Here is a 70,464-nt window from a genome sequence, read left to right as displayed (position 1 = left end):
ATTGTTCATAACGTGCAACCTGAACCTCCCCTGGTGCAACTTGAAGCCATTACCTCTCATCCTATCACTGATACCTGGGAGAAGTGGCCACTCCCCACTTTGCCACAGTCTCCTTTCAGGTCCTTAGAGAGAGCAATAAGGTCTCCCCTGAGCCTCCACTTCTCCAGACCAAACAACCCCAGTTCCCTCAGCCGCTCCCCATAAGACGTGCGCTCCAGACCCTCACAGCTTCGTCGCCTTTCTCTACACGCTCCAGAGCCTCAATGTCTTTCTTGTAATGAGGGGCCCAAGTCTGAACACAGTGTGTCCCACCTGTCCCACAGCTCCGCAGGAACCCAGGAGGTGCTGTGAAGACACCAACACCATCTACAGCCACACAAACTGCCCTGCAATGGCCCACCAGCTTGCTGCACTGACAGGCCACACGGTTCGCCAACAGATTTTGAAGTGAGTGCAATTGTATGTTATTGACACACACACAGAAACCCGTCAGAGTACTGCCAAAGAATAAAAGATGCGTCGGCTGGCAAGTGCTGCAATACATCAGGAGTCTGCTGAGATAGGACTTGATAAAATGCTTGGGAGCTTCATTGTCCTCTGGCCATTTGTCATTACTGACCATTGCAGGCTCACTCAAAGATCATGTCACAACGAGAAATCACACCTGATGCCTCTTGTTCTTAATGGATAGCTTGAAATCGAGTCTGAAATAGCAAGATTATTTCTCAGAAATATTAAATTGTATTTTCTCATGTTATCTAGTGGTAAATTGAGGTACATTCCATTCCTTTCTCTGTTATCACTCCAGTTGCGAAACACAGAGCTTGTTGTAGGCAGGCTTTACAGCTTAACAGGTTCTGGTTTTGTTTGCAGTACTTAATTTTTGATGGCAGGATACAAAATAATCTCTACAAAAATGTCATGTTTTTCCCTTTGAACTGACTACTGACACTTGCATGAATTATCTGTCAAATGAATATTTGAGGTGTTAATCTTAAAGGGGTTGGATTTACCACAAAGACAGAAGAAATGTAGTGTTTCTAAAGGTTTAATTAGTGTTACAGCAGAACTTTTATTCCAGTGCAGTTAAGGCTGAGCTTATACCTCCACCATCTATAAATGTAGGTATTTTCTAATTTTATAAACTGGTGCATACCCTTGGAGTGTAAGGTCAGAACAGTGATTCAAGTTGATAATTATCTGTGCCATGCATGCTCGAGATGCAGCAATCGGGGAAAACATAACAAAACAGCATTTCACATGAGGAGGTTGTCTCAATGGGACACAGGTCTGTGTGACAGGGTAAGGGCATATACTGGCTTTAAACTAAAAGAGAGGAGGTTTACATTAGATGTCAGGGAAATTCTTTCCTCAGAGGGCAGTGAGGCGCTGGCACAGGCTGCCCAGAGAAGCTGTGGTGCCCCATCCCTGGAGACACTCAAGGCCAGGTTGGATGGGGCCCTGGGCAGCCTGAGCTGGTGGGGGGCAGCCCTGCCCATGGCAGGGAGTTGGAACTTGGTGGTCTTTGAGGTCCCTTCCAAGCCAAACCACACCATGAGTCTATGATTCAGTTTCTGGTCACGTATCTTCAATCTCTACCTCCAGGCTCCCTGTTTGCTTTCCTCCACTCAGTCCCACCTCCTATCCCTCATTCTGCAGGGCTCAACTCCTGGATTTTGTCTTCTCATCATCTTAGTATTCCTAGAGCCAAAGCTGATTGCCAGGTCTTTAACCTCCTTCACATTTTCTTCACTTTTTTTTTTTTTTTGTGATAATTTTCCTTCTAATTTTTCATCTGATTTGAACTACTCCGTCCTCCCCAGTAACAGCCATTTCTCTTTGGCAACTGCATATGTTTTCTTCCTTTCCATATTTCTTAAGTCCATGTTCTGAACTATGTAGTCTCTGTTTCCAGTAATCACTCTTAAACTACCAGCATTTCTTCTCAATTTTCTCTCCTTCTCCTCTTTGTCCCATTCCCACGTGTACTCTCAACAACAGCACATCAGTCTCTGGTCCCTCCATGCTCAGTCTAGGCAGCCGACTGGTGTCTATGTTACCTTAAGGCAAAAAGGAGGAGAAAGTGAGGTTCCAGCTTCCATTTGCTGTGCCAGTATGAGGCAGGAGACTTGTGGAGCCCAGACTGGCAAGTAAAATCTGCTTTAATGAACTCTGAAGAGCTTAAGGCAGTACTTGTAACAGACCATAGGCAATCAGGTTTTTTTTTTTTCTCTCAAAGGCTTACAGAACTGTGTTAAAATTTGGGGTGCTTTTCCTAAATTGAGCAAAATACACATTCTTGACATGAAAGCATTGTCTTCCCCCAGATCAGTAATCCTGGACTCCAAAGCATAAGGTGCCAACTTATTTTAAAAGAAAGAAGAGTGAGGTATCTTTTGTCTTCTTCCAGCTTTATGGGCAGTTGTTGGAATACAGATGTTGTCCTTTTTTTTCTGCTTTTCCTCCCTCCCCCAGCACTAGGGTATATTCCTTTTCAGCACAACTACAGTAACATACCTTATGGGCTCCACAGTATTGCTGGGGCAGATCGGGCCTCTCAGAAGGCAGCTGTGCACTGACATTTCGTTTTTTTTTTCTATTCTTTTAGAGTCTGCCCTGACTGTATAGTTCCCTTCCTGATAGTGATATACTGCCCACAGAAGATGCCGGGAAGTGTTCTGGCATTTACAGCTGTTCGTTCTAAAAACAGTCTGAGCACGTCTGACATTCTCACTGGAGCAAGTTTCTCCTCCAAGAAGGAAAGTAGACCTCACATATTTATTAAAGCTTGCCTGTGGGTTTTGTACAGCAGCTATTTGACCACGAAGGCAAAGCAAGGAGTATGCCCAGGGAAGTCTGATATAGCAGAGCACAGCTGATACCAGACTGCTTGTACGCGTGAGCAGGGGAACTACGGCGTGGGTAGCAGTGCTGAAGCCCTCAGTAGGAAGGCAGTGATTGTGCAGATGCAGAGCTCTGCCTTCCTCTGCGGCTGCTGGCAGTGTTTGTTCCAGGGGAACAAACACAGGCTGTTTCTCCAGGCAAATGCAGAAACCCTTTATATGCAGGATTACTGCAATCTTCTTAATATTTTGAAAGGAGTCCTCCAGCCTCCTAACAGTCTTTATGCTTACCCCAGAGGAATAGCTGAAGCCTCCCTTTGTGCTCTAAGCAATGTATGTATATGTAGAAGATTAAACAGTGGAACTTGCATGCGCAACCAAATGTAAGCAAGGGGATGACTCAACAGCAGCTGAATACGAAGCAACCCAGTTTTTCAAAATATGGGTGAATTTATGCATCTATACACTAGAGAAGTTGCCACAAGCAAAGCAAAGCCCACAAATCGGTTCTCCTTCCCTTCCAGAAAGTTCATCTAAGTGTGAGCACCCAGTTTCTGAGCAGTGATTTTCTGCAGATGTTGTTCTATTTATTGCTTAAGAAGTAGTCTCCTTTGTCAGGAAAATGAGTGTGTCGGAGAAAGTAAAGCTAGACTTCAGCTCCATAGCATTGTGCATTCTGCTATGCTATCCCCAAGCCTGCTCTCTCTGAAAACAAACAAAACAAAACAACAAAAACAACTCACAAGTACTCTGCCAAATTTAGGGGTTGCTAGGACTATTCAGAGAGCAATAACCATTCAATATGTGACAGGGGTCTTCATTAGAAGAGGAAAAAAACGTCCAGGTTAGATCAAATGTAGGCAAATAGGGAAGCTATCCAAGGCTCCCCACTACAGCTGCTGCCATGGTACTTGCCGGGATGACACCTCAAGCTCCTGACCTGTCACTGGACTCTGCATGGAGTTTTATGCATGGAGGTTTTTGGTTTTGTTTTGTTTTGTTTTTAAGGTAGCCTGTCCCTTCAAACCATTTCTCCTTGGTTAGAGCAGAATATTGTCAAGAAAAAAGATTTGTGAGTAGACAATCATAATTTGATGAAGAGAGGATAGTCCAGAAGACAACAGTTTACCAACAAATGGCTATGTTTCACGGATGTTTTTTGTTCTTCCTACACTCTCCCTCTACATCTCTCCTTAATCCTCTGTCATTGCACTGTAAAGCAAAACATCCTGTGACAGACCTGGAGCAGTCATCCAACATCATTGGCCAGCCAGCAGTCCACATCTTTTCCTACCTTGTCTTTGCTCCTGAGCAGACAGAACATTTTTATTGGCCATTTGTTGCATGAGCTGTGCCTTCCAAGGTCTGTTTTGCTACCCTTTGGAATTCTAGCTGACAGGGCATGAAGTTGTGAGATTACTGTGAATAACCAGCTTAGCGTGAGACAACAGTGTCATAGAATTGCACTGAAGGTAATCAACTTTTAGACTGCATAAACAGAAATACAGTCTGCAAGACATATAAAGTAATCCTTGCATCATGTTCAGCCTTTGTAGGGTCTCTGGTCAAGTATTGTCAATGTTGATGCACAACCTTAGGAGGAAATGGTTTCTGTATCATAATGGAAGGGCAACTCCAGTAACAACCAACCAATACATGTAACACACAGCTACAAACACGAAGGGAATAAAATGAGGTCCTAGTACAGGGCTTACTTCCGTTATGCAAAGGATTATGAAAAGTACAAGGAGAGACTGGTTTCGAAGATTGCTGAGCTTTTATCTTCGGTTTATTTGCTTTTGTATGACTAGTGGAATAAATATATTTTATGAAGGTTAGTAGCTACATATGAATTTTGTCTTGGAACAGAGGGACAGACATGTGAACTTGTAGTTCTGGATTTTCTACATAAGCACAGTAAAAAAAATATGGGGCTGCCAAGAATATGAAGTACTCAGCTTGATAAGAGATGCACAAAGAAAAGGTCTTCAGTCAGATTTTGTATCTTGTATATGGATTCTCCAAATTATCATAGCACTGACAGAAGATAAAAGGTCAAGATTATGTAGAAGACCTACCAATAGCTTTTCCTCTTCTCAATAAGTCTTCAAGGCAGCAGATTGGCCCAGCACAGAATACCATTGTGCACTCCCTAGCAAGAAGATCATCTGTATTTTAGATACTGTTTTTTGCTGGTCAGTTGGATTTTAGCTAAGACGCGATTGTAAAGTAGCAGTTTATTGTTAGGATAAATTTATTCTCAGAAAGAGCAGTGAGGCACTAGCACAGTGAGGTGGTGTAGTCACCGTCCCTGGAGGTGTTCAAGAACCGTGTGGTTGTGGCACTGAGGGACATGGGCAGTGGGCATGGTGGGGTTGATATTTGGACTAGATGGTCTTAGAGTTCTTTTCCAACCTTAATAATTCTGATTCTATGGTTATAATAGTAATAATAAAACATTAGCAGCATTTGCCTTAAGAGGGTGCAGTTATTTTTGTTTCAGACCAAGTTTTCACTTGGCCTATATGAAAATGATTAATGTAGTCAGAAAATGTCAGTAATGGCAGGGAAGCCATTTTCTCAGTGAAAGAAAGCAGATGATTGAAAATTGATTTTGCCATCACACCTGTTCTGCATGGTGAAATTAGAATGGCCATGCCAAAGCATGTCACAGACCTCCCATCTTTAGTACAAAATGAGCAGCAGCCAGGGCTGCTTTGCAGAAACCTCACATGCTGTTAAACCTGCAAATTGGCAGGGTTGATATGCTTTCATCTTTGGTGAAAAAAACAGCCTGCAGGAAAATTGTGGGACCACATTATAACTTCTTTAAACCAAATTGAGGAAAACAGTATAGCAAGTAAATAATAAAAGTGGTACATATAATTCTGCACTCCAGATCCAGTCCTGGAAACTGCAGCCTTCTCCTCTTGCTTTTGTAAGTTTGAACAGCCTGGCCTTGTAGTGATTAAAAAAAAAGATCATTTTATATATTAAGAGAGGAGATGATCAGAGGAGCACTGTGGAGTATCCATTCTCTCCCACCTCTGATTTGAATCTGCTCTTTATCATTGACTTGCAGAAACTCAGTATATTCTGATTCTTTTCACAAAAATGTTATCCTGATTGGGCATGAGGGGGGAGAACATGAAATATGTCAGCTCCAGATGCCAGGTCCAGTCTTGCAGTCCTCACGTGAACTGGTGTATCAAAGTGAGTTGAATAACACACCAGTGACCGAGTGTCACAATGGGAGATGGGCCAGCAATAGCAGTTTTCTTTAAAATAATCACTGTCACGAGATAAAAAAAAAACTTCAGGACTGTGTAGTGTGGGATTCTTGATCCTCAACCTCACCTCCTTTAGAAGGATAAGGCTAAACACATTCCTTTTTTAAAAAACAATGCAAGATCACTTTGCTGTGAAATTCTCGGCTGAAACACCCCTTGTATTGGTACAGTTCCCAGTAACTGGACATGAATATTTCCATAGGTGCTGTTGCCCGCATATTTTATTTCCAGTGTCCATGTAACATCATTGTGGAGTTAATCAAAGGGAAGCAGAAGGCCTCCGTCAGTTTGCTAAGAGAGCTGCAGTGCTGAGCATCAGCTTGCAGTTTTATCCTGAATGCTCATGCTTATGCCTTCAGGATACAGTCCAAACGCGGCTACCACTTGTTACCTGATGTTGGTGAAAAGTAACTCTCATTATTAGGTGCTTACTCCCAGTTACCTCTTGTTAGTGCTTGTGTAATCATTCATAGAATCATAGAATCATTAAGGTTGGAAAAGACCTCTAAGATCACCTTGTCCAACCATCAGCCCCTCCCCACCATGCCCACTGCCCATGTCCCTCAGTGCCACATCCACACGGTTCTTGAACACCTCCAGGGACGGTGACTACACCACCTCCCTGGGCAGCCTGTGCCACTGCCTCACCACTCCTGGGAAGAAACTGTTCCTAACATCCAACCCAAACCTTCCCTGGTGCAACTTGAAGCTATTACCCCTCATCCCACCACTGCTACTTAGGAGAAGAGGCTGACCCCCACCTCACTACAACCTCCTCATTCACCAGTGTTAAAGATGTAGCAGAGTAAATGCACATAGCTCTTTGCCAACCACTAGCATATTTGCAGCAGCAGACAAAGCCCTGCTTTGGCAAGCAGTGAGGTAGGACAAGCAAGCAGCTATGGTGCAATACAGTACAAGATGTGGTCATGATAATAGCGTTATAGCAACGCACACAAATGTTTTCATTTTGCTTTTAATCCAAAAGCAAAAGAAGGAAGAAAAAGTTGTTATTTCATTGCTTTGAATGGTTTGATTTCACAGGCATTTCAGTACTTGATTTTTAATATTTAACTTTGAAGCTGCCACACTATGTAAATTTGTTTTATAAGACGTGGCAACAGCCGGAAAGAATGGGGCCCTTCCTGTAAGCGGGAATAAGCCTGGCCATCATGAACTGCCTCTCTCAGCAGCTTGTCCTGTGCATGCCTTGCGTCACGTGCTGCCCTTGTGCAGTCGTGAGTCACTTGCTTCAGATCTCACTGCTCAGGGGGAGCGTTCTGGGGAGCAGTATTTCTTCCCTGGGGGAAATGTGCACATGCAGCAGTGGGAAGCCAGGCCACCACTGTGCTCTAAGCAGAACAGATTTGCATTTCAGTTCAAGCTGCAGGGAAAGGAGTATATGGGATGTTGACTAATACTGTGTCTGTTTTTAGTCCTGTTACCTGGGTAATGGTAATTTCACTTTGTTCTTTTCCTTCAGCTATTACAAAAGGTTTTCTACTTTAATTTAACCTTTAAAAGTCTGAATAAAACCCAGTCAGTTTGCAATCAAACTACCTAGTTCTTCCAGCTAGCATCAGTTCACTAGCAGGAGGGTGGTGATAGAGGACCGATTTCAGGACTGTAAGAAATGTTAGTTTTGTTCTAAGATGGAAATCCCTTTCTAATTTGCCTGTGTGATTATGGGACAATTCTGGACACTGTTTTAGCTTTCACCATTGTGACTTGTAGCAACCACTATTCTATGCAGTTTTGAAGTTGTCCAGTTTTTTTTTTCTCAGTACAAAATTAAAATGGTAGGATGAAATTAGCAGACAGAAGTGGGACCAGGATTTTATGACAAAGCCTCAACATTTCACCAGGAGTTACAGTATGAACCTAGGTTTGCTGGATGCAGCATTTACTGATAAAATACATTCTTGGTTTAGCACCAGTTAACATCTTAGAAACAAAATGAAACCAACCACCAAACACAAGGAAAACCCCAAACTCACATACACTCTTTTAGAATTGTGATTCACACAAATAGCCAAAGGACTTTCACCACTAACTGCCATTTTTGGTAAACTGTTATTTTCTGGAACTGAAGATAGACACAGATTAAGAACTTCTCAGCAAACAACAGCAATTCAAAGGCAGCTCCCCACCCCCCAAATCTAGGAAGAGAAAAAAGAATAAAACCAGAATCTAAGTCTACTACAAGGCATTAGCATATCACCAGCAATGCAGCTGTGTGCAAGCCACAGAATTTGGATGCAGGTTTCTGGAAAGGGAGGACCAGAACACAGAATGCTGTTTCGACCCATTTCAGTCTTAAGTGAAAACAGGATGCTTCGTGCAAAGATTATTTCATTTGAGGACCTTTCACCTTCCTAAAGTCGGTGTTCTGGGGTGAAAGAAGAGAGAATTTTTGGTATAAAAATTGCAACCACCACAGACTGAAAAACATGCAGCAAGATACTAGCAGGTTTGGGAGCAAAGGTATTTTTCCCCATGACAACCTCTATAATTAAGTATGCTAAACTGATAAAGATTGAAGATTGCATGAGATAAATGGTCAAAGACTGTAAGTTACCATCATACAGATACGTGAGCTGCCTCATCATCAGCAGCAGACCAACATCATTGTCCATGGCTGGATGGAAATAATCAGTAAAAACTGCTGTATCATATGCAGGCTCTAAACATGCCAATGGTCAACTGCAAATTTTTGCACCTGGCATTTGTATCTTTTTTATTTAGAACTGTACTGTATTCACTTAAATTAGAAATTCATCTCTTCCCCCCACGGAGCTCATTCACTGTGCCCGGAAGTGAGTGCGTGCAGGGAGCAATAGGGAACTTTCTGCCCTTGGCAAAGTGACAGCATTGGAGTTCAGGCCCTCAAAAGCCACTTTTGCAGCCTGTGAACATCAAACATTTTCTTCCTGTCTTTCCATAAAGGAATTTCTAAGGAACAAACACTGGGCACTCTCTCCTTTCTGTCAGTCTATCTGGAGCCACTGCAAACCTCATGAATGATCCTTGTTCTTCCTTTCAAAGGGATTAACGACAGAAAGACTTGAGGGTTTTCTTTTCAGAAATTACTCCATGGCAATACTCTGCAAAGACGAGTACACGTATTGGATTGTACAAGCATTTCAAGTTTCAGCCTTCATTTTATGGCAAATATCTCCCAGATGTTCACCATAGTGCCAAGGCCTACAAAAATGCGGCTCCAGACGGGAATGAGATTGCTCCCTAAATTAAGAGACTGTGGGATTCAGTTCCCTGGAGAGCCCAGCTCTTGGCACCTCCACTTTTTTTCACAAATCTGGATCAAAGAGGTAGAATTTAATCTGGGATTCTGCTCAAGTACATATTAGTTTGTGAAGAATAAAATTCCCTCAGTGAGAGCGATTTTAGGATTCTATCATTTTCTGAGCAGGATCACGGCGCATGATTAAGATGGGAGTCCAACCAAGCCTTGATCAAACTAACACTTTCAAAAGCAGAAACACTAAGAAATTGTGTGCTCAAAAAACTTACTGGACTTCGGGAAGAAGCATTGCTTTCTTTAAGATCTTGAACTCCAGTTTCAGAATTCCCCCCACTTTTTAAAAAATTATTTTTTTTTCTGACACTGTATGCATATTTTTGTATTGAGTATGACATTCAGCATCTGGTTAGCCCCGTTAGTCTTTATGGAAGGTCAGCCAGAGGGAGAAACACTATCAGCTTCTCAGTAACAAACACTGCAGGAATGCTAACAGGAGGCAGTTTCCAAGACTGCAGAGCTTACACAGTGTCAAAAAATGTACAACGAGTAGAATTCAAACCTCGCGGGGCTTTACTTTTATTCTGCTAGACAAACATCCGAAGGAGGAATGTGAACAAGCACAGTTTAACCTAGGGCCTGTTACAGCATGTTAACAGGTTCCGCGTGGAACATTGTAAAATGCCAATGGTTAAGCCACTGGAGGCGTTTTTTTTAAAGCAGTTCTGAAATTGGCTATCTGCTGGCGTTGAATCCAAAACGTTGTATTTCAGAAGAACTGCATACATTCCTAAAAGAATGATGGCCCTACTAACTACTCTTCTCCATTTAACTCCTCAAAAGGAGTCCAGCTACAATTGACTTGTAGGAAAGATTTTAAAATTTTGGGCTTTTTTTCAACTTTTTTTTTTTTTTTAATAAGTTTTCCCCCAGGAAGGGTTGTTTCTATGGTTCTGTTTCTGAAACAGACTATATTAATAATTTTGAAAGTCTCACAATATTTCTCTTGGATTTGCATGGTGAGAGTAAAATGTAAAATACGCTCGTGTTACTTTGCAGAATGTCACGCAGACTTTTTCCACCTTCTTGGAAATCCCAGACAGTATGGATCACTGAAATGCCAACCCAGGTCCAACCTGCTGGCACGGATCACATGAAGAACCATCAGGGGCACTGAATCCTGCAACAATCCCATGAAGTATGTTCAAGGTAGGCAGTACAAATTTCCCTGTACAGCATCCCAACCACAGTGACTAAGATCCTATAACACAAGAAGGCTGCATAAGGTACATTAAGTTACATCTTGGCCCCATGGCTAAACTATGGATGAGGATTTCCACTTGACACCGTGTAAAATAAAAGCACATGTAACAGTTAAAGTTAAGGTTCGCTGCTGTCACAATGACCTCTGCTACTGTCAAAACATGCTACCATCTAAAAACTTACGTATTCATAAATACGTGTAAACTTCTTTAAACGTGTAACAGTAACATTACTTTCACAGGACTTTATTCACTACTGCCCAAGCACAGGACCTCTTAGTTCCCAAGATGGAGACGTAATATGCTTTGGAATTCTTGATGTATGTAATGCCATACTTCATTCTACTGCTAACAAATATGCAACCAGCTTTTAGAGTGCCCATGTGTGCCACCTGCTTTGACACCTGGACAACTGTACCTCTAAAGTACACATTGCACCATATTATTGCTTCAATTACCCTTTTTAATTGTTGAGGAATTACTGTGTTTGATCTACTTTGTTTCTGCTAAGCAATTTCTCAGCTGCTGTTATCTACTCTGTGACACAATTCCAAAGGTCAGTAGTTCAATGTGTATGAACAGGCGTACCTTACCACAGCCCTGCTCACTTCTAACATGTGAGAGAGTCTTCACCAGAACTGGTTACTTATACAAGAGAGAAAGCATTGCACATGCAAGAACAACTTCTTTGTACTTTCAAGCAGGTCCCAAGACGCTACCCTCCCATTTCCATCTACAAATTTACCCAAAATACAATGTCCACAAAAAAAAAGATGGTTTATTGAAGTAGACTAAATGATCCAATGCGTAGACACCGTATTTTCATTAATAATGTTGTTGCAGAGGTACATAAATGACAATGGAATTTTTTCCTCCCTGTAATCAGTCTAAGCACAGGAAATACAAAAAAAGGGCTTTTGATGCCGTCCAAGTCACAAAGCTTTGATAGAATATAAATGATCTTACATGCCCAATAATTTAAATACAGTTTCAACTTTTTACGTTACTGGATATTGTGCTTTTGAGTCCTCTTGAAGCTATAAAGGATTATAAACTGCTAGAGCTTGAGAAGTACAAAGCTGATCAGATTTGTAACAGAAATGTAGAGATCACCATTAAAAAATACTGTCCTTTAAAAGATAAGACATGCCACAAACTTAAATTTTAACTCGAGTGTGACTGGCAGCTGCAGAGATGGAAAAACACTATGAAAAAGACTATGAAGAGTCATCACACAGGTTAGCTCAGTTTTTCTTTTCCTTTTTTCCCCTTTAGATAGACCTCCCCTTACAGAACAAGTATGTCTGCACAGTGACTATCTCAGATGTTACATTTATTTCTCCTTTATTTACGTCTGTATTCGGTGTTTACTGGAATTTTCATTATCCCAATATTTTGGGTAATTTACATTATTTAACCTAACAATGCAAATTGAGCTGCAATGACATGACTTTTTTTGTGCGTAAAGTTGTCCTGAATGAAATTCCAGACACCACTGAATACAATACACATTACATATCCATATTTATAAAACATTCCACCACTGACATAGCACAGACATTATATGCATGAATTGCAACACACAATCTCATCATTCAAATTTTAGATAAAAAACCTGACTGCCATTGTTGTCTGCTCCGTTTAGTGCTGTCAGCACCAGAACACCTGCAATGGGTTCAAAGGATCCAGCACCAATTGAAAAAGATCCAGACAGCCACTTAAATACATTTCCATAATGTAGGTCATATGTAATAAACAAAATAAAACCAAAATGAAACCCCAATGCATCCTGATCCTTGATTTTTCTAAGCACACCAGATCCACCTACTGATTGTTAGCATCTATATCCTTGGAGGAATATGGCATCTTCAATGTAAGGCATTGACAATCATGCACATACAAATGCATTTATGCACATTCCACAAAAGACTTGTCACACAAAGTACGATATAAACATACAACATACTTATTGTCTTGTCAGAAAATGCATTATGCTAATATATAGAATGAGATTTTTAAAAAATAGATTAACAACAATTGCTCAAACAGTAAATATTATCAGCTTTATCAGATGTATTCTCTAGAGTTCTTTACTGAGAAAAGGAAAGAAGAAAGAGGAAAGAGGAAAAAAGAAAGAAATGCGGTCCTTTGTTTTAAATAAGACAAGAGAAAAATGACTTTCTAATACTCTGATGGCGGAACCACAAAATTAGTGAAAGAACTGGCATGGTTAGAATTGAACAACCAAGACCAACTAGCACTCTACAAGTACAGAAATCTTAGGAAGAAATCTAGGTGAACTATGAAAGTCTGGTGTCAATCCAGTTGCATACAGGGAGTACTCTGGGAGGACAGTCAGCACCAAAGACTGGTAGAAAGTAGTATTCAGCAATGCAAATGTACTACGCCGCAAAGTTTAATTCTGCTCACTGAATTAGCTAAACATTTACTAGTTCTCATAGCACAAGGTATTGAAGCAGGCCTACTTTCTCTAACCTAGGGGATCCTGGAAGGAACTGGCAGGAAGCTTCATCAATAGCTTTGTTCTGGCACCAGGTTTTGCTCTGAAGCTGAACTCTTACATAGAAATCTGCTGCAGAGCCTTTGCTTTCTTTGCACAAGCAAAACTTTCAAATAAAGATTTGATGTCTTTCAATCATATTAAAAAAGTTTTTATTTTCATTTACTCTCCCTTCCCTCATAGTTCCCACTCAGAATATCGTAACAGTCTCCCACAGCAGTACACAGTGTTCTGTGCCAAAAATAAAACCCGGCACATTAGTAAAAAACAAACAAGCCATCCGAACATAAGCAATGCAAGGAAACACTGTAGAAAGAACTCTTCTGGTTCTACATCAAAGCCAAAACCAAACTGTTTGGACTGTCAAGTTTTACCCTGTGTTGAGAGGCACCAAAGATTTGAGAGAGGCATATCCTAACCAAGGACGCACGATACTGATGTAGCTTTACTACAATCAGTGGCTCATTCACTGAATGAGATCTGTTCTGGTAAAATGTGGCGATACTAGCTGCTAAAGAAGAAATCTAGGCTCCCTGTGAGACCTCCAGGAAAGCCAGCACCGGGGCTGGAGTGGTGGGGAGACCAGCTGGAATTATAAAGATTTCTCCCATTTGAAAGCATGTGAGCTGCACCAGAGAAGAGGCCAGCTTACCATATGGTAAGTGTAAGTCAGCTTTGGCACTTGTGTTACCAAAAGTAATGCAGTGAGAGTTCTCAACTCACCAAGCAACCCACTGTGGAAGTTAATTGTATCAGTGATCAGTTGAGCAGCCACACACCTATAATTCCTGGAAAATCTTTCTTAGCTGGGTAAAGCTACCCAAGTCCAGCTCGCATTAAGCAGAAACATGAGGTAATAGTTATTTGCAGAAGAAGAAACAAGATGCCAATGATGGGGTAAGATTTTAAAATACAGAAATAACTAACGGAGTTAAAATTTATGTCGTCTTTTTTCCTTTTAAGCCCTGTCCTATTAAAAAGAGTTTAACAGCATGAAGTGCGAGTTTTCTTAAACTGGCTCAAAAAAATCCCAGAACAATGCAACCCTCACCATTCCTTAATTAAATGAACAAATCTATTGGAAATTACATGGACGGTGACCATATTTTTGTAGACTATACCTGAGTAGAGATTGGATTTTATTTCTTTTCAGTTAATAGGCAAAACAAATATTTCAAGATACAGCTGAAGTGCTGTTAAAATAGCGATGTCTCAGGTCACAATCAGAATCTTGTATATACAATTCATATTAACTTAAAAAAATAAAGAAGTTCAAAATACCTCCAGAGAAAAGTTATATTTTAGTAAAATGTCCTGTACAAAAGTAGGCCACTGCTATTGGTTTAAAAGAAGCCCATAGCAGTTGTTTTCTTCTTAGCTTGTGCAGTAAGTGGTTTCTTCAGTTTAGGTTCTCCTTCTGGGGTACCTGCGGGTGACTTCAGCACTCCATGACGGGGTTTCTGTGCGGGATTGAAAGCTACACGAGAAGGTCCTTCTGGGCTCACCAAGATACTTTTGTCAGTCTTTTTAAATTCTGTTGAAAAACAAGCAAGTGAATTAAAAGAAATGCAATTCTTGGATTCATCAACCAACCGCGGAATTGTTCAGCACTGGAAATTTGCCTTATATCCTCAAGTCCATCAGAGATGGTGGTGAAATGCATTTCTAAGCTGTGTCCCTTTCACAGTGGAGTTTGCTGCAATACACAGAAAGGCTGTGAGCAATTCATTCCCTGCAGTTTCACAGGCCACCGGAGACTTAGCCTACTCCTCAGAAACAACTGTTTATGTACTCTGAACACTGTGCTTTCTTTTAAAAGAATGTGATGGGTGAGAAGTGTCTCTGTTCTTACAGTTGATCAGCATATCTCTAGAAGCTGCTGGTTATCAGTTCTGCCAGTAGATAAGCATTTTGTTCTCTTTGTGCAGATGTTACATTAACTTAAACGTATACATCAAACCCCACTATCCTCCATTTGTACTTGGCCTACAGCATACCTCAAAGTAACAGAAGTAGTTAAGTGAATACACACAGTAAGTAAATGCCTTGCTCCATGGCATAGAAGTTCTAACAGGGAAAACACTGGTTACAGGTGGGACCCTGAGAGGGACTGGTATTTATCTACTCATTACTATACTACATCATAGGCAGCCAAAATAAAAGTGAAATTTTGCTGTAATACAGCCTGAGCTCATCAGAACATCAACACCTTTATCCTGAGAAACAGAACCAGCAATGAAGAATATGAAGTGCATGTGCTTCCTTGAAAGGCACCCTGCATAACAGGAAGCTCAGGAAGGAGGGATTGCCACTACCACACTCTTCTCAATCTGTGAGGCTCCATCTGCAAGTCAACAGTGCAGCACCATGGAATCATGCAAGCCTAGCCGCTGGGCTGAACATCCTCAACTTCACCTTCTCCTCTGGTTAGGAACTTGAGGTTGGTTTATAAACTAGTCAATGAACTGTTAACAAACACTGAGACAAAAAGAGATCAGACTAATCTGAGAGAGAGAACAAGAGTGCTAGAGTGCAAATGTGTACAGCTTCCCCCCTTCTTTGGTGACATGCAAGTGTCACACAGATAGATCAGACTCACCAGCAGTCATATTTTTATTCAAACCGAAGGTGACTTTTTTGGAGCTGGATGATTGCAGTTTATTCAACTGTGAAGCAAAATAAAGACAGAAAATAAGATTTCTTAGGCAATAGTATGAGTTCTTTTACCCACATCCCATCAAAACTGACGCAAAGCAGCCTACTTCCCTTACTTCATTTAGAACCCCTCCAATCATCTAGCACTGACATTATGATCTCTGCTAAGACAGCACTGGTTTTCTAGCCAAAAGCACACATATTCCATTTGTAGAGTAAATGACATGTTTTAAGATCATTACATAATTTGACAACAAACAAGAAGGTATTTGTGAATTAAACAGAGGGCAGTCTTTTGAAGCCTGGTACTGCTACCAGCCACTGCAAGTGGGAAGAAATGGAGGCTCAGAGTCCCTTAACAAGACTGAAAAACAGTTAATGTTTTTGTTTTATTGTGAAATGAGCAGCTTCAGAGCAGCATCCTTTCAACGGAAAGGCATTTTTTAAATCAGTAGGGAATGAAGAAGAGACTTAAAAATGCCTACAACTCGTTTTCTGAAATTCAGAAGCTAACTGTAGATCTGTCTGCAAGGAAACGTGACAGCATTTCCAGATTTACCTGCCGGCATTAGGAGATGAACACAGACTGGAAAAGACAGCATGAGTGAGGGTATGCGCTTGGTTTGGGCATGTGTTTTGGGAAGAGGCTCGTGGAAAGATTTAGCTGCCATTGGTGAAATCACATTACCTGAATGGAGGCTCTGGTGGAGGAGACGGTGCTTCTGGCCTTCCTGAAGAGTAATGCCTTTGGTACAGTTGATTTTTCAAATTTTACGAAATCACTTCCTTGTTTTGCTTTCTTTTTCTTTAATGGCAATAGAGCAGTGCTGCTTTCCTACAAAGACAGAAGGGAAAAAATCCTCAGTACAGAAGTGATGTAGCTAATGTATATCTAGTACAATGATCAATGCTCAGAGCTTACCACACACGATTCTGTAAATGTTGCCAAAGCTCAGAGAGAACCAGCTGGTACTCACGTGAACCAATCATCCTGATTAACTCTCAGGAATTAACCTTACAGTTATCGTGACTGAAAACACAACCCTAAGATAGGTTGTGTGCTGGAACACAAAGTTCACTGCACAGCAAAGAAAAAGGACCCTGCGAAACTTCTGCCTGGCTCATCAGATAGCAAACAAAGCTTTTACTTTCCTGTGCACAACGCTGCCTTACAACGAATTCAAATCTTTCACAGTACCTCTGAATGGATCAGCTATGTAACTAATGAACAAAGTCAGCTTTAGTCTGGCATGGAGACCAAACAAAAGGTCAAATATGATGTCTGTGTACACTCAAGAAATCCAGCAAGTGTAAGTTGCTACTAGTCTGTTGTCCTCCCCTCAGATTCATCATGAGTGTTGCCATTTGGCAAACCTCTCCATGGCAAAGAGGTTGGAATTAGATGGGTTGAGGCCAATGGGATGAAGTTCAACATGACCAAGTGTCAGGTCCTGCACTCTGTTCACAACAACCTCAGGCAACGCTGAGGCAGAGTGGCTGGAAGACTGTTCTCAGGAAAAGGATCCAGGGATGTTGGATGATTCTTGGCATAATGTGAGCCAGCAGTGCACCCAGGTGGCAAAGAAAGCCAATGGCATCCTCAATTGTATCAGAAATAGTGCAGCCAGCAGGAGCAGGGTGGTGACCATCCCTCTGCACTCAGCACTGGTGAGGCCATATCTTGAACACTGTGTTCAGTTTTAGGCCCCTTACTATAAGAAAAACATTGAGGCCCTGGAGCATTTCCAGAAGACAACAAAGCTGTGAGGGCTCTGGAGCACAAGTCTTAAGGGGAGCAGCTGAAGGAACTGGGATTGTTCAGTCTGGAGGAGGCTCAGCGGAGACCTTACCGCTCTCTACAACTACCAGAATGGAGGTTGTGGTAAGGTGGGGGTCAGCCTCTTCTCCCAGGTAACAGGGATTGGACAAGAGGGAACAGCCTCAAGTTGCACCAGGGGAGATTCGGGTTGGTTATTAGGAAAAATTCCTTCTCTGAAAGAGTTGTGAAACATTGGAACAGGCTGCCCAGGGAGGGGGTGGAGTCACCATCCCTGGAGGTGTTTAAGGGTAGATGTAGTACTTAGGAACATGGTTTAGCAGGCAATATTGGTGGTTGGTTGTACATGATGATCTCAGTGGTCTTTTCCAGCCTTAACGAGTACATGATCTTTAAGGTTTCTTCCAAGCCATTCTATGATTCTATGAAAGCTATCCCTTTCAACCCAAGACAATTCTCAGGATCTGTAATGGCAATGCTTCTAATGAAATGCACTGCTTCAGAGCTTCTCAACATGTTGTCTGTGGGCATCAGATGCTTGTGGACTACTGTGAGGCTCATCTGCACTTTACAGTGATCTACAGATGTGAAATTTCTAGAACAATTTGCAGCCACGCTGTGGAAAACATCCATAGGGATACAGCTTCTCTTAATTTGCTTTAAAACAAAGCAGAACTCTTCTAGCTTCCTGAATTCTGAAGGCAACCATGAAATATCACTGAATGTGTTTGTTTTTTCTCCTTCTCTTCCTTTTCGATATTTGAAGATCATCCCTTAGGTGGGTGTATTACTCTGTGAAATTAAGATCCAAAACATGCCCCTCGTAATTCCTAGGCAAGAGACCAACATTACCTAACTAAAATTAGGGAATAAAATAATATTTCTCTAGTGATGAAACTAAAAAAAAAAAGCCAAAGCCTAATTTCCTCCACAATTATGCATTTTAGCTTTACCCTACTCCGCAGCGACAAAAATAGTTTACTTAGTGGATTAAGAAATGTTTCGGTTCTTTCCCTCTCAGTGCTTTATCACCAAAAAATAGGAAATGTTGAAACTACATTAGCATCATTTTCAGTAATGTTTCAAAATGCATTTTTCCTCACTTGGATGTCTGAGTGATTTTATCATGTATGAATCGGCACTACTTAGCTAATCGTACACTTTTTGAATCAGACACTTAAGTCAAACACAAGTGAGCTAACAGGCTAGTCACATGCACTTGTTAATCAGAGGAAGATTGAGTTGTTTTGTATATCACATTTAATTTGTGCTTTATGAATTTTCTATCCACTGAAGTGGGAATGCCAGCAAGACTTCCAGTAGTTGAACCCATAAATGCTTAAGGGTGAATGTACAGACAGAAAATGAATAGTTAAAAGGACTTCAGTGGCAGAAAACAGAAGAACCCTTGTATTATCTCTTAACAATGCCACCAAAAACATACAGTGCAAAATACTTCTGGACTCCCAAACTGCAGAAATCTACCTTCATTGCCAAAAGAAAATGGGAATGGGAAATAGAGGGGGAAAAAATGAACTTGTTCCCAAACTGCAAAACTACATGTAGTAAGAACAGCACAGTCAGACCTTCCTAGCAAAAACACAGCCTGGTCTTTGTGAGAAACTAGATCATTCTCAAAAGTGATCGCGCAACCACTGATGACACTGAAATTCCCAGTGCCATACTATCTGTTCATTCTTTCCTACATAGCACTAACGAGATGCAGAAGTGAGTTAGCAAAAGAAGCCACTACTGGAATAACTGAAGGCAGAATCACAAGGAGCTTATAGTAATCCAAGTATATGGCGTTAATGCTGAAATAAGAATGTTCCATCTCAGCATCCCCATTCTTTTGCTGAAATATGCCCTTTGCAAACATGCTAGTTCAGAGACCCAGTGTAAATCAGTAATTAACCTGAGGGGGAAACCAAAATCAAACAAACAACCCCAGCCAACAACAAAGACTACTCCACACTCTAATCAACCAAGTTTCAGCTACATGAATTCTTTCACAGGGGTAGCTGGCGCAGGCTCTAATGTCATTGTGTAAGAAGGCGTAAGAATGTAGCAGGAGTGGGAGGATTTTTGAGAAACGGGTCCCTTCGGTAACTGTACAGGCCAGATGTAAAACATAGCCTGGAAGTTTCTGGAGAGAGCAAAAGGGAGGGGAAAAAAATGAAAAATAGATCTACATACCTCTTTTCTGCTTTTCTTGCAAGCAGTCTCCAGAATTCCATTGGCTTCAACAGAATTTAGCACCTCTTTAACTTTTCTCTTCTTTTTCAAGGTTGCTGCTTTCTGGTTGGAGACCTTGGTCCCTTCCAAAGCAACCAGCTTTGTCTTTTTCTCCAATTTCACCTTTCTGGAGGGTTCAGATTCTGAGTCCACATCTCTTGACAGCGGGCCTTCCTTGTTGGATTTCAAGTCAGTCTGCTGCAAAAATGACTCCCCATTCACCAAGGCAGACCCTGCTTTTTGTTTCTTTTTCCCAACCTTGGGAATTAACGGTGTGACAGATGGGCAGACATCCTCTGCCTTGCTGGCATTAGCTGGACCATTTTGACACTCCAGCTTTACAGGAACATTTTGCACTTTTGGATTCATTTTCTTTGACTGAATCTTTTTACTCTGTTCTGTGTCAGTCTGACTGCTCTGCGCAGAGGAGCTGTGCTCATCTCTGGAGTCAGTTACTGCATTTCTGGTCTCATTTGTCTCATTTACTAGCAATTTCTTCTTCTTCTTCTTCATCTTATTACGCTCTGGCATCTTTCCCTGGTTAAGTACAGTAGATCCAGATGTTTCAGCCATTCCCTCCTCAGAATTTCCATTAGTTGTTCCAGAATCAGTATTTGGGCTGTCCCTTCTCTTCCTTTTTTTCCTCCGCTTCTGTGGAATTGATGCCTCCTTTGCACTTGATGTCTCCTGTTCATCCTTCCCTGAGCCTACCCCAAAAGGAATGCCATACAACACAAATGTGAAACAAGAAGGTATTTAAAATAACTGAGTTCTACTTAGTTCTTTTTGTTGTTGTTGTTGTTGTTTTTCCTAATAGACATAATATTTTCTTGTTTTACTGTTACAGCTGCTCGGGACATTGTACTCCTTGAACTCCTAGCCTAATTAATATTTTGCTGATCTTGCCTAGTCACAGCTGATATCTAAGCCATTCCATGTGGTAACAATATTCTGTATAGAAACCATGTTAGAAAGAGTTACTATCTACCTATTAATCCCAGCAGAAGGGCAACTGTGGGTTCAGTAATTTAGTGAGATATTTTTGGTATGATTCAGCTTTGGCCATATCAGTATTAGACATGATGCCACAGACACTTGCATCTGCTTCTTAGAAGCTTTCTTCACCTACCCAGAAGTTCCACCAAATTTCTATATTCTGTTATCCTTTTTCAAGAATACTGCCATGTTTCTGTTTTTCTACAGTAAGTGAACTACTCAATGGAGCAACGCAAACAACTGCTTTCAGTTCTGCTTTTGATTGAAACTGAAGCGATCTTCACCTCAAAAATGAGTAACAGAATTCCCATCACTATCAAACAGACCTTAATCCCACATTTCAACCTTCACTGCAATACAAGTCAGTGCATTCTGAACAACAGTTTATGCCTTTTTCAGAATTGCAGTACCTGATACTTTGCCTTATTGGACAAGAGATTATAGATCATCTCTCTTTGAAAAGTTGATCTTGCCTTACCTTTTACTTTTTCCAAACTGTTTTTTTCTGAAGGTTTGACAGCTTTTTTCTTTCGCCTTCCTCTGCTGAATGTATCATCGTCTTCATCTGTGGAAACATCTTCAGGAAAATCTTGGGGGAAGATTCCTGTTGAGGGGGAAGGATAAGGTATCTGAAAACCACTAGTATTTTCTATGTTGCTGCTTATACACAGCGTAACTCCCACAGCAAGGAAATCAACTCATTGTTACCCATTCAACCCAAAAGAAAATCCTACCAGTGATTCCTATTTGATTAAGTAAAAATAATAATCTTTCACTTAAGGACAAAGGACAGGGTTGATGAAATTGCAAAGGGGATTTGGCAGCCTCACCAGAAACATGCAATTTGTCTCAATGAAGTTAAAGGAAAAAAGCCAGTAACAGTACAGTATCCTTAAAAGGCATCTTAAAAAAATATATTTGCAATACACACCACATGGGGATCATTATGTATCCTTTAATGGAAAGAAATTATCTCTGTATGCTGCTCATCCCTTACCTTCTGCTAAATCCTGGAACCTGTAGGCAAGGAGGAAGGGAGAGAAGGAAAAACAAATCAGCATTACTGATTTAGTACCAATTGCAACATAAGTAGCATAGTGTCACTGTAGTTATTATAGTTTTGTTGAAATAAATGATTTCACAAAGGAAGTAGCAAAATGCTTACTCCAGAAGAGATCTGTCAAAACCAAAAGTCTTGACAAAAGAGGAATTTAACACTCCTGTAACAGTAATTTGTGTCACACATAATCTAATGTGATATTCTGCAGGACAAAGTCACCCAGTGTAGACAGACCACAATGAGGAACAGCAGCACAGGCTTCAGGCACTTGCCAAGTAAGCCTTCCTTTGTGACACTGTCACCAGAACAAGAGGGTGAGGGGAAAGTGAAGAAGTAATTTAGGAGAAGGTAGCAGATGCAAGATGTATTTCAACAGAACTCACTTTTTGACCAGCTTGTACAGACGCTTTCTGTTGAGGGCAGGTGTATTTTTCTTGCTTGCCAACTCAAAGAGTTTGTCAGCAACAGCCTTATAATCAAACTGTTGGAAGAAAGCATGATATGGCTTTTCTTAGTAAACTTATCATGCAAGATAACCCAATGGGACCAATGTTAACAACAATTCACGAAGCATACACACTCTTTAAACACTCACTTCTTTTAACCCCAAAGTAATTTTCTGTTGAAAGGTACACCCTCTTCACATACTTCTACTGAATTTTACAAGTGGTTGAACTCTGTATCATTTCCTGAAACATTTCTAACCCTAATTCCTATTGATGAGAAACAACCAACCAACTCCAAAACTCCCCAAAATATTTAGTTAAGTACCAGATGTAAAGTATGTCATGTTATAATTCTTGTTTAAAAGCCAGAGATGCATGAATATCTGCCTGAATGTGCATATGATTGGTGCAACCTTCAAAAACACTACACTGGAAGTAGGCCTAGAAAATACAAATTGTAACACGTTCCTCTCTCACTTTTGCTCTTACTATCAATAAAACTTAATGGTGACTTCTTTTACCACGCATTTCTGAACTTTTGAAATAGGAAAGGAAGAGCAAAAGAGAAAAGGCATGGGAGGGGAGAAAGAAGGAAACAGGGAAGAAGATTACAATGTTATAACACGTTTCTCCGATTCACACTCTTTATTTCTGTACATCTTAAAAAAAAAAAACAAAGAAAATACAGAGTGGGTACCATTAACAAAGAAAGAAAGCCACAAACCTGAAGAACAGGCCCGATACTATCATCAGCATCTTCGTAAACATCCTCTGTTTTTTCCTCCGTTTTTTCAGCGCTCTGAGCTGATTTTCCTGACAAATGTCTATCTCCTGTTATTAAAAAAAAAACACTGTGAAAACAAACACCATGTACTACTCTCATATAGCAGAAGATCAGTTGCATTTTTCTTCACGTCATCTTTCTTGTGAGCCTGTCCTGGTTTAACTACTTAATGTCACCACTATGCAATGCACAACCAAGGCATTATCTGAGAACCCAAACATATCTGGATCAAAAACCTTCCTGCTTTTTCTTTTCCCCATTTATTTTTAGCTCCCATAGAATGCCAAAACCACATCTTCTTTAAAAAGAATTCTGAATACTCATGAGCCAAAGGCCAGACTAGATTATCTAGCATTGTTGTAGAAAGCTGGTATTGTCTGGTTCTATAGAGACCACCAATTTATGTGACATATTCCTGTGGAATCACTTTATTTAAGCACATTCAAAGAGAAAAGAAAAAAAATACAATCACTTTCACATCACCCTGAACATGTGTTTGAATGGCTCAGAGCAGAAATATATTTTTAAGAAACAGAATTTTTACATCTTATTATTACTAAGGATACTCATAACTTTGTCCTCACCTTTGGTTTTAAGCACCTCTTTCTTTCCCTGTTCATCATCTTCAGATGAATCTTCCTCATCACTGCCGTTTTCCAGTTCTTTCATTAGATCCTCAATGGCATACGGGGACTGATCCACAATGATCTCAAAGATACCGCTGGCTACAGCATGCATCACAGAAGGACTGCATTAAAAGAGAGCAGGAGTGAGAGCTGAGCAGCAGAAGCATCCTCTCTTCTCACATTAAAAAGAAAGGAAATTTGGGGGACACAAGGAAAAAGGGTAATAGGGAAGAAAGTGGAAGAGCAACTAGCTCTACAGATGGGAAAAGTCACCCTATTAGTCTCTAAAAAGCAGTCCTTAACATTCAAATAATCGTGGCTGAGTAGGTGTTCTGCTAAAGTTACCTTCTTAATTTTACAGTGTTTACATGCTGCTTTACATTACATTGTAGAAACAGAGAGACTAACTTACTCAACTGTTCTATACGTGCTAAAAACAAAACCAGCAAAGGTTTTTATAAGTTTATAAAGATTATTTGTAACTTTTAAAACATAAGTTATCCTCAAGCGATTATGCACACAGTAACATATCCTTCTTTCTCTATGCTCTGAAGTTACACCTTGGCTCTTCTTTAATCTGTTTATTCGGATATGGTGAGGTAATGCAGAATGTCTTCATTCTTTAGAAATACTTATCCTTTCATTAAACTTACTCCTTTGATTTGGCAACGAAATTGCAGAAAGGTTCAATGAACTTGAGACTCTGGTCTGCTGTGAGCTGTGTGATTAGAAAGAAAAAAGTAATTAGCACAGTAAACATATGCGCCTTCAAATTCCTTGAATATTTGGTGTGTGCTGGTGTGTGGCAGAATCATCTTGAAGAAGTTGTGTCAGTATCTCTCAGCATTCTCTCTAGCTCCAACTGAAAGGTATATTCAGGGACTTTCTGTTACCACTGCTACCACTAACTTCCAAATATTCTTTGGAAGCATTCTAAAAATGCTAACTGCTTTGCAAACTTTAACTTATTGAGGAGAGAATAATGAGTGAGGCTTCATATTTCAGAAATGGAAAAACGAGACGGAGAAATCTTAGGTAGCTGGTGCTCATTCACAAAGAAAGCCTGTGACATGAATAAGATCTGTGTTTTTTTTTAACCTGCCAGCCTAGATCACACCAGTCAGCTACAGTGGTATTAAAGTACTACTAAAGTATGGTACTACTGAAGTACTACTTCCCTAAACTCAATTTATAAGCATCACCTGTCATTTCAAGTAGCCTTCAAGACTAAATCCCCATGATCACTGTGAGCAGGGCTCAGCCATGGAATGAGAGTTCTGTCACTATGGAGCTACAGATATTATTTAGGCTCCAGGTGCAGACCTGTCTCTCGCACTCCACAATCTGGAACAACAAAAGTTTCAGGCAGGATTACGTGCAGTACTGACTGCAAAGAATACAAAGGGAAAGCTGCTAACAGTTTCTTCCATTGCTATGGTAAGTATCAGATTAAAGAAACAAGGAGGAAAATGTGCTGAAACCTAGAACTAAGCATGGGGCAGCGGGCAGCTCACCCTAGTGGAGTAACAGGAAAAATACAGTTTGGAAGAAGCTCAGCAGCAAAAGTTGCAGCAACAGGCTTTCAGTTGCAGCAAAACTGCAGCACTGTAGCATTTACCAAAACTGAAGACAACTGAAACAGAAAGAGATAGCAATCCACGGCAAAGAAAGATGTATGCCATCATCAAAACGAGCAACTGAATGTAAAGGGTAACTTGCTCGCTGCACAGGTCCAAAGCCAACAATAAAAAAACAACAGGTACCTTTGGCAGCTTACTTTCTTCCTCTATGTAAGTGTATTATAGAATCAGCCAAGAGCAGGCTGCATGTCAGTTTTTGCAAAAGCACAGACTGGCAAATGTGTTCATGCAGGGAAAAGTAATTTAAGTCCTTTCTGAGAAACAAACAAATCAGAATGGTATAACTCTAGCACTGCTATTTCCAACCTAAACTGGGAGCTGCATACATACCAGTTCTGAAGAACCTAAAAGAAACTACTATATTTTCACTTTCTGCACTAAGACACTAAGAAAGTAAAGGCATAAATTGTAATAAGTCTTTTTCTTCACACTTATTCAATGTTGCTCTGTTACATTTAAAACTCTTAAACATACATAACGTAAAAAAATCGTATTCCTTCTAAGGTTCTGCATGCTATATTGACATTAATCAGGAATATAATGCATTTTCTAACCTCCTTTGCACCAACTTTAGCCAATTCCTGCAGATAGATATCAATGAAATGGAACTTTATCCCTTTGGGAGCATTGCTGTCTGGGTCCATGATTTCTTTCATTAGTAGCTGCAGTAGCAGTTCACGTAGGCTACAAGGAAAAAAAAAAAGAGGGAAAAAATAAGCAAGATATTAATATTCAATTGTGCAGGCTCTCTTTGCTTTGAAAAGAGACTCCAGTCATTCACAGTTTTACCAGTCCTTAAGGTGGGCATTCCACACAAGAAACAAATTCCATGATGGATTTTTCACATCTTAAAAATCTATTGAAAAAAAAAATCCACCCACCATTAGCACTTCTTGCATTCTAGGTTATTTTGTCACATCCTACAATCCACTCAGCACAGTTTGCTACAGCGGAATTTACACTTGAATATGGACTGAACTTTATGATGCTACGTGACTGATGGATAGGACGTTTTGAGCAGGGCACTCCTGAAGACCCAGCTGTTGCATTCACCCTTGATGAGTGACATCTCTCACTCCTCATTTTACGAGCTAACTTTCATTTTGGGGCACAACCAACAATTCAATTTAACACTGATCCTTCTCAAACTCATTTCCACTGTTCAGACTTTGTCTTCATTAAAGCATACTATTTACTGTCCCTTAGAGCAAAACAGTGACCTGTGGATGTTTACGGAACGCAAAATTAAGGTAAAACAGAGGGGCTGACAGGTACATTCCTATTTTCTTTACATTCCCATTTCCTATTTCCATGAAATTATGCCCACATGCATCCACACTCCAGAAGGCAAGAGAGAGAAAGGATAAACATAACACTAAGCTATCAAACACTTTAAACCAAGACTTCAAAGACTGTCAACAGCTTAAATGCAGAACAAGCTTACAAGTGGCAGAGGAGCTCTAAATAGAGGAAGACAACTGCAATTACTTGCATTTTATGGCATATGGGAGAAACATAAACAAAACCGTGGACATAAACTGGCTTCCTGTTGTATACAACAAGGATAATTTCCAGATCTGTCTTACAAAAAGGCAAGTCACCATGATTAAACAGAGAAAAATAAAGATTAAAAAAAAAAAGCCACAGCCAATAAGCAACATGTTATAATAATAAAATATATATATATATATATATATCTCCTTTTCTGTGTTTTCTGTTATGCCAACTCACAGTCTAATCCCTTCACAGAGGATAACTCACTGCTAGTTCTCCTGGCTAGATAAATAAGATCTGGCAAACCGCATTATATATTTGGAGTCCTCATGTTTCAAGACTCCACTCTAAACTACATATTGTAACTGATATAGAAAGCAAGTAAGTCTTAGAGCTGAGACTTCACGACAGTGCTACCTGTGGAGAAAAAGGATCTATTAAATGAAAATACATTTAACAAAAATAAATTGGGTAACTTCCCTACAATGCAATTACATTCAGAAATCTGCTTACCTTTCATCCCAGTCATTTCTTTTCAGCACTTCAAAAGACTGCCTCAGAATCATACGGATTAGCTGCAAAGTACAAAATCTGTTACAGGTGTTCATGAAAACGGATGAGAGTTAGTGTGACTGTAACAGGAATAGAATTCTTAGTGAAGTTCTTCATAGCACAAGATGGAAAGCTTCCTCCCCTGAGCATTTTGACAGACTTGTCTATCATGTCAAGCAACACGCAGTGAGGTTCAAATGACAATAAACAATTTTCATATCTCAAGCCCAGCAAAGTCAGTGGCCGCCTCTCCTGTACAGCTTTCTCCTCTCCATCACCCTGATTTCTTCACTAAGAGCTGGAATATCTAAAAACTCCCACAACTTGAACAAGCTAAAGACAACAACGAAGACAGATTATAACAATAATCATTTAATTGAATGGAACCTTTCTCTAAGAGATAGCCATGTGTAGAACAAATACATTAATCTGCTTCTAACACTGAAGCACCTTCTTTCTGCTAACACTGAGAAACGAAAAACAGCAACAAACGTGGCTGTAATTAACTTACTTCAAACAAAAAGATTAACTTTGTTCTTCGCAAAGGCAGATCTTTTAAGAGAGTTCTTTCACTGATTTTACTATCTGTTTTAATATAGCATTTCCTACAAAAAGGATTCTGACAGCTGAATGTACTACGGTGGATATTTCAGTGCTGGAAAGCTGGCGTTCTAGTGACAACTGCTTTGTTAAATGGAGTCACAAAAAAGTCTTTCAACAGCCTGCTCTAAGTCACTGATGTTGACACAGTGCCTGCTGAGACAGTATTAATATACAGTGAGAACACTTATGCATGAAATCAGCTTTCTTCCCAAGAAGTTCTCTCAATGGAAATCTGTGAGAAACATACATAAAGGAAGGCAAACCAAGAATAACTCTCAGCATGACATAAACTATAATGACTTTTAAATTTGTGACGGTGAGCAAAAGCCTTTAAAAGAAGTGTGTCTTGCAATGAATAATGATGATAATCACTTGTCTCCTCTTAAAACATACATAAATGAATGTGCTGGAAGCTGCCTTCCAGCACACCGCCACCTTTTACACATATATATATAAAAAAAAAAGCTATGATATAGTTAATATTACCATATAGTACTTATCGAGACGTAGATTGTCTATTCCATTCCATTCACGGCTCATAGTTTGCCAAAATGTTTGAATGAACAAGTGTCCTGCAAAAGAATATTAAAAAAAAGATTTGTAACTGTATGTCTGGCACAACGGTTTCTTCTGCTAACCTAAAAATCTCAAGAGATCACTTCAAGGTGAGGGAGAACTGCATTTCCCTAGGGATTTGCCCAGTGACTGAGGTAGATCTGTGGGAAGATATGCTTGAGACAGGTACAAGTCCGCTAACCTTCAGAACAAGGCAAGAAATGGCACACAGCTACTTCTGAAGACAAGTGCAATAACACTGACAGTTGAAATAACAAAGTTACTGAGCCTGAGCTTGGTATCCATATGTTTTCTGGCATATATGCACAAGTTAGAGCAAAACACCACTTCTGCACTCATTTCTACTCATGCTAGTTTAGGCACTGACCAAGCACTGCATTTCAAGTGGATTTCGTACATTTTCTGCTTAACAGCTCATGAAACAAGGTTGGCTTTGAGTAGGAAATACTCACAACAGCGTGGTAAAGGGTTTTCTTTGCCACACACCTAGCAAAAAACTTACCTTTCTCACACTGGAGGGACAGCCCTTCCCTTCTAACAACCAGAAATAAACTGCATCTGATCCAGGGTCTAAATGCCTCCCTTAACGCAATCACATATACCAACTGGACAGCCAGCAAAGGAAAATACAGTTACGATCCATATCTGGCTGTCTCTATTCTGGAGCTGTGAAAGCAGGCTCAAAATCACCAAACATAAAAGCACCTTGAGAAGAGACAGACATTAAATAGTACTTACGAGCCTCTGTATTCTGAATCACATGGATAAGTTGTGAAATGTTATTTGCAAGTTCCTCCTAAAAGTAAATAAATACCGTTAGTATAACCTATTTCAGAGCTTGGTCTCCTCACTACACATTCCACCAGAAAACAGGCAGAACTATTAAGATAATATTTTTTGAGGGATGTTTCTTCACAACTACTTTAGTACTGTAGTTGTCCTTTCACTGGGATTAGGTTAGTTACAAGGGAAAATTCAAGGTTACGAAACCCTGTTTTACCAGTGCTCTGCACAAATCACCCATGTGACAGGAAGCAAGCCTGAATTAGGAGAATAATCCAACGTATCTGAATTAACAAATAATGTAAAACTTTAGGGGTACTGTTCTCATGTAGCTTAAATGTAGGTACATCTCTGTACTATTTACGAGATAAGTATGGTTCAAGCAAACAGACCAGTGATTTGAAACCTGATTAAGTGAGGTTACTAAGATTTCTACTCCAAATCTGGCATCCTTTGAAAATAGGTAGACAAACTGGAGGAGGGAGCAAAAGGCTGGCAATAGAGGAAATGCCACCAAATTCCTCATACTAACAAAGAACAGGAAGTATGAGTCTTTCAAACTCGGCAAACCAAAGGTTGTACGTATGGTGAAGTTGTAGGTGGTGACTGCAAACACCACATGGTTCGTGTGGTGAGGATCACTGAGTTAGTCACCTCAACTGAACATGCCACATAAGAGTATCAGGGCAAGACAGAAAAGTGAACAAGACTCACTAAAGTCATTTTCACTATTCTAAATAAGTATGTCCTCATAGTACACTTCAGAAGAGACCCACTCAGACAAATGTAAGACCAATTACTTACTATACCTGTAGGAGGGGTTTATCCTGCATCCACATGCAATAGAACAGTCCCTTCCATATTTTTAGCAGTTCTTCCTGGCTGAAGCCACCTATGGTACAGAATAAGTGTGAATGAAAATGAAACATCCCACACTTCCACCAAAATGTTTTTAATCAGTTCTCTTCCCTGCTTCCCTCTGGTTTTTTTTTTGGTTTTTTGTTTTGTTTTGTTTTGTTTTGCTTTTGTCATATTCTTTTGGGCAAATATTGATTCCTACAGTACTAACTGGAAGGCCACTTGAGATAGTTCAATGATTTCATGCCTTTAAGATTTTACCTTATGCCAAAGAAACAATGACTTCAAAGAAATCAGAGAGATGAGAGATGAACACTAAGGTAAATCTGATAAATCCATTTGCCAGCTCAGCATTGTTCCCTCTGGCATATTGCTAGCATCAAGTCTGAGATGAGGGCATCATATCCAATTCTGAAAGAGATGTCGCATGCAGAATCTTGAATATAGCTAACTTAGTGCTTTTTTTTTTTTTCCTAATGTCTTTATGCATGTATGGGAACTGCTGAGTCATGGCCTGAACCACTGATTGAGCACCTGGAGGAAAGACCCAGTCAGCCCTGGGAGCACAGGTGAAGGCAATTCAGGAGGTGGAGGAGGAAGGCTCCACCCCTCTTAGGCCTCATTTAAGGGCTGACTGCCCCTGAGGAAGGATCTCTGCCTGGAGATCCCTCCTTGGTGGGAGCCTTTTCCTGTGAGCCCCAAATCTTCCGATCTGGGTGAGCGCTGTATTTTCCTTCCACCTTTTGTAATGCTGTTTCCGTTGCGTTAGTCCTGCTTATCGCTACAATGCATATACTAAATACGCGTGATACTAAAAGATAGAAGAAAACGTGATCCTCAATTATCAGCCCAGAATAGAATGCTCTTCTCTTACAAGGTGCAGTGAAATCACAAGGTCATAGCCTGAACCAATGGTTGAGCAGCAGGTGAGAAGGTGTGGCTAACCCAGGGAGCTCAGGTGCAAGCAATGCACCTGAGTGACAGAAGGGCTGGAGCCTGGATCCACTCCACCTCACTCTCACTTAAGAGTTCGCAGCCAAGGGAGCAGCATCTCTCTTGGATAGAAATTACACTCCTCTCAAGCTATCACTGGTTGTCAGAAGGGGTGAGCCAGTTTTCCCCCTTTATTACCTGCTATTGCTTTGTACTGCCTGTAACCCATTCATTGCCTTCTTTTGCCATACACAAGGACAGGATTTTAAGAATAGATTGACAAGAAAAACAGAAGGACTGCATCTGAAAAATATGGTGCTCATCCAAGTTCACCCACACACACGTAATGACTTCAGAACTTCAGCAGTTCTATACTTCCTCTAGAATTTATCTAAAGTCAAGTAAGGCTCTAGCCCTTCAGAGAAGGTTCCCTAGCATGGCTGATAACTCAACCCTAGCAAAGAACATACTGAACAGTCCCTGGGCTGTGTTTCGCCTACCTGTGGACCACGTGACTGAGATGAAGTCAGTAGGAAATCCAGTACCTCATTCAAAAGTTGGCAAGTAAAGGTCTCTAGCTGCCTCACCCAACATGCAAATCTCATCTCTGGCAAAGCATTGTACAGATATATGCCTGTTTATTGATAAGCAACTTGAAAATAAAACACTCTCTTCCTGAACATAACACTATTTCCAAGTCCAAATCAGTTTTAATATTACTAGCTTGAACTTAACTTTAGAGCAAGCAAATCTAAGAGCACTGGAAATCAGTCACTTCATTTTCCTGCTCATTTGCATTTCACAATGGGTTGATCTTTACATGCAAAAGATTCTCATTCAAACTGACACCTTCTCTATGGTGGTTTCCTAATATTTTAATGCATTAATTGAATATACAACCTCTTCTTCACCCGATAGGCTGTTTCCACAAAGTCGGCAGAATCTGCATTTTGCAGTGAGGCTGAACACAGATATAAGAAATACTAAACATAAAGATGCCACATCCAGCATAGGAAAACCCCAAAGCTAAAACCAGCTGTACTTGGGAGGAGCAGCACGTACACTCGCTTGTTCTTACTAATCCCCAGGCATCCCCTTGATCTATTTATGTCAACTGTCAGAAAGAAAACCAATGGCACCCTGGGGTGCTTTAAAAACAGCGTGGTCCGCAGGTCGAGGGAGGGGATCCCTCTCCTCTGCTCTGGTGATGGTTAGGGGCCCGCAGCATTCCCCTTATGAGAAAAGGCTGAGGGAGCTGGGACCACCACCTCAACAGGCAGTAGAGCAGAGCACACGACTACATGCTTCAACTCTCGCGTACTGCAAAACAGACGCGTAAAAGTGAAAACAAGAAAAGGAAAAGAAAGGAGAAATCGAGCCCGGATCCGCATGGAGAGGCCTCAGCGCAGGCCCTCCCCACACGTGCCCCGCCGCCCCGTACCGCCCGGGCGCTGGGTGCGGAGGCTGATGTAGCCCCGCAGCTTCTTCACGGCGCGGTCCCGGATTCGCTTCTCGTTGGCCGCCAGCCGCTGCGCGAACTGGATCTCAGGAGCCTGCGCGGCGGCAAGAGCCATGGCCCGACAGCACCGCGCCGCACCGCGCCGACCCACCGACTCTCGGGCGCACACTGGTGACGTCACAAACAGCGCCGTCGCCTTTCTATGACGTCAATGAACGTTGGGCGGGCTCGTGCTGTGGTAGAGGGCAGTACGCGGTGCTTTTACACAAATTCTCAATAATATTAATAATAATAATAAATAGACAACCACTGTGCCTAAAGGTCTTTTTATTCGCTGTAAATGACAAAACGCTCTCCCCCAGCCCAGCCTCCTCCCTCAGGGCAGTGGCGCAGCGTGACGCGCCGGCGCCGCGCCCTCCTTCCCGCCCTCCGCCTTCCCCTCTCCTTCCCGCCCTGCCGCCGGGCGGTGCTTGGTGCCATGCGGCGCTGCGCGGGGCTGGCGGGCGACGCGCAGGTAGCGCCCGGTCGGAGGGCGGCTCTGCCCGAGGGCTGCGGGGAAGGGCCGTGCTTCCCTCTGCGAGTAGCAGCTTAATGTTGTAGTGCGGGGAGATGCTGGGTGAAAAAGTCAGTCCTGGTTTTCGTGTGGAGGTAGCGTCAGGGTCCGTGGTTTACAGGGAGGTACATCCCGCCCTTCAAACCTCAGCAGCGGGTCTTGTCTGGGTTTGGCACCTGGGGAGAAAATAATGTGGGTTTTGTGTCTGTAGCATGCTTTGCTTTGTAATTTTGAACATTACTGAATTGTATTTCTGACTTTCCCGTCTGTCTGTCTGGAAGTGTTCACCTGGTGCTCCTCTACGGAGTCCTATTGCTGCGTGTGTCCTCTGTATGCTTTTAAGACTAAAATGAGTTGTTTTTCTGTGAATCATCCAGTGTGGTGGGACTTGACCATGCTAACTTTCCCATAAATGCTTCCTAAGTGCAGCTTCAAGTTAAGAACCATCCTTGCATGTCTTCATTGACAGTGAATGGAGTTAAATCCAGCTATTAGTCACTAGTGGAGTTCCTTAGGGGTCAGTGCTGGAGCTGGGCCAGCCCTGTTTAATGTCTTTATTGGTGATCTGGATGAGGGAATTGCGTGTGCCCTCAGTAAGTTTGCAGATGACACCAAGGTAGGAGGAAGCGTGGATCTGCCTGGGGGTAGGAAGGTCCTACAGAGTGGTCTGGACAGCTGGGCTGAGGCAAACAAGGTGTGCTTTAGTAAGCACAAGTGCTGGGTCCTGCAATTCAGTAACAACAACCCCAGGCAATACTGCTGGCTTGGAGCAGAGTGGCTACAAGACTGTTCTCAGGAAAAGGACCAGGGGATGTTACTTGACAGCTGGCTGAGCATGAGCCAGCTGTGTGCCAAGGCAGCCAACAGCATGCTAAATTGTATCGAAATAGTGCAGCAGCAGGAGCAGGGAGGTGATTGTCCCCCTATACTCAGCCTTGGTGAGGCTGCATCTTGAGTACTGCATTCAGTTTTGGGCCCCTGACTACAAGAAAAACATCTAGGCCCTGGAGCGTGTTTGGAGAAGGACAACAAAGCTGTGAGGGCTCTGGAATGCAAGTCTGATGAGGAGCATCTGAGGAAACTGGGATTGTTCAGTCTGGAGAAGAGGATGCTTTGGAAAGAACTTAACGCTCTCTACAACCACCTGAAAGGAGGTTGTGCCAAGGTGGGGGTCAGCCTCTTCTCTCAGGTAACAGTGATAGAACAAGAGGGAATGGCCCCAGGTTGCTCCAGAGGAGGTTCAGGTTGGATATTAAGAGCATTTTCTTCTCAGAAAGAGTGGTAAGACATTGGCACAGGCTGCCCAGGGAGGTAGTGGAGTCATTGTTCCTGGAGGTGTTCAAGGAAAGGGTAGTTGTGGCACTGGGGGCCATGGTCAGTGGGCATGGCGGTGATGAGTTGATGGTTGGACTAGCTGATCTTAGAGGTCTTTTCCAACCTTAATGAATCTGTGATTTCATAATGACCTCAGTTTGTCATGGATGGCTGGACTTAAGATAGCTGTGGGAATGGCTTTGTTTCTTTAGGTGATTGTTTCTTGTATTCTCTAGTACACTCATCTGTCTGAAAGAAGGTGATATACTACATAAATGATCTCAATTTCTGAGATCTGCACCATTCCCTAAAATTTAAATGGCTTGGAAATGTCATTTTTGCATTGTAAAAGTGTACAATTTCATTAAAGTCTTAGACAAAGGAAGTTGAACCTTTTTCTGTGTCAGTGTGTAGCATCTTGAAGATGCAGCAGTGCGCATACCAAAATACATCAGAAACTGGAGTTGTGTTGCTTATTATACAGAAAATTTCAGTGCCATTTTAATACACATTCTCTTGGACTGTGGATCTGAAGTTATTTCATAGCAGTAGCTTGGCACAAGAGGAAATTAGTAAATATGTTTCATAGAATCATTTTATTTAGAAGGATCCCTTATAGGTCATCTAGTCAGTCTCCTGCAGTGAACAGGGACACCTACAGCTGCACTGGGTTGCTCAGAGACTGTTCCACACTGTCCTTCAGGGTCTGTAGGGATGGGGCATCCACCTCCTCTCTTTTTCTTGTGTTCACTTGGGATTGAATTACTATTATTTGCGATTGGATTGCAAATAGTTACAGTTTCTCACAAAAGGTGAATTATTCTGAAAAAAAAAACAACAAAATTTTCTGGGTGACTGAGCGTCTTGCAAATATTTGAGGTAATTAAAAAAGTTACAGTGTATGCTTTACAACAGTTTTAAAACAATAGCTTTGCATATGTACAGCTGTTCATATTTTCAGACATGTGAATGTTAATCCTTACAGCATTCTGAGCTACGTTGCACACACTTTAGGTGAAAAAACAGATGCAAAGAGGTAATATGATTTGCTTTAGGCCAGAGTGGGAAAAATTAGATTACGCTCAAAGGCTTTCTGGCCCAGTGACTTGTTTTAAATTATTACTCGATAGTTCTTTTTAAAATAAGGTTATGAATTTCTGAATTGATGTAGTGCAGAACAGTGTTGTTGAGAGAAAGGGTGCACACAGAAGAGTACTTCAAAGCAGTAACCATGTCATTTTGTGGGGATTTCTGTTTTTCTGTATGTTGGTAGTTGTTTTCTTTTTTTTTTTTTTCTTTCCATTTCAGAAGGATGAAACCAATGAGGACTTTGTTCGAGTTAGAAGGAGGGATTTGGAAAGGCTGACAACTGAGGTTATGCAATTGCGGGATTTCTTACCCAAGATACTCGATGGTGATATTGTGTGGACATTCCAGAAACTGGATGCTATTGAATCAAGTAAGTGGTGCCACACTGTAAGCTGAGATAGTTTCTGCCAAAACTACTCAGAGCAAGCTGTTTTGCCCGTATGAATTGTTGTAGAGCTTGAGGCATTCCAGATTTAACTGTGATGTTCAGACTGCTTTATTAAATTAATGTTTTTGCAGTGAAGAAAATTAGAAACCACATTAGAAATAATTAGACTTAGGTCAAATTAATCTTGAAAAATATTTTGCTGTAAATAAGAAGGTAGTTCAGACTGTCAGAGAAGCTGTATCAGGAAAAAAAAGTGACTCTTCTTTGTGGGAATGGGAAAGTATTATGTTTTTCAAAATGTCTCTTATGGTGAACAGCAAAAGAACAGGTTAAAAAAAAAACTGTGGTTAAGAAGCTAAATTTGAAGGAATAGGTAATAGCTTTGTGTTTGAAAGGTTTACCTTTGAGAACAGCCATTCTACCTTGAGTTTGAGTCAGGTCTTGACTTCTCCGTGAGACTTTCTTGATGAATACCCAAGCAGACAAGTGAAAGAAGATCTACCTAGCAAGTCTCTGCCTCCTAGTGTGAGTGTCTGCATAATTGCTGGCCTATATAGCCTTCTGGAATGAGACCTTGGTGTTTATTCTTTTAACATTCTTTGAGACTTTGACCCAGACGGTTGAGGCTAAGGCTGTAGTCTAGGCTCAAATAAATGTATTGGCCACAAAGTACTGGAATAGAAGCAGGGCTCCTGAGTCCTACACCAGAACACTGGCTATATTGGTTAAGATAGATATGGAACCACTTTTCATAGGATCCTTTGGTTCTAGGTTGCTTTCCTGCTATTAACTAATTTTCCATCAAACTTTTGTAGCTAGAAGTATAGTAGAATACCTAGAAAACATCATAGCTCAAACATTTGTGTTCTTCAGAGGTTACCACTTTTCAGAATTACATTCTAGGCATTACAGCTTGCTGCACTTGCCGGCAGAACCTCTGTGCTAATACTTCCGTTCTCTTTTTCCTCCAGAAACAGGCTCAAGGCCTGTCTCTGATACTAAATATTGTATTGGGGGTGGAGTTTCCAGCATTTTCCATGATCTGCTGTTTGGAAGACTTCGTGCATGCCATCAAATCCCAATAGAGATAAGGAGATGGTATCATCTCTCTCTCCTGATGCTACTTAAAATGTCATCTATGTCACAAGAAGTGATGTAAGGTCTGGAAATGGTCTATGCTGTTGCACGGTATCAAGGACTGTTGCCTGTTGGGCTAAGCAATCAACATTCTCAACTTGTCACCTCCTTTTACATAATTTTATCAGTGCTCAGCTGCAGAATTTCTCTTACTTTCCCTGTGCTGGGCAGCAGGGTGACATCAGAGCGTTCTAGCTGCAGGTTTTCGTTGTTGACACATTGATCTCAAGACTCTCTTCCAAATGTTTTGCTGGCTTGCCATTACTCTCTAGGCACTTTAGAGGAATCCCTGAAGTCAATCTTTAAATTATCTTGTGCATATGCCCACAAAAGAGACTTTTCTTCCAGTTAATGTTGTGCCGCGATCACTTATTGAGGCTTTTGCTACTGTTTTCCTCTACAGCTGGACGTGTCATGCAGTGATTTTTACTACTCAGCTCTGCTCCCACTTCTGTAGTGGCAGCAGCATGGAATAAGGTGTGCTGAGAGGAAGCTGTGGAACATGCAGCTCCCAAAAGAAATGTCACAGGGACACCATTGCAGCTGTTGGCAGTCCTCAGTCTTAAAACAGTGAGCTGTCTGGTGCTGGTCTCTAAGTAAGGTCTGTGGATGTTGGTGTGTGAAGCTTACAGGACTCTCCTGGCAGCTACTTGAGGTGGTTTTCCACATGACTCTCACAGAGGCCTGTGGCTGATTTGTACATCTCTAGGCTTTCAGCAGCTACCACAGTTTTCTAGGTAGTGTAAACATTTGGATTATAGTCATAGACTTTAAACACCTCTTGTTTGTTCAGTTGTGAGACTGATGACGTCTTGAATAGTTTCAAGAAGCTCTGAGCTCATTGTATTTATCACTTGTATAGCTAGAGTCAATTGGATACCTGTTTGCTATGGGAGTATCCCACTGGTGGTATCCAAGATCTGAACTGGCAACAGTGCAATTGACACTATGTTTGTGCTGCTGTTGGAGCCTTTACTAAGGCTTTTGCTGGCATAATTCTTTGTTTCAAAAAGAAAGGTCCATTTTCTTCTTACTGCCCTCTTCAGGAAGAGTGTTTGGCTCCAGGAACTTTAAAAAAAAAATAGATCCAGCAAAGTTTCTGAATTATCATACACCTCTAATGAGACTTAGCCCACTGTATTTAATGCTGATCTAGTGTTTGGATCAGTAGAATTGGAATCCCATCACTTGTTGGCATTCTTCATAATTGTACTCAGTTCTCCATTTTCAAGAGCTTTGAGTTTAGATCTCTCTTCCAGAAAATAGTCTGCTGTGACCTATAGCATAGAGGAGAATGAGCCCACTAGAATTGTATGCCATATCTTTTGTCGTGCCTGGTGCCTCTTTCTGTTGTGAATATACTGTTGCTCTCAGGGAAAAATGTCACTTCTTCCCAGAGTGAGATTTACTGCTGTAGTGATGTTATCTATTTCATGTTTGTATAGGGATGTCATTTTGTATTTTTGGCTCATCCAAGTTGATAGTGAACACTGCTTCTTCACTTGTTTAAGGTAGACAGTCTGAACCTCAGGATTTTAGTCTGGAGAAGGAAAGAGCTTTCTTATCAGGGAGTTGGGACTTGCAGACAGTGGGAGAATGTGTCAGGTTTCCGCTGTGCTGACAGGACTGCAGTTTGCAGCGTGTGAGCAGCACAGCTGTGGTGTTTAATGACAAAAAAAAGTCTGGTGCTCGTTCAACTGCTATGTGTCACGGCATTGTCAAGTGTTGGGACTGGTGCATCCAACCTTGAATTCACTTCAGAGCAAAGGAGTGCACACCTGGAGGATCTGACTGGATGCAACAAGGGGAGTTCCCAGGAATAAGGCATAGCTGAAAGTAGGTCTCAATTCCTCAACTTAACAGTACTACCATTTTTTCCCTTATAGGGTGGACCTACTGTAAGTTTCCTTTGATATAAGCCATCACAATACCTTATAGGTTAATACTTCTCCTTTTACCTGGCAGTCTTCAAAAGACAACATGTAGTGCTTTATTTACAGACAATAGTTAATACCATTCCCTTTCTCCTGGCTCAGTCTTGGTTCCAGGACCACTGAAGTCTAGCAGTGAGGTGTGCAGTATCTTCATGTGCCTCCTGGCACTGCTGATGCTGCATTCAGGATGGATCCATCTTGTCAAAGGCTAGAAGTGATTCTTTTAGTTCTGGAGAGTTTGTTTCCTTGCAGTGAATGAGAGCTTCGCTGGGAGTTGGTTTCACTGGGTGTGCCTACCTGGCAAGGACGAAGAAGTTCTCGGTCTGCTATTGATAAGCAGAGTATGCCTTCACTGGACTCAATAGGTCTTTGTGTCATAGAATCATAGAATATCCCAAGTTGGAGGGGACTCATAAGGGTCATCAAGTCGAGCTCCTGGTTCCACACAGGAGCACCCAAAAATCAGACTGTGTGTCTGAAAGCATTGTCCAGGCTCTTCTTGAACTCTGGCAAATGCTTAAGACCCGAATACATGAAGTGTGCTAAGCCATGAACAACATTCATCATCAACGATGTGGTGCTTCAAGTGGTGTGTAATGTATTTTTAAGCTTGAAACATTTACAGTAGATAATGTTGGGATGTTACTTTTTAAAATTACATAAATGTATTTCCTTTTTTTCCCACAATAAAACTAAGTAGCTGGAACCATGTTTTTTTGAAGTAAAATATTTAAAAAGTATATATAAACGTAATGTTTATATATACTGAACAATGTTTTTTGTTCAAAAAAATCCATCAAAGTTATTTTTTTTCTTAAACAGACATCAGGATATTGTAATATTTGTAATATAATAATGAAATGATTATTGTTTAATTATTGATATTTTGATGTTATTGAATTATTAAATAATTATTAAAATAATGTAATATTTGAAACTTGCTTTCCAACCACGAAAGTAAAGCACCAGAATTGCAGTGTGAAATACACGTGTATTATACATTGTGACAAATCAGACTCAATTTTGAGGGAATCACTGGTAAATTGGGTTGTCACTGGCAATGTTTAAATGGCTTATAGTGCTTTATAAACATTAATTTAAAATACTTGAAGTAGTTGCATAACGTTCCTATTATCCACACAATTCGTGTGCTGTACATTGAAACAATCACTTTTGAATGACCTTGCTGTTCTTCTTCTTAGATTTTCACTGTATTTCCTGAATTCTGAAGGCAGCAGGCAGAAAACAAAACAGAAAACTGGGTACATTTAAAAAAAAATCCCTGGGGAGCTCGGTTCCAGAATAGTATCTTACCAGCACACGCTATTTAACAGTTAGGGGTGTTTCCAGTCTTCCCCTGCTTTAAATCAGAAGTGTCATTGTTTTAGGGTTTTTTTTTTTTTTTTTTTTTTGTTTTTTGTTTTTAAGTCCTGTTAAAACGTGGCAAATTGCTAAATACCAGTTTAGCCACTAGGAGGCGGTCTAACACAAGCAGGTGTTTAACATGTCTCATAAATACTGCGCTTCGTGGATTCATTTTTCTTCGGTGCAAGCCAGTTGGCTGTAAATTATTATTTCATTTCTCTAATTTATTCTGTTACAGGCATGGAGAAAAAGGAGGAGGAAATAGAGCAGCTGAAAATGGATTGTGAGCACTTCAGAGCCCGCCTGGAAGCAGCCCAGGCAGATTGCATGAGGGAGAAGAAGGTATATTTGCCAGCAGGACAGTGTTATCTGTATGCTTGAGTTTTGAGAACGAAAGCGGAAGCAAGTGGTTTTCCATGTTCTTGTCACAAAAAACATCCTCAGCCTGGAAAACAGGCTGGGAATTCTATTCATGTGGTCAAATGATACATAAATCGCTTACTTAAAATTCGTTAGTGTTTGATGCTTTTTTTTTTTTTTTTCCTTTAGTACTTCTAGATCAAAAAGGTTAATGTCATAACTAGATAAAATATAATTCAGCATGACACCCAAGCAGTATTCGATACCAATAGATGGGCAGCTAAGAGAGAGTCACCCACGTCCATACATAACTCTTGCATAACCACATAGCTTCCTTGTTGTGTGAGGTGCAGTTGAATGGGGCTTTTTGGTGGAGTGCGTTCTGGTCTTCGTAATGTTAAAATCAACCATAAGCTTTTCTTAAAAATGCATATTAACATGTTGAAGTACAGCACTGGGTGTTTAGGAGGATTGTGGTGTAGCTGGCATTGAAAAAGTATTTTATAAAATTCATTCTTTTCAATTCAGTGCAACCATAACATATCTTTAGAGAGGAAAACAGAAGTTAATGTAAGCAACACAATGTGCAAAATGATGCTGGCTTCTCTTTTGCCTTGCTTTAAGCTGTGTATCTGTGTTTAGTGTTAAGTTCTATCACAATGCACCTATTGATCCAATTGGCACGTACAGCTGTGAGTTGAGTCAGACTTACAGCGCTTCTTTTGCTGTGTCAATACTGTGTCTAGTGATTGTAAGAGGGAAATTCTTCACAATGGAGGAATAAGGAAGACCAAGATCTCTCAGGCTGCAGATCTTATCAGAGTCCAAAAGATTTCACTGAAGATTACATAGACTAGTGGTTAATTTTTGAGAGAGTTGTAAAGCAGTGGTGATTATTTGCTGCAAAAACTCATTTCCTTGGTACTGTGAACTTGGCAGAAGCTCATTTTGCTGGGGTTCTGCAGCTAGTATCTTCCAGGTGGAGAGTTGAACAAAGACAGATAAGCCTGCAGAAGTTACAAATAAATGAAAAGTTGAGACTTGCACTTTTAGGGCATGTCTGTGTGGACAAGTCATTCTGGTTTGAAGTTTGATATGAATGTAGTAGCTGTCTGGATGACAGCTCACATGATGGACTAGCTGTCTGTTTGGAGACTTTTCTATCTTCTGGGATAGCTATTGCAGTTTTGCCATACTTAGTTGTTTAGGCATCCAGATTGAAATCTCAGTAGAATTTAATAGTGTTGCTGCTTTCGATACTGATTTAACTGGGGCCCACCTTTTGTATAGATTAATATTTAAAAAATGAACGGAAAGTGACTTAATGATTTCTTTAGGATGAAACTTTTAGTTAAAAAATGGGTGGTTAACTAAGAGTAGTTGGTGTTTTGGTGTTCCTGACCAAAGCTCTTTGTATCTTTGCTGTTGTGCAGTATGCACCAGCTGTCTAAATGGCTCCTGCTGTTTGTCACAAAAGTATATTTGAGTGTATAGCGCTTACGTACATTGTGAAATCCTTTAGCTCTTTGGGATGAAAGAAGATGTATGTAAGTGTGATTTTTTTTTTTTTCCTGTCAATGACTTTGCGTGGTGTTTTTCATTTGCTTGCTGTTCTATATACCCTTGCATATAGTTCCAGCATTATTTTGTACGTATTTATTTTCTGAAGGAAAAGGAAATGATTCACTGAAATGAATGTTAAAAATGCCTTTTCTGGCTGAGCGGTGCCCTTTTCTTAGGGGACCACAAATCAACGTTCTGTTTTCCAAAACTGCTTTGCAATGCTGCATCGCTGATGAGAGAATTGCATTGCTTCCTGAACCTGAACAAAACGTGAAGTGGGCGCGTTATTCTTGGCTCACGCCTCCTTTGTCTGTCTTTTTGTAGTTAGGTGCTTAAGCACTGCTGTATTCTTGTACCTCGACCATTTCCTGTAGGTGGTGGTGTTGTATAGCACCGTGATTGCTTCACGATGTGAACTCTCAGGAGCGTCTCTCTTCCAGGTTGTTTGCTTTCGCAGGCTCCGTTTATCTTCCTGGCTCTTGAATGTTCCGTTTTGTTTTCCTTGCTTCGTACCTTTGTTCGTGAAATTGTTTTTGATCTGCGCACAACTGTGGCGTTTCTCCTCATGGCTTTGCGTCCTTGTTGGGGGATTAGCTATATGGCATGGCAGAGTTTTGTCTTGCTATTTAACATGAGCATCCCAATGCAAAATGCCAGTAAAATGTACATTTATCTAAGGACAGTACAGGGAAAAAAAAGACAGACTACATAGGAGATGGACAGGAAGATGCTTGTGGACATCTTGTTGATGGACGTGGTGGCAGAAAAGTTGATAATTCCAGCAGTGAGCTATGTAAAAGATAAAATTTGGCTAATTTACCTGAAAATGATTAAAGAATTAAGAAATGAGACAATTTTCCTGACACGTCATGCCGAGGGAAAGAGCAGCAAGGTTCAGTTTTTTGCATATATTAAACCATAAGGTGAGAGAAACTATGGAAAGAAAATATACAAATCAGTCTGCTTGATAAATTTCATTGGAGCATTCCAAATCCTTCCTGTGTGCTCCATTAGCAGCATGATAAAGCAACTCAGTTCTGGCTGTCAGATGTGATGCAGGGGGCTAGGCAGGTGATTGATGATAAGCAGACAAACAACCTTGTACTGGTTGATTCTATGTTACGTAAATGTTTAGACAACTTCACCCTTCTATTCTTTCCAAACTGAAACCAAAATATTGAGGCAAACCTCTAAAATGGCAAGATATGTACTTTAAAGTCTCAGTGGGAATGTATGCTTGAAGGATGCGTTACATTTACTTACATTGCAAACTGACATAGAAGAGATACCTTCTCATTCCCCAGACTTCATCCTTATAACCAGATAAACAAGGAAGGGTGGGCTGAGGAGAACGTTTTCCATGGTGGATCTGAAAATCACGTGCCCCCCGAATCTTGCAGAGCAAGATCCTTCTGTTATTTTGTCATCATGTAATCTGTGGTTCTCTCTCTCTTAATCCCTGAGTTAATATTAGTTTTCTTGATGGGCCCTTATCTTTCCCCGCAGCACTAATACTGCCTCTCAGCATTACCAGGGAGTTCCCACCCAGCTGGCAAACTGTGGTATCCCAGCCTCCATCTCTCTGTCAGCACTAGCTCTAAGCTGAGAAATGCAGCAGTTTTGCTATACCTGTGGCAGTTTGTGGGAAGCCAGTGAGACACAGAATCATACGTAATCTCGTTACATCTTTTGGCCAGCTTCCTGTCATATTGGAAAGAAGTACTAGCAGATTGAAACAGAGTCCTGCTTGTGTTGAATGGCTCTGTTCTTTCTTCAGCTCCATGGCAAGGACCACTGAGCACCTCACTCAGCTGCTGGATACACAATGGAGTGTGGGCTTTTCTGGTCCTAAGTATGAAAGGCACTCCAAACTTCAGGCTTGTTTTTCTAGGGACTCTTATTTTGCCCCTGCTCTTCAGGAATATGCCAATTGAAAGAAGTTGGAAGAACCAACAGGGATAGCCAACAACTCTACCACATTAGTGAAGGCAGCCCATTTTGAAAAACAGAAGAACCCTCCCTTCCTGTAAGATGCTCCCGGTATCTTTGTAAAGTGGCTGGAAAGGCTGACTTCCGATGCTGAAATCTCTTCCCTCTCTGACACACACAGCTATTTGCTTAGGATAAGTAGACTTTCCTATCAGACTTCTCTAGGTGCCGCTCAGTCTCGGTGGATCACTTGGCCTGCCCTTGTGGGCAGGCTTCTGGTTACTGTCAGCCAAAGTGATATGCTTACTGCTTGGATTTAGCTCAGGAGAGAAGGTTCATATTCAATGCTGTGAATTTCCCCCCTAACCTCCCCCACACACCCTTCCATATACGTGACTGGTGTTTCTTATTCTGTCCTGTAGCCTAGAAACATCTGGCCTGACATGAAGTGCAACCCAAATTTCTTTGTGTCATTTCAGGAGAAACTAGACCTCCGGCAGCACCTGCATGAGGCCAAGCAGCAGCTCTTGCAGCAAGCAGAGTATTGCACAGAAATGGGTGCAGCTGTGTGCACCTTGTTGTGGGGTGTATCTAACAATGAGGAAGCTGTTAAAACCATTCTAGGAGGAGTAAGTATGGCAGGTGAATATTTATTGGTGGTAATGTTGGTAGATATTTAGGTAAGTACCTTGCTTTTTCACACATTTTAACTTAAGAATGTATTTCAGAAATTAATTGGACAGTAAAGATGTTTCCGGATTTGAATATTCTTTAGGAAACATTTACATTCTTTTAAGAAGAGCCATAGATGTTAAGTGCTATGCAGTAATTAAATTTTATGTTAGCAAGTAAGGGTTACCTGTTGTCTGCTGCACACAGTTAAACTGGAAGCAATGCTTCAGCTAGCATAACATGAATATCTTTGTAAGCTAAGAGAGGAAAAAAATAATACTGTGAACAAGCAGCAATTCCCATGCCAGCAGAAAGCTTGGAGGAGCTATTTCTTTGGAAGGAGGACACGTTCATCATTTCTCTACTCCTTTGAATCTTCACCCCAATACGCTCTTTGTGCTGCCTTAATATTTGCACGAGTCCTGGAAGTTCAGAGCGCACAGCTATTTCAGGTTTAGTGAATCTTAATGAATCTTCAGTGTTAAACAGGAACAGGTAGCTTACTAAAAACAACAAGCGAAACCAAACGACAACCAAAACCACATATAAACCCATCAACTATAGACAGTGTTAATATTACAACTAATATAATTTCACTGCAGCTGATGGAATTAGGAGGAATCAGAAGAACGAGCCTGATAAAAAAAAAATATATAATTTTGGTCTTTTCAAAGCCAACATGAGGGGGAGTTGTATTGAAGCTGAGTAAACTGATGTCACAGTTTCTTCCGGCTTGATTTTTCAGCAACACGATACCTTTCAGTGATGCCATTTTGATCATTCAAGATCCAAAATACAAAAAACTGGTAGGTGAACAGGTACTCCAAAGCTCACTCATAGCTACAAAACCAGTATAAAACCACATTCTGTATTTTCAGGACGGTTTATAACTGTAAGAGCAGATAATCATTTAGTGACTAGCCATTGCTATTTGACTTGTGAAATGGTATTGGAAGGGCATGCTTCCCACAAACGAAACACTAGCAGTGCTGCGTATGACCTTTTTCTACAAGATTAGAATAAAATTAGTAGAAGCCTTGTTGAAAACAGTCTTACATATAAAAATTAAATAGCATTAAGTAAAAGCTAAATTGATACACTATTTGTGTAAAAAAGGCTAACTATGAAGGTGCAATACTTTTATTTCTAAGTTTATTTGAAATGCAGAATATTTCTGCTGTAGTCATTCCTAGCAATCGTTAGAGCCCACTGAACTGCTGCTTTTCTGGTGAGGGTCGCAGGAACAGTTCTGGGCATAATTTTCTTGCAGTGGTGCACATACAATGATAAGAAAGGTAAGTGCCTTTGCAACAAGGCTGTTGTGAAATACATTGATGGATTGCGTGGCATTGTATCAACCACAGATTACAACTGGCAGTGAGTCAGGTTATTAAAAGATGGTGGAAAATTGTCATACAAAGTTTTTGGTTTGGGTTATTTTTGGACAAGCTGTGCAGCTTGTCGCACTTTCTCGGGGGAAGATGCTATGAACTACAAAAATGTATAAGAACATGAAGAGTGCTTTCAAACTATTGCTCATATTTAACTGTGTGGGGAAGGGTGGCATCAACTCAAAATAACCCTATGCCTTAGGGAACAATGCTCAGCTTTTTCAATCATTGCACGGATATAGAAGTTGTTCTTTTATACAGCTCTGTAATGTAGATTGACTGATATGATATTTGTGACTAATAAAGCATTCATGTCGATGCGGGTTGGGCAAGTCAAAACTTGAGCAGCAAATTTCAAGTGTAACGTGAGTTGCTTGCAAGGCAGTGGGAGAGAAGTGCCTCGTGTTTCTGCTGATGCTTAGCAGTTCCAGAAAGAACTTAAAGAAACATCCGGAGAAGCAGCATGAGAGACAGTATTCAAGTACACCTACCTGCATGTGTCAAGGACAAAGTAAATTAACTTCCATGAGGTTGTTTTAGATGTCTTTCAAAAAGCTTCGGTTGGATATTCACATCACAGGGCTCTAACGTGGAAACAGAAACTGAAGGTTTAATTTTGGAATGACATCAAGGTTTATTTCAGCATAAGAAATTTTGGTCGCCACAAGGTGATCTGCTACTACAGTTATCTGCAATGATGGAAAATGACTTGGTATTTTATGGCAGCACTTTTGCGTGTTAACTGATGTTTTCATTGAGAAGTTACATGGAATGGAAAGAGCTCACTGCACCATTTCAGCTCGAACACGTTAATGGCTGCTCTCAGAGCTGTCCTTATCTCTATGTCTGTGTGTGAGAGATTTTTCAGTTCCATGAAAACACTGTCAAGCTAATTAGAGGCTGCACAGAGTATGTAATGTTCCCTTTTTATAAACCTGACCTCTGCTTCCTCATCTGAGACCACACCACTAGTGAAATAATGGTTGTTTGGAAAGAAGGCTCAGCAGTGGGGACACTAGTGGCACCTCAAGGGACTGACAAATAATTTTGCCTGGTTTCTGGTTTCCTTAGTACTCTTTTAGTACTACTGTTGCATAGCGTTCTTGTATGAATACACTTGTTTTATAATAGCTTACACTAGTCTCCAGTAGTAAGTTTTCTTCCTTCATTTTCTCTTTTATCCTTTTGTTGCTTAAAGTATAGTCACTGCTTATGTTAAAATGACCATCTCTGAGGAACATTATCCATACAAGCATATAAAGTACATCCGGTGCAAGCAGAAATGTACTTTCTTTCCCCTTCTCTTTCCCTGTAACCCCTGCATTCCTGTTATTCTGGGGCTGCAGTTTCATTTGTGAAGAAATAGAGTCTTGGCTCACCCTGCCTTCTACGCCTCCTTGTTGGAGTCACCCCACAGGAACTGTGCTGCATTCCTCCCAAAACCTGTCTTTGATGTGGCCCATGTGCAGCAGCGGAGAAATAAATGAACAGTATCGGTAGGTTTTAAGTATTGTGAAGATGGTAGTTTTGATAAAATACTGAATTGTTTGGTCGCTTTGCAAAATGAGTAGAAGTTCAGCAATATCACAAAGTGATGGGAATTGTAGGCACTTGAACTGTTTGGCTTTTCCACTGGGTTGCTGCAGGAAGTGACGAGGTTTCAGTTCTCATGAAATGACTTGCAAAATTATTAAGCACACCAGGAAACCTGCGCTTTCTGTTATGCTATTTTGATCGAAAAAACAGAATCCTCTGTGGGAAACAGTGCTTCAGCAATGTTTTACAGGTCAGCATTTATTAATAAAAAGAAGCTGTTCTTTTGGTTGCTCTCTGTGGGTTCTGCCTGCACCTCTGACCATGGTCTTTGATCTGCTCTGAGCTTTGTACTGGATGATTGATTCTTCAACTGAGATACCCCCAAAGGGAGCAGTGTTCTAGCTGAGATCTTGCACTGCATAGAGGAGATTGCGTAACAGAATTACGGGCCATGCTCCTGTTTGCTCATTCTGGCATGATGATTATCTTTCCTCCGTGACACTGACTTAAATTTGACCTGTGACCCAGAGGAGACCTCTATTTCCTTTTCTAAAGAACTGCCCAGCAAGTTGTTCTTCATCTTATATTGAGCAATACATGAATCCTTTTATTAGGATCCAATCAGATCCTACTTCTCTGAGCATTCATTGGTTTTCTTAAGGAATTCATATCAAGTCACTAAGTTAGGCAGCCGTCTGGTTGCCAGCTGGATAGAGTTTTGGCAAAAGTGGCTGTAGTTGAGGTGAATATGAAATGCCATGCAGCTACTGCAAAGCAAAGAGGTAATGACATCAGTTTTGAGAATAAGCATATTGTTTGATACATATTATTTGGAGTTTGGGAGGTAATTATGCAATAATAGAGTTTTATAAATGTAACATTGAGTAGTTTCCCATATTCTCCTGAGGTAATGGTTCCAAATTTAGAGAATTAAGCATGTCACTTAGTGTTTACCTGTTACTTTGTGTTGTTTTATGAGATGACTGGATGCTTTAATAATTTTGCAGTTTCTCCAGTTTTATTGTAGCATCTAATAATTATAGTTGCTGTAGTGTGGATAATCTTTTTTTTCTCCTCCACACTTGCAGAGCAAGGCAGCAAAGTTTTTTACTATCACTGCACAGACTATGGAGAGCTTTGTGAAGTCATTAAGTGAAGACGTGAAACAGCAGGATTTGGATTCTGATGAAAATCAGTTTGTGTTAGCGTTGGCAGGGATTGTAACAAGTAAGTTAATGTTATCTCTCAAAATAGCATTCGACATGCACTGGGAATTTCTTTATTGCCGTGTACGTACTGCAACAATTACAGCTTTTTGAAGTCAAGTATTTAGTCAGTGTTGGTATCTTGGGTGACTTCTAGTCTTCTAAAGTTCTAGCAGATGTTTTTAATTTGGCAACTCTGTGAGGAATTGAACTTTCTGTATCATAGCTAAGGATGCGATGTGTAAAATCCATTCAGTTCTGAAATTTCTTAACCCTTCTGGTCAATCTGAAGTAAAACAAGGCCCGTTTTACCAGTCATCTGTACTCACCTTGCTTTGTAAATGTCAAGCCGTGTACTGTCTGAATCACAGATAATGCTCACATCTTTGAGGTGTTCTAGCTGCAGATGATGCAACCATCTCAGGGTAAGCGTTCGGCATTTTGAAATTGTGTAAGAATTTTGTTGTTGTCAGAAGGACTCCATCTTCACTGTCCTTTAAATCCCCAATTTCGTGATCCTAAGAGAAGCAGAAGCTAATAAACATTACTTCCACACTAGATATTTCCTTTTAGAGTTAGAAAATAGGTAGGAATCACAGAATTGAAGGAAGCGGAGGCACACTGTGCCACTGAACCAACTAAAGGTGGGATCCCACTCTCTCCAATAGCTTCACCAAAAAAAAAAAAGGGGGCGGGGGGGGGAAGAAAATAGAAGCATAGCAAAAGTAAAGTCTGAACAAATAAAATGTTTAGTGGCCTATGTGGGGGAGGATGACGGTGTTCTGCCTGAGGAGGAATCAGCGTGGTGGAACGAAATCTTGCCTCACTGAAGCTGATTTTTCCAGTGAATTAAGTAATGCCAAGATTTTTCTCTTTGTAACTTAGTAAGGGGGTGGCTGAAAAGTGTGATAAAGGATGCAGACTTAAAAATGATGTACAAGTGTAATCCTCCTAGTATTACATTAGAGAAGGATAGCCGGTCACAAAGTACCAAGTATTCAGAAGTCAGGCAACAACAGAACAGAAGTTCTTAGTGCAGTGTTAACACAGCCCAGCGTGAACACATGTTATGGTAGCAGTCTTTAATTATGTGCCATGTCCATTGAACATCTGCTTAATTCTGAGTTTAAAAGGCCTTTTAAACTGAAGAAAAATGGACATTCATGGCAGAGAGAAACTGAGGGTACATGGAGGAACTTTGTCATGCAGCACATCCCAAAATTTGCCCTGAGTGGGAGTCCAAGGAGCAGGGTTCTGTCACTCATTACATTCACAGTCCTTCACTCATTTGGAGGAGGCTTGAAAGTCCAGGTTGCTGGAAGATGCCTTGCACGCAAGGATTTCCTGAGTTATGGGACTAGCATAAGGGGAAATATTTGAGGAAAATCTGTTTTAGAGCAGTAGTCACTGGAAATGTTTTTGCCTTTTGGTTTGAGCATGAATAATGCAGTGCCTACAGAGAACTGGGAAAAGAACTTTGAGTAGACTTTCGCAAGCATTTCAGTTGTGTCACGTGCCAGGCATATTGAATTGAGCGACTGTAAAACAATCTGCAATCCCGTTTCTGTAAAACAGAAGCTATGATGATCAGCTTTGCTTCATTCCCACGTTACTTGCAGATGTCAGGTTAGAACTGCTTGAATCCGACCTTTTGTTTCATGATTCACTCTGTTACTACTAGGATGCTGGCCACTGAATAAATATTTGAATTATCAAAGTAGAATTGTGAAGGAGTTTGATCAGTATCATTTGCTGCTTCAGTATTTGCTCTGTAGATGGATATAGTTTCAAGTTTATATGGGTACAATAGTTCATTCATCACAGCTGACATTTTTTTACTCGTTCTGGTAATTATCATAAACTTTTGTTTGAAACATGAATTTTATGGTGATATTTTGTGTTCTCTCACAGATGTGGCTGCACTGGCATGTGGCCGTGAGTTCTTGGTTAGTTCAAGTCGTCACTTATTGGACACAATGATGCACCTCCTGGGAGAAATGAAGCCGGGACTCTGTACAAAGTTTAAAGTGTATGACGACTTCTTTTTCTTTCACGTGAAATGCATTACCTTTCCATGTAGATCAGTGATTACAGCAGTGTTACCACTTTCCCATTATTTCCTTTCTCAGAGGCAAGGCGTAATGGTTGGAAGACTTTTCGCAGTAGCATTCCTTGCCGATACACTAGGCTTGGCTGCAAGGCTAGCTTTATCCAGGTTTTGTGTCCCTTTGAAAGTCTCTTAAGCGCTGTAATACTGCTCATCTACCTTAGGAGGGGCTCACGGTTTGAGGGTCAGATAAGGAAGGTGTGAGGTCAAGCTGTAAAGTAGAGATAACTGTGGGAAATTTGGATTCATACTTGTTCTCTTCCACTATGAAGAATACATTCTGCAGAATACAACATGCTTAAGTGAAAAAAGTGCTTTTCTAAGAGCAAAAATTAGATTACTTAATGCCACCACAGTAGCCAGAGGCACTGTGCAATTGTGCTTTTAATAGGTGCTGTCTGTAAAGGAACTTCGTGACAGAGAGTTGAAAGAAAAGCCCACGTTACACCCTTCAGCCACCGGAAAAGTTGTTACTTATGAGGTGGTGGAGAAATGAAGAAAGATGTTAGCTTTGTCTTTTTCTCACAGCTTTTACAAGCTGAGAATGTATGACTTTAGCAAGCAAATTACGATGGCTAATCAAGTACTTTTCTTTTGCTACACGGTGGGCATTAGCCCCATACACCTGCTTAGTTTGTTCTTGAAGACAGTTGAAGCCAACGTGTGTGGTTTTGTTTTTATAGTTGGATGGGGAGCGCATGCTATGAATTCACGTGCAAGTTAGCTATCACAGCTCAGCTGACGAACAGCAACCTTGTCAGCCACAATAACCCGATTGCGTGTCTATGGACGCACTTAAGCAGCTTGTACGTGATGAGTATGAAATCAGGCTTGGTCCTAAATTTGGATAGGTTTTATCTTGCCTAACCTCAGCTATCTGAAAGCTGGTGGTCAAGTATCTGGTGGCTTTCTGTGCTTCTTCTCATCTTCTGGGAAAGAGATGGGGCTGTAAGATGGCTCATTCAGCCCATGTTGGGAGAGAATGAGCTGCCCTCTGAAGATGCTTGCCTTTACCTGCAGGGTAGTGAAGAGGAAGCTGAACAGCCTGTGCTGTATGTAATCGTTAAATACTTTGGGGTCAGTCATTTCCTGTGTTTCCCAAGCATAGGTCTTGAAGGTCAGCCTCAAAACAAGCTAGTTAATGCTTGCAGCAGTGTTTTTCTGTGAAGCCCCAACTAAAAGATTCAACTTAAGAAAGAAAAGGTAGTTTGTGCCTACATGTATTTAGGGAAAAATACTAAGGGAGGACCTACAGTGGTTGAAAGCGTGCACGTCAAAAAAAAAAAAAAAAAAAGGATTTTCTTTTATGAGGAGGAGGGAAAGTGTTCCTAAACATATTCAAGATTTTAAGCAAATGAGGAGCTGTGGGGCAAGATGTGATTTTTGAACATTTCAGGCTGTGTTAACGTAGTTTGGTAATGCAATTGGATGTGAAGGCCCTCCTTTTGAAATGATGTTTTGTTTTAATTATATTTCAAAATCTGCCAGCTTTGCAGAAGAATTGCATGTGATGCTGTGAACATGGTGGCCATACAGCAGTACAAATACAGTACACATGAAATACAAATAAAATAGATGTAGTCAATCCCATGAAGCAGTTAGGGGTTCAATAGAGGCAGCCTCTTGGCTTAACGAATTGAGTGAGGCCTAAAAAATGAAGTTGCAAAAGAAACGTTTAGATGTTGTACTGAGGGGCATGGTTTAGTGGGGAAATATTGGTGGTAGGTGGATGGTTGGATTGGATGATCTTGGAGGTCTTCTCCAACCTTCATGATTCTTTGATTCTACAATTTAAATGAGAAATTTTAAGCGTGTATCACGTTAGTTTGAATTCGATGCTATGATTGTGTCCTCTGATGTTCCACAGAGCTAGCAGTATTTTTTTCCTCTTGATTAAGTATATAAATAAGTGTAGTCTTACGACATTAGAGCAAATGCCAGAAATGAAATTTTTTTTCATGGCCTTGTCATGGAGTGAGGGATCCTAATTTGCTCAAATGTTGCAGTACAAAATGTTTCCCCGTGTTAGTGTTCAGCATCTATGGTCAGGTTTCCTTTTTGTCTGCAAGGTCCCCACATGTCTTACTGGTGTTCAGTTGTTAAATGTAAATGTTCCTTCATTTTTGGGGATTTTCCACTCTCCCAGCCTGGCAAAAAAGTTATTTTTGGAGGTCATCTCTCTGTTTTTAAGTTGTTCTCTGAATGTAAGGTTTCCTAATCTTAAATAATCAACATTTTACAAGCAGACAGTTGGGAGAACTCCCTGCCTTAAGGAACAGAAGGCAGTACAAAATGAAATACAGTCATGAGATAGATCTATTAACAAAAAATATTATGAAATTTAAAAGTTATGTGTAGACAAACTCTGGAAACATCATACATTACGTTTACACACACACATGCATGCTTACATACACATACAGACAGATATTTTTTCAGCTCTATCTCGTAGATGAAAATGTCCATCATTTTGGCAAGGCAATATACTTCTCACAAAATGTCACCACTGCATTACTTGGAAAGAAATCGTCGACTTAACATTTAGGCAATAAAAGACAAAATTTGGCTTCATATTTTCAAGGATATGTTTGTCCTTTGCTCAGTTTTGTTGTTTTAAAATTATTTCTTAGCTTTTATTTTCAAAAGTACTTTTCTTTACTGTGTGACAAATCAGGGGAGACCGTGTCTAATTCTGCACACAGCAGAATTGAACACCAAGTAAACTGGAAAGAAGAGTTCTCTTCTTTCCCTCTTTTAGTTCCAGCAATCCTGTGAGGGTTTTTTTTTATGTTGTTGTAACAGCATATAAATAAAACATTTACAGGAAAAGTTGCCAATTACTCTAGCAATACTACACTATCCATCTAACCAAAACTTCTATGTGAGTGCTAGGACTGAAATCTCATGACTTTCTTTGCCTTTCTGAAATAGCAGTGGTGTGAAAATTTTTAGATGTCATTGCTATAGGATTTGAACAACATTAGTAATTATTAGGTGGTTAGTAAGCATTTACACAGTTGTTTATAGCTGTAATTAAATTGTTAGGAATCTTCAGCTTTGCTCATGTAGCACTTGAAAGCAGCCACTAAAAATATTTCACATTATGTACCAATCTCATCTATTAAGGTGCTTTTAGCTGTAGATTTTAAAGCAGTGACAGATACAATAGTACATAACATTAATTATTTTGGGATTGCCTAAATGTGAAGACTCTGAGGTGCATAACTAAAAAACCCTCCACACTGACAAAAAGCAGAAAATATTGTCTGTAAAGTCATGCCACATGTTGGGTTTCCTTCAATCAGAATATTAGATTACAAAATCTAATCAGATTACAAAAAATACTTTCTAGAATGTGCAAGTACTAGTGATGAAACTGGTATGAAGGGCCTGGAAAAGTTTCTGTGTTGTGCTCATGTGAGTGTGTTATTAGTAATAATACGCTATTATGGGATTAGGCCCTTGCCACTGGTTTGTGGGATGGGCTAGGTCCTGTTGTGACACTGCAAACCACAGCACTTTCCTGGATCACCACCACCACTCAGTCTCTTTTGTCTGCACGTAGCAAACAAGTAAAAGAAAAATACAAACATAGCAGTATCTCTTTACGTCACTTTATTTCTAACTGTAAATGTCAAACAGATTAATGATGAAAGAAATTGTTGAGAAGTATTAGCACTTTCCATTGTAAGGTATTGTTTTTTGATCATTTTAATTCTGGCTGATTATATGTAATTACGACTGTGCTCCTTTGTCAGGGCTTGGATTCTGGAATGCAGTAAGAGCTGCAAGAGCTGTAAGAAAAGGAGCGTCCGGGCTTTACAGCAGCAAATTCAGTTCCACAGCAGCTCTCACTGCTTACCGATGGCCACTGATGCAGTAGATTTAATACCCTATTGCTCTTGTTTCTAACTGCTTAAGAGCTGAAGTGATCAAACTCATACCAGTGCAGCAGTTAATGTAGCTTACACCTCTTCCGTTGCAGACTAAACTGAGTTGTGTTGCTTTCCCGTCCTGCTAAATGAAGATATGTATGGAGACTGTTGGAAATTCTGCTGATGGCAGACTTAACTTAAGCCATGTTCACTTAAGAATGGGATGTGAGGTGTGAAGGCTGATAGGTGTAACGTTATTTCCCTCTTGTTTGAAAATGGTGCCAGTAGGATAACAGGCAGTTTTATCACAGTCATGAGAGAGAGAGCAGCAGCCAAGCTGACCCCGAACAGAGCAGAGAATTCCAGCCTGCTCCTGTTTCTCTGCAATTGTTTTGTATGAGACCCAGCACTATGTTCTGAGGGGGTATTGTGATGTGTTCTGTAAATGTTACAGGAGCTGCGTTCATTCATCTTCCCTTTTCATTGTCCAGAACACTGGCATACATGCTGTCATCTTTGAAAAATAAATAGGAATTCATAGCATCAACCATAGCATGTCTTAAAGTGCACTAATGCCCTGTCACCCCAGCCACTGCACAGCTTTTAAGACATTCTGCATAAAAGGCAGGGTAGGAGAACATCACTGGAAGGGTAAAAGGATATGTAAGACAACTTCTGACTCCAGAATTTTCCAGGCACACTAGGATCATCTTGGCTGGAAGTTTGTAGTTCAACAGTGGTTGAGCATTATTCTTCACTCAGAGGGCAGTGAGGCACTGGCACAGGCTGCCCAGAGAAGCTGTGGTACCCCAGGTTGGATGGGGCCCTGGGCAGCCTGATCTAGAGCAAGATGTCACTGTCCATGGCAAAGGGGTTAGAAGTTCCAACCCAAACCGTACTCTGGTTTTAGGATTAGCTTGCCTCGTTAACATGAACAGCTTTTTTTTTTTATTTCCTGTATGCTTTCTACCTTTAAGTAGAAAGGTTCCTTCTGGCAGCTAGAAGAAAATGGAAATAATGTAAGGTAAGCCCACGGAGACTGTACCTAGCTGAAAAAAAAAGTTTTACCCACCAAAAGCATATAAACTCATCAGAAATGTGGAAGACAGTGTGATAGCACCAGCATCAAATGTTTGAAAGCAGAACCTAGCTTAGCAGAAGCTGCATGAGAAGGTTTAGTGTCAACAAAATCCTCTGCATTGAATGTTAGTAGTTGCTAGCACTGGAAAGTGGAGATGCATTTGGAACCTCAGGGTATCACACTTGCCCAACAGTCTAAAGCAGCCAAAACTATGTTTTGGCCTAGGCACATTATCTGCACAAACTGGCGAAGATGCCGTTTCTCTGTGTAGCATCCTGTGTCTTACAGCATCACATCAACACTGATGTAGCTGAGGCTGAGATGATTGGTACCTGTAGTTAGCCCCTCTTTTCCTGATGGTTTTCAGGTTCCTGATCATACTGAAGCTTCTCGTGTTTGCAGTAACTCATTGGAAGCCATCTTGAGAGAAACTTGTGGGATCAGCAGGCTGGAGTCATCCTTTTCAAATACTGAGCCCTCTCCAACAAATCTGGTTTCCTCTCTGTAGGACAGTTAAGAGTAGTTTAATATGTAACTTGTTTTCTGTGCAGCCCCAAAAGATGACTAATGTACATCCTTATTTAGGGTACTGATAAATTAAGAAAGACAGTTTTGGGGAACTTTTGAAAATGTAGCTGAAATGAACGGTGTGTATTTTTATTATGTGGTTTACACATTGAAGTGCAATGTGACTGTAAAGAGCAGCGGTCTCAGTTTCAGTTTGTCAGAGGTGTCGCATTAGATTTTTTTCAGTTCTCAATTAATTAAATCTTTTTTAGCTGCACAACCATAGGCAGTCTTTGTTACCCGGAAGACAGCATATGGGTTCTGTCCTTTGTCGACCTGAAAGACCATAATAAAAGACGAAATCACCTTCTAGGAGAAAGAAAAAAGGCTTTGAGGTTGCCCAAATGTCATTTGGAAACAAGTTTTGAAGAGGTGTGGGTGAGAGTAGCATTTGGCCTGTGCTGTCCTGTGTTGATTTATGCTAAGAGCACAGCTTATGTCCAAATAGAAGCCTGGTCCTGTTGACTTAAAACAAACAAACCAAAAGCCAGATGTCTTTCCACTTGTGAACTGAACCTAATCAGTCAGGATTCCTGAAGGCAGAATAAATAGAAGAGCCGGTGATGACATTTTAAGAGATGAGCAGTCTTGTTTTTTTTCACAGCAGGGTCTCCATTTACAGGCCCGTAATGTCAGGTTGGATGAGGCCTTGGGCTACCTGATCTAGTGGTTGGTAACCCTGTCTGCAGCAGGGGGGTTGGAACTGGATGATCTTTGAGGTCCTTTCCAACCCGTGCCATTCTGTGATTCTATGTTTGTGATTCTGTGATCGTGCTGCCCTTCACCTGTGGCAGAAAGCAGCAGTCCAGCTTAGGAGGAAGCATGCTAAGATGAGTTGTGACTACTTGAGCTTCCCTTTTTTATACTTCAAGCCCGCCCCCTTCTTTTAAACGTTTCTGTAGGTGTAGTCACTTCCCTATAAGAGGAGAGAGAACACAATGGTTCTTGCTGTGTGTTAGCTATGTACTGCATCTGTTCTCATCTGCTGTAGAAATAGGGTGATACTTCAAAGAGGATGGCCTAAGCCATGTGTCTGTGTTTCAGCTGACCAAAGGATCGGTGTACACAAGGCCTGCGTTGCACAACCAGTGGAGCACATCCTTTGACGTTGTTTCTAGTACTCAACCTATAGCCTTTCATTTTTGTGTTTCCTGTTGGCCCTTTTACTTGTCAGAGCAAGCAGCTGATCTGAAATCATCTTGTGCTCAGCGCAGATCGTCACTATGAACCTACTGTATTGACTGTATGGGGATGTAAAGCCAAATCCTGCTTTTGTGTTTCATATAAGGCATCTCATGGAGTTTGATGAGCCTTTCAGGTGGCATATTTTTCTACAGGAGTGAAATATGTGATCCTACTGTAGAAACAACACTTTTTTTGCACATCATTTTTTATATAGCATTCAAGACCTGTTTCTTTTATCAAATTATAAATGATTAGGTGATGCTTCAGCATCAATACGTGATGGGCATAAGTAGCAAGAGATAACAAAAGATGCCAAGAAATAAAAAAACATCACTTCTTTTTCCTTTCAATTTTAGGCTAATGCTAATGTCACTTTACAATGTGAGTATCAACTTGAAAGGCTTGAAGTACATCAGTGAAAGTCCAGGTTTTATTCCTTTGCTTTGGTGGCTCTTGAATGGTAAGTTGCTCTAAGAACCTTGTAAATTGTGGCTTCAGGGACTGTAGGTTGGGAATATTGCAAATACAATATAGAAATTTATATCCATAGCCTGATTGTGTAAAGCTTTTGTCAGATTAAAAGTAAATAACAAAGACGAATAAAGGGAGGTGTGCATTTCCCACAACATTTCTGATACTGTATGTAATACTGCATTAATATAAGATTTATGGACAATATTAAAAACAAAGACTGGTGAAATATTGTGAAGTGCGTTAGAAAAGCCACCTGTATTTTCGTATACCAACTTTAAAACCTGAGAGAAATTAAGATCACTGAAACGTAACAAGAGAAAACGTAACTGTGTTCTGAGACATTTGAGAGAAATGCTCTTTCAGAGGCCTCAAATCCCTGCGTAGGAGCCAGCTGAGATTGACGTTGCCAGTGTGCGTTGGAACTTGGCTGGCAGCTGTGTGCGCAGCTTGTAAGGGACAGTAAGGACAGCAATAACTACAGAGCCATGACACTGTCCTGCATATGAACTACTAGAGTTTGCTCTGTCTTGGGTTTCTGAGGTTCTTGTGGCTTGTCCATGAGAATATTTTGGTGTTCATTTCATAGTATCAGGGAGGTTAGTCATCTTGGCACTCTGCATTGCTGTGCAAAACCCTGCTGCAATACGAGAAGTAAATACAAAAGGTAGCTGAAGTGGCAAAGTTTGCATCTGCTTTTTCAAGGGACTGAATTCATATTGAAGTTTTTGAAAAGCTTTGGCTTGGCCTTGTAAACTGGAAGTTGTTTGTATTTCCCACAGTTCCCTCAACTATTTTAAGGAAAATGTAGGTAGTCATGCTTTTCACTGAGGAACTTACAGCTTTGCACTGCCATAGGCTCTTCTGTGATCTCAGAAAACGTGAAGTAATCCTTGAAATGCTGTTCAAAAACACCTGTCTGTTTTTACTGATTCTTAATGTCAATTGAGAAAAAGTTATATTCTCAGAGAGTACTCTGTGTATATTGTCCTTCATTCTGCTATATGTTGAAGCTGAACATATGCTAGTTCAGATTTTCCTTTACTTCATGTTTGGCTAATACACATAAGCTTTGCTCTAGTAAAACAAGCAAGCAAAAAAACAAACCAAAGCCTCAAAAACTTTGCCTAAATGTGAGTTCCCAAGTGTGCCCTTCTAAATGTCGTGATAAGAGAAAGAAGCTAATCTTGTTTGATGCAGTCTGTTGTTTGAAGGAAGCCCCTAGGTTGCGCCAGAGGATGAAACAGGGCACAGTTACAAATAATTTACTGCTGTTAGCCTTTCAATTTCTTATTGTCAATACTTTACATTTTTAAAGTGTTAATCATGTGTGGCTGGGTTGTGGAAGGAAAAGATGAGCATGGCTAATTCCTTTATGTTTTGATAATGTATTTCTCCAGCTACAGTAAGGGAGGAAGATGCTCAGATAAGCCACGTCTGCTAGTTCACATTTTTGACTGCAGAGGAAGTCTGCTTACTGTCAAGGGAGATGGCTGACTAGTTTGTATATCGGATCAGAGGTTGGATCCAAGATGCAGTCTCGTTCTAGTCATTTTGTATGAGATCTCTGTCATTTTCTCTACACTTAATCAACTTCTGAACTTCTCCAGAAGTCAGTAGCTTTCTCACAGACTTGCTCCCCCACTGTTTCTGCAGCCAGGATCTTCACCTTCTGCTGGCCTTGATTAGATTATAAACATCGGGAGTTGCCACAGCGTAAAGTCTTACATTTTTTTCCGTGCAAGAGAACCGAGCAATACAGTCTGCTGTCAGGGTGTCCCGTATACGCTGCCATCCTCCAGGAAGCTTCAAAGATTGTTTTGGCTAAGGCTTGAGAGATGATTCAGCTTTCTACAGTTCTCTAAGCTTTTATCGGCACTCTTGCTAAGAGAGTCCTCTGAAAGCATCCTCTGACTTTTTTTTTAATTTTCAGAGAATCATCCTGTTTGCTGTCGCCAATCTACAAGTGTTCATGATCTCAGACTATATACATCAAGGCCCTTTTTCTTCCAATTGCTTGTATACAACTCATAAATCCCTCAAGTTCTTTCTCAGAATTTTCAGTCACTTCCCAATCTTCTCGTCCTTCTCGTTTAGTGAAGAAGAGAGCAAATACACATGATAACTTGATTCTCTGTATTCTTCCTTGTTATATCGAAAGCAAAGAGTGGTTTGATTCAGATTGTCTGGTAGACTGTTTTGAAGTAAGACATGACATTGAACATGTGGATGGTAAGAGAAAGGAGGCAAACCTGATAACGATTCCTAGTGGAGCAAGAACGTTAACAACGAAGGGGTTTTGTCTGTTCTGCTGTCTTTAGAAAATTGGGATGAGCCAGTATGTCTTCACATGCACTAAAAAGAATTCTTAATAGCTCTTTCTGCTGGAGGCTATACTGAAAACAGGAGAAAAACAAATGCTTGACACACTTTTTGAAGGTAATGCAGAATTCTGCAGCCTTAGCACTGTGTGACACAGGCTTTTCTTTTCCTCTTTTTTTCCCCCCCTGAAAGGTGGGGCATCCTTTAATAAGCAACAGCGATCACTGAAGAAAATAGTCCCATAGCTATGTAGCTGCTGTATTCTTGCATAGCTATCACCTATTCCTACCTATATCTTCCCAACCTGGTGCCAGCATGAAATACGTGGATGATGACTCAGATTTCTGTCTGTGAAGCAGCTTGTGGAATTAGTCGGGTTCTCTTCTTGTGGAGCACCATTTGTGTGTAGAGCAGCTGTTGCTGTCTTGGAGGATATAGGCAGCTTTAGTTTTCTCCATCTCCATCTGCTGTCCCTCTGTTGATATCTTGGCTGAAGGTTTTATGTAACTTTCAGATTTCAGGAAGCTCTGTCCTCAGCAGTAGAAATAGAAGTTATATAACTTTGGATAGAAATCCTCTTGAGATCTGTCAGTATTTTTTCGCTGGTGCTTTACTTCTGTAGATGCAATAAGACTTTCAGTCTGCAGTTTTTAAAGAGGTGGACTGAGACTTTTCCCTGGCAAGGATCTTTTGAAGAAGCTGGAGTCAACTCAGGCGTTACTGGTAAAGACTAAGTTTATATTTTTCATTTTTAATCATACAGGGCATCTACAAACAAATGAGTGCTGGAGAAAATTGGTCTGGGCTCTTCACTATTTTTTTAACCCGTATGTCTATCTTAGTTTTCCTTTTTTTTTCCATTGATTGCTGTTCTTGTTCTTGTTGGACACATGAGAGCGGTGGAATTCAGAGAAACCGTGTCAATGACATTTCCCATCCACGCTGGGAAATTGCTCCAGGTACTTCATTAAACAAAAGACAAGAGACATATGACTAATCTTAGATTTCTCCTTTCAGTTTCCTCCACCACAGTTCCATACGGAAATCTAACCTTGTTTATCCAAATTCTTTGCAAATGACAGTCTCTGTTATAAATGTCTGTATGAAGCACATTCTCATTTTGCCGTTTGCAACTTTCAATATTTGCTTTTCGTGACTAACCCTGAAGGCTTCTAAAGCCTTTCTTTTCTTTTTGGATTGGTTATAGCTGTCAGAATTTTGGAAATTCAGGTTAAATGCATGGCAGCATGTTATTTAAAAGACATCTGGACAAACAGAACTTCGCTATTTATGTATCAGTGTGTGTATTAAAACAAATTTTGGTTCGTGAAAGAAAACCTCGGTTACCAGTTTTTCAAGCTCTCAGCAGTTTCATACTCTTTGAGCTGTCTTAAGAAGAGGATTACTCCTCTTGCCCTTAAAGAACGCATCCATTTTCTTAAGTGGAAAGATGTCAGCTCTGACACAGAAAGTCCCTGAACCACTGCTAGCTGGGAGGCTGGGAGAGTGGCTAGAGGAGGTCTCACTGAATGCTTGCCCTTTTCCCCTGCTCTTCTCTAAGCAGCAAATGCTGTTTGTCTAAATGGAGCTCTGGCTGAGCCCCGAGAGGCTGTCCTTACCATCTGAGGAGGAGTTTCTCGACTAGATCCTCCTTCCTCTTAATATCACAGTCGTGCAAACTGATGTTCTCCGTCCCGACAAGCAGTGGTTTTCCTTTTGTGAATATACATAAGGAACCTTAACTCTGGTGAATGCATCTGTCACTGTAAAGCGCTAGTTTGGTCTCCCGTTGTTCAGTAGCTATTTTGGGAGTCCTCAGACGCCCAAATTAGGATTGATTGGAGCTGGGGAACGCACCTAACAGCTCACTCGGGAGTCTGTCAGCTGCAGGGCCGTATCTGTGTGAGTTCCTTTTCACTCTCAGCCCCTTATGTAGCTCGCAGTCAGGCAAATTGGGACTGCATTCGCTGCTGTGGTCGAACTCTGGGAGTCTCCCTCAAGGATTTCCCAGGTAAAAGTGTGGCAAGCGTGTGTCTGTAGGGGAGTGCTGAGCCGAACTCTGTGTGTAACCGTGAAAGCAGTTGTTTGGCCAGGGAGCAGACTGAAGCAAATCCAGCTGCTCTGCAGGAGCTGGAGAGAATCCGTTGCAGAAAGAAAATGCATTTGCATCCATAGGAGTTGCAACAGCAAAGCCGTTCTTTTTACTGCCGTGATGTTCTCCCTGCTCCTTCCCCACAGAGTGTCTATGTTGCAACACCTCTTGGCTCTCAGACCGATCAGCATTATGAAAGTGTCCGGAAAACTCCGCACTGCTGCAGATATTGGCTCAGCTCCACCAGCATTAGCACTGTGGAAAGATCTTACATGGGACTAGCTGTGGCCCTGTCTCTCTCTATTAGACCCACTGTGAACGTAGTCAGTCTGACAGGTTCATAAAAAGGAAAGGGAGAGGTTGTCCCTTTATGCTGGAGTCAGACAGTGATTGAATTGAATTACATTAGCGGCAGTAATGGGAAGCTTTTGAAATATTGCTCTCGTACATAGGCATAGCTGTAAACTGCTTGCTGGTAATAAATCTTACACTCAGGTGGCCAGGGAATGGTACGGGCACGTGTAAATGGAGCTCATGCAGCTCAGAGCCAATTGCAGATAAGCTGTTTAGCATTGATGTAATGCAATTACTTAAATCCCACTGTAGGGAACAGTTCATCTGAGAGCATGGTGCTAATGACAGATGTGACTAAAATCTGTCCACGTTATCAGTTGCTTTTGTCAGTGACTGAAAGCCAGTGACATCAAACAGTGGTGCTGGCAGCTCACAGAACGTCAGCAAACTCCAGCAGTTTCAATACCTTGTTAAAATTGCATCAGCGCTTTGTGATGGCGGTAGGCTTACGCTCCACATGTGATCCCCGACTGAGGCAAGCAGCTTGATTTCTTACCCTATTGCCCAGAAATAATGACTGTAGTTTTGAAGTTTTAGTGCAGGAGATGTGTGTGCTAGTTGTTGGGAGGATATGATGCAGTGATTTGATTGCAGCTGAAGCTTTTTTTTTTTTTTTTTTTGATCTTGTACAAACAAGATGTTACTCAGCTAGTGTAGAAATGACTAAATCTGGAAGCTATTGAAATACACTGTGCTGAATAATGAAGATTCCTCACATTTCTTGTAACTATTCTCTAGATGGGAGTTTTAGGAAAAAAAAACTCCAAAAATGTTGAAGAGGGAAGAGTAAGATTTCTAGGGTTATTTTTAAAAGTCCTCTTAGAAAACATGATTTTCTGTAGTAAGGACTATTCTCAAAACCGTATGTAATCTTAAGGAAGCATATTCTAAGGCATATGTATTTATTTTATTCAAGGCAACTCAGGACACACACACAACAGTGGAAATTGGAGGTTAAATGCATATTATGTCATCTTCTGGTGCAGAATCATTTCCTTCCTTGTTAGAGTGAGTCAAGCCTCTGGGCTTCTCTGGCTGCTGTTGAAGATTCTTCCTAGAACCTCCTCGCTCTTAATGGAAAATGTTGTTGCTAGTCAAGCTGGAGTTCATTTCCTGATCTCCTACAGATCCTGATTTTATTACCTCCCCAGCTATCACTTGTTTCTTAATCAATTCTTTACTTTGTACAGCTTTTAAACTCTTGCAGATAATAGTAAAGTAGATGCATGTAACAGCATTAATAATGAAGCGCTATTTATCCAGGGATTTATAAGATCTTACATACGTGAAGCTTCCCAGCAGTATCACAAGTCACTACAAGTATTAATGTCTTTATTACGTGGAGGGATAATCTCACACAGAGGAAGACTGTAATGAGCTACATAGATTTCACTCCCAAAAGCTTCTTTCAGCCTATTTGGGTGTGTTTTATTACTGCTATTTCCAGTGAAGAAATGGAGAATAATTCTAAGTACAAATAAAGGGGGCAGATGATAATTGCAGCTTATACCTGGCAATAAATACATAAATAAAATTAAGAATTAAAAAAAAAAGACTGGCAAGCATGAAGATGAAAATAGAAGGAACGGAAGGAAAAAGGTTTTAGTCATGTTTTTGTGAGGTCAGCATAAATCAGAAAACCAAAAACTTGCACCCAGTTTTTTTCAAAAGGATTTACTGAAGTGTTGTTGCCCAAGGAACTGGGCATAAAGCCTTGCTGTCTGTGAGGCTGAGTTGCAGCATTTCCCCATGAGAAGTTATGTCTCCTTATCGCTTCTGAACGTTGCTCCTCCAAGTACTGTTGGAGCTGATGATGGAAAGGGATTCCATAGGGCTGTCAGTCCAGGAACCAGCAGTAGGAGCTGTGCTGTGAGTATGGCTTCTTATGTGGTGGTGCAGCACTGATCATCGCTGTTTGTTTTTTTTTAGTACTTACTCAAATGACTAAAGTTATCCTGTGTGCCCAGTGACTAAGGATACTCTTGCACAAAATATCAGAAAATGCATTCTGTTGTTTGGTTTGGGGCAGTTGGCTTATCTTCAGATTATACCACTCTGCATTTCCCAGGAGGAAGTAGAATTCTTTTCTTAAGAGGTTTACACTTTAAATAGTGAGGAAGGCATGGTAGAAAATAGCTACAAATCTCATTTTCTGATAGAAAATGGGGGAGGAGAGAGAGAGTTGCTGTCTTGTGGGGATTAATCAGATGTCACAATTTTTAATATTGTTTTTCGGCCATAAGACAGTGGGAATTGCTTAAAAATTCCCATCTGGATGGATGGTGTCATGCTTAAAGCCGTGGTCATTTTCACTGTCCATCTTATTCCATTTTCTCCCTTGGATGCTTTTACATTTCCCCTTATGCTTTAATGATTAATTCTCCTTACCCCTTTTCCAGGTCATAGGTGTTGTTATTAAATAAGCCAACAAATAAAAGAATTTGCCTCAGCCCACCAAATGTTTTTTCTTACAACTCAACACAGCATGATTTGTTGCTGCACCATATTTATGCTCCTCCAGTGAGAATTTGGTCTCTGTGGTCATTTCAAGTGCAGTGTGATCTGAACTTATTTCTCCCCAAATTCCAGCACATGGCTTTATTGAAGGCTGGCTGAAGACTGGGTATACTAACAATGAACACATAAATGATGCATGGCAAACGGAACAAATAACTTCTTCAGCTGTAGAAGTGCATTATACATTTTCATTTAGAATATGCAGAATAGAGAATTGCAAAAATGGTGCTTTCTGTGAGATGCCCTTGGTGAAATTATAAGCAGCTAAATGCAAATGGACTGTTGTGAACAATGAAAATATGATGCTCCTAATGTTTGAGTGATTAAAAATGCATCTTGTGTTCTTAGCAGCAGAATTGTTATGTCTGCTTAGCTTAAGCCATTCAAAGGTCTTCCTTGGTAAATTTCTCTGATGCAACAATGCTGATGTTCAGTACCCATTTCACTTTCGTGTGGACTGATTTAAACTGAAAGGTTGATGCATCATTACCAAGAAAGTTTTGTAAAGATTAATGTTTTATTGAGCTTTGAAGGAATCTGAAGGCTTATGTAAAAAAGAAATTAAAGGAAAGATTTGTGTTTTACTGCTGATTTTATTAGTTGGTCTGTTTGTTTTTTAAGTCTAATTAGTCAGGGGATAGAGCTTGTTGTGCTCTTAAATTGGATTGTATCCAACAGTATATCTTGGCCACTGACTGAGTAAATTTGAGTTGATAAATTCCCTTGTTTTTAGCATTTTCAACATCTGAAAGATAAGAGAGAGGTTTCTGGTTGTCTGTTCCTCCCAAACACTACTAAGTACAAGGTGCTGAGGAGAGCCGAGTTGTTGTTTCAGGTTCCTTCTGTAGCCAACTAACCAGCACCAAATGGCAGCTGCAAATTATGACGCTTTGGTTATTCCATGCCTGTGTGTTGAGTCGTGAGAAATGGCAGGGTACTACTTTTTTTTGAACTCACTTCTAATAAGCACTGGATTTTATCCTCTCCCTCTTCTAGACCCGGATACAGAAGTTTGTCTTCATGTTCTGCGGCTCCTCCAGTCTGTGATTCTGGAGCCAGAAGTATTAGCCAAGTCAGCCTGTGAGATGCGTGATACTTTGCCATTTCAGCGTATCATTACACTGTCAAAGAGCCGCAATGCGGAACTGCAAGCACTTGCAAAAGAACTACTTGAAGATCTTAAAATACTTGAGTATGAAGCATAGAAGAGCTCTATGACACCAACTGCTTATCTCTTTCCTATATTTCTATGCTGTGAGAGTTATTAGAAATTGTCTTGATGAAAAAATCTCCACCTAAATTTCTCTGACAAAATTTCCCAGTGAAATTAGGTAATCCAGATACACTAATGCTGGGGAAAACATGTTGGATTGTAACTGTGCAACTAGGCGATCTGGTGGAGATGGGAAAGACTTAATTTCTTGGAGCAGAGTTCTGTTAATGATGGATTTCCAAAGTGATACAGGTTATGTTGTCTATTTATCACATAGAGGGAGTAGAGTGCTCATCTCATCCATTGATAACTCATTGTTTATTGGAGTAGTAAGTAATCATTTTGGTCCATCCTTAAGAATTGTTGTACTGGAGGAAAACTGTTGCTTTTCATAATTCTGTGTCAGAATGCATCCCAAGTTCTAGTTCCATTGTTGTTCTTTCTCCTCTCTTTTTGCATTTTAATAAAATAAATTTCAAATTCTTTAGCATGTAATGGATTCTGTTTTCAAAATTTGCAGTCAGACTCACTGGAACTGCATGTCAACCCATTTTGTGACTGCCAAGCATACTAGAAGTTGAGCCATTGTTTTTTTCAAAAGCCCTGAAAAAAAGGAAATTAATTACTGTTGTTTCTGGTACCCAGTTGTGTAGAAGATGCTAGAATTAACAGCTTCTCTGTCACGAGCAGCATTGCATTACCTCAAAACTGTGTTTGTTGTTAGAGCTGCTTTGTATACCTTGCTTACCTCAGTGGTACATACAGACATTTGTGTGCTTTGTATTAGTAGGATTTACATGTGTATTTTAGAAAAAAAATATTGTCCATTTCTTTGATGATAGAAACACAGACAGTTAGGTGATGCTATTTGAAGGAGTAGCGAATGAGAAATGCAATGCTGTGGTAGCAACGTTTTCCATACTAAAGTTATGGCACTTCAGCTGTGGATCCGGCATACCAACAAAACACAGAGTGGACGTGTTTTAATCCAACTGTACAGAAAACATACAGGATTTAAATATTGTTACTGACACCGTTGTAAGAGGCCTAAGTATAGGTGTGAAAGCATTTCCCATTAGGCTTTTTGCAGAAAGACGAATGTTCACAGTTAGGAATGTCATATATCAGCTTAAAATTACTGGAAAAAATTGGCCCAGGTTATTACAAATGGTAGCTGTCTGATTTGGGACTGTTTCACGTGAAGATACAGATCTCATGCAGAAGGGTTGCATGGGGTTCTGCAGTGTCTGATTCAAGGGTACATTGAACTTGCCAGGTGCCAATTTTTGGAAGACTTTATATCTTCTTTAAAGTGTGCTTTCTTTGGATGTGTTTTCTTATCTTGCTATCCAAGCTATATCTCCTAGAGCTTAATCCTAAAAGGATCAGAGTGATAACCTGTAATTGCCTAGAATATCAACTCATGAAAGCGTTCAGTTTTAAGAAACACTAAGGGGCATCCACTTTTAATTTAATGGATATCTGTTCATGAAAGTCTTTCATCAAACTTTTGGAAGCCAATAAATAACATTAAAAAGACAAAAACCAGTTCAGTAAGCAGAACTGGTGAAGCCTCACATTGTGTAGATTTGAGACTTTTCTTGAACACCTTTCTGTCTTTTCCAGCCCTTCCATTATGAAACCATGTCCACCCAAGGGACTGGATGGAGTGAGCTAGGTAAGGGTGACATGGATGCTCATGGTTAAGTTAGTAACCCGTGGCAATGGACTGTCAGGCTGCCAGGGAGGGTGCACCCCAATCTGTTGCCTTTGCCTTCAGAAAGTTTTTATAGAGGTCTCTTGCTGTTACTCTAACTGTTCCTGGAGCTCAAGGGAGCTTCTTAGAGAGGTCATCTCCTCTGTCAGGTTTGCTGGGAACTGGCTAACAGATTCAAATGTTATAAGAGGGACTGGCAATGCAATTGCACCTCATTTCCATATGAAATCAGGAAAACAAAACCATCAGGACTGTTCATTAGTTGTGTGTCCACCGAAAACCTCAGCTGTACTCAGCACTTAATAGCCATGTTAAAATAGACTATTCCAGGCACTACAGTTCTGCCCAGCAGACTGCTCAGATATGATTATGAGTTTTTGATTGTCTCCCAGGTGCTTTGTTTTTCAGGCACAGCTCACCAAGTCTGTTTCTTCAGAATCAAGCCATCAGTGATCTATCTACCTGCAGAAAGTCCATTCTTCTGTCCTGAGGGTTTTATTATGCAAAATGGATGAATAAGAAAGACTCACCCCATCTGTGAAATATTTCCAAGTTACACAGTGTGACACTGGTATGGTCCAAGACCGGTTAACATATGCATTATAAATCTCAGGTTCTATTTTGTTGAAAAGAAGTTTCAACCTGAAACTGAAAGACTAGGAAGTTTTATTGGTTTAAAACCAGAGTTCAATGTATGGTTTGGAAATGCTGGTTTCAGAACGTTGCTTTTTCTGCATCCAACTGAAGAAAGATGGGATTCTTCTGAATAGTAACTAACCAGCCTCATTACCAGCTTGCAGGTGAAAAGGCAGTTCGGGCAGTCAAAGCAGCAGTTTCTGTAGTCCTGTTCAAAGTCTGGAGTTATTCCATCGAGCATTTCCTCCGTTGCACAATCTCAGAGTTTCAGTGAAGAAGAAAATGTGAGTTTGGTGCTGGATTGAGAAGATTATCAGAGTTACTGTAGATTTATAGCTGAAAGAAGAATTTGACTCTTACGCTAAGCTGTCCCAAAAGATTAAAAATCTGTTTTAAAAGTCTTGAGGAGAAAACGCCTGTTTACTTCATGATATCAGCTGCACAATTAAAATTGAACTTTACTCCTTTGAGTTTTATATACTGCGTACAAAGCTGCTGAAATTGCGTCAGTTCACTGACACTCCTGGGAAATGCTCACTTTTCACATTTGACGCTGATGATTGACGCAAAGGAGAAATAAATGAGGATCCCCTAAAAATATTGCCTGCGACTTAAGAAATTCAGCTATGCCACATCACGTCCCACTGGTTGGTTGTGGAGGTTTTTAGGTAGGTTTTTAGTGGGGCTGAAAAGGAGCTGGAAATCCTCCATAGGAGGAGAGTAAGAACCAGTCTGAAGGCAGATCTCTGGCTTTCCCCGGAGTCTCTGTGCCCTGTGCTGAGTGGCAGATGCAGCAGTATGAGTGTCCGGGCGTCTCTCATGGGGGAACTGTGATCTTGGATGAGAATGGCAACCAGCTGCCCAGTTCCTAAGGGAAACAGGTGCGTGGTTGCACGCTGACACTGACTTACTCACAGGCATTTCTGACAAAGGTGGTGGATTAAGGTTCAAGACACATCACATCATCTTGTTACAATTGTTTATGAGTGGGAAGTAAGCGGTAGGACGAATGGAAGAGGGTGGTGATTTGGTCGTATGGCCACAAGTGAACTTTCGGATGATTAAATTTCATCTCATTGCACCAGTCATTTAGCTGCTCCTTTGAGTTAACATTTGCACTTGTGATATGCCCTGATTAGCACAAATTGGACTTCAGAATTGATAAGATTTTACAAATCTTGCAAGCGCTGTATGAATCATCTCTTCTACTGCTTTCAGGCTGGAAGGATACTGGAGGTG

At 40.7% G+C, this 70,464-nt stretch overlaps 2 protein-coding genes across 6 annotated transcripts; one reads left to right on the top strand and one right to left on the bottom strand.

The window, feature by feature from the left end:
* Positions 11,408 to 32,846, bottom strand: RRP1B (ribosomal RNA processing 1B). Its single transcript, XM_021406845.1, has 16 exons — positions 32,635 to 32,846; positions 30,212 to 30,294; positions 29,358 to 29,415; positions 28,530 to 28,615; positions 27,402 to 27,463; positions 25,949 to 26,078; positions 24,408 to 24,472; positions 23,713 to 23,876; positions 23,069 to 23,175; positions 22,282 to 22,379; positions 21,836 to 21,855; positions 21,317 to 21,442; positions 19,804 to 20,549; positions 16,519 to 16,665; positions 15,775 to 15,841; positions 11,408 to 14,709 (listed from the first exon to the last, which is right to left on the bottom strand). Exons 1-16 carry the CDS (start codon positions 32,765 to 32,767, stop codon positions 14,519 to 14,521), a joined length of 2,283 nt encoding a protein of 760 aa, XP_021262520.1. The 5' UTR covers positions 32,768 to 32,846; the 3' UTR covers positions 11,408 to 14,518.
* HSF2BP (heat shock transcription factor 2 binding protein) lies at positions 33,015 to 67,359 on the top strand. Of its 5 annotated transcripts, none has more exons than XM_021406855.1 (8): positions 33,015 to 33,166; positions 35,828 to 35,978; positions 40,671 to 40,774; positions 44,764 to 44,913; positions 48,972 to 49,110; positions 51,000 to 51,117; positions 58,260 to 58,363; positions 66,656 to 67,359. In XM_021406855.1, exons 1-8 carry the CDS (start codon positions 33,131 to 33,133, stop codon positions 66,862 to 66,864), a joined length of 1,011 nt encoding a protein of 336 aa, XP_021262530.1. In that variant the 5' UTR covers positions 33,015 to 33,130; the 3' UTR covers positions 66,865 to 67,359. The 5 variants fall into 5 exon arrangements, with proteins under 5 accessions (XP_021262530.1, XP_021262539.1, XP_021262563.1 ...); XM_021406864.1 differs by having other exon boundaries at positions 33,047 to 33,166; positions 35,831 to 35,978; XM_021406888.1 differs by lacking the exon at positions 33,015 to 33,166 and adding an exon at positions 33,174 to 33,276.

Source organism: Numida meleagris, chromosome 1 (genome assembly GCF_002078875.1).
Source record: "Numida meleagris isolate 19003 breed g44 Domestic line chromosome 1, NumMel1.0, whole genome shotgun sequence".
NCBI lineage: Eukaryota > Metazoa > Chordata > Aves > Galliformes > Numididae > Numida > Numida meleagris.
This window is presented reverse-complemented; position numbering and strand designations above follow the sequence as displayed.

Bases quoted from the DNA above. Each gene is read 5' to 3' on its own strand.
- RRP1B (XM_021406845.1), bottom strand. From the start codon at position 32,767: ATGGCTCTTGCCGCCGCGCAGGCTCCTGAGATCCAGTTCGCGCAGCGG. The intron at 24,473-25,948 runs GTTAGAAAATGC...CTAATCACACAG, and splicing joins CTAAAGTTGGTGCAAAGGAG to CTCACAGCAGACCAGAGTCT. The intron at 16,666-19,803 runs GTATGTAGATCT...CTGTCTTTGTAG, and splicing joins GCAAGAAAAGCAGAAAAGAG to GAAAGCAGCACTGCTCTATT.
- HSF2BP (XM_021406872.1), top strand. From the start codon at position 34,314: ATGCTTTGGAAAGAACTTAACGCTCTCTACAACCACCTGAAAGGAGGT. The intron at 51,118-58,259 runs GTATGACGACTT...TTTCAATTTTAG, and splicing joins CTCTGTACAAAGTTTAAAGT to GCTAATGCTAATGTCACTTT. The intron at 58,364-66,655 runs GTAAGTTGCTCT...TCCCTCTTCTAG, and splicing joins GCTTTGGTGGCTCTTGAATG to ACCCGGATACAGAAGTTTGT.